Source organism: Somniosus microcephalus, unplaced genomic scaffold (assembly GCF_052327205.1).
Source record: "Somniosus microcephalus isolate GS21.2 unplaced genomic scaffold, FLI_Smic_1.0 unresolved_chr3, whole genome shotgun sequence".
NCBI classification, from domain to species: Eukaryota; Metazoa; Chordata; class Chondrichthyes; order Squaliformes; family Somniosidae; genus Somniosus; species Somniosus microcephalus.
The window spans coordinates 16,803,169-16,875,257 of record NW_028225181.1 but is presented as its reverse complement, the minus strand read 5'-3'; the positions used below and the strand labels follow the sequence as shown (position 1 = coordinate 16,875,257).

The window sequence follows — 72,089 nt, the reverse complement described above, 5'->3', positions numbered from 1 at the left end:
CTCCCTCCCCCTCTCCCGCCCTCCCCTCCCCTCTCTCCCTCCCTCCCCTCCCCTCTCTCCCTCTCTCCCCTCCCCTTTCTCCCTCCCCTCCCCTCCTCTCCTCTCCCTCCCCTCCCCTGTCTCCCTCTCTTCTCCCCCACCACCCCCCGCACCCCCCACCCCCCCGCTCCCCTCTGCCCCTCTCTCCGGCCCCTCCCCCTGCCTAGCGCCTGAGGTCCGGTGCCGTTGCTGAGGTCCCACACTCTCACCCCCCTCCCCTTTGAGCTGAGCGGCGGGCGGCGCATGCGCGGTCAGTGCGGCCGGCGCATGCGCGGTAACTGGGGTCGGCGCATGCGCGGTCAGTGGGGCCGGCGCATGCGCGGTCAGTGCGGCCGGCGCGAGTCGGTCTGCGGGGAGCAGGCAACGGCGGCCGTTAGCGAGCGGGAAACTTCGGGCGGCCCGCCCGCGCTCCGTGAAACCTGAGATGGGGAAGTAGAGAGAGAGAGAGAGAGAGAGAAGAGGAGAAGGAGAGAGAGAGGGAAGAGGAGAGAGAGAAGGAGAGGGAGAGAGGGAAGATGAGAAGGAGAGAGAGAGGGGGGAGAGAGAGAAAGTTTTTCATTTTTAAAAGCGCCGGTTTGGGGATGGTAGCGGTTAGGGGATCACTTCAGTTCCTCCTGTTGCTAAAGACAATATAAAACACAAATAAATTGTTATTTAATTCCCTAACACATCATTAAAATATTTACCTTAGTTCCCAACACACAGAAAGTGTGGGGGAAAAAATCGTGGAAAATCAAGATGGCGGCCACTCACCTCGGTTGAGAAGGATAAGGCCCGCCCACACACACACCGATTGGTCGACCGGTCAGGTCACCGAAGCGTAGGATTGGTCAATCGTCGAGTCACTCGACACTATGATTCAACTGTAGGAAGACCTCGACGTCACACGGTCGCTAATGAGATGCTGGATGAGCGGAATGCTGAACGTTTTTGGGATACCGCGGGCGGGATTTTTGTCCAGCCGAAACGTAAATAGGCCTATGACCGGTCCGGAATCGCAAGCTTTCTTTTTTGGTGACGCGCGCGTCGGTACGCTCTGTAAATTCCAAACGTATACAGCCCAGGCGGACAGACAGACAGACAGACAGACAGACTGACATCGGGACAGACAGAAGAGCCGCTTTATATATATAGATACCAGCTAATGTCCTTAAACAGCTCATCACAGTCACTGTTCCCAAAACAACTACAGTGTAGGAGTCTCTGCACTCCTAGCAAAGATACTATAAACTCACCGGTAGTTAACAAACTGAGTATAATGCACTGAAACTTTAACAAAACAAGAAAATGCAGGAGAAGCTCTCTGAACAGGTCTGTGCACTATCACTCTCCACGAGGACTAACTGCAAAACGCCCTTCAACCCTGACGTCACGTGACCCGCGTGATGACGTCATCGCGTCAGATCGCGATTTTTGTCGATCTAGCTCTGTTTAACCAGAGCAAACATTTAAAGGCAATAAACATGATCAAAGGCAATTGTACAAGTTACTGTGAGAGTCTCTTAATGGCTTTGCCACAACAGCAGTTTTCTCGGTGTAATTTTTAATTTTCAATTTCTGGCAACAAATGGCCACAAATCAATCAAAGGTTAAAGTGACAGTGACCGAACAGTATGTGGCTGCATCAAGCAGGACAGCATGGATATTACACATTTGGATGCACTGCACGAAATAAAGCTGTCGGCATCTGCCTCAATATCAGGTCAAGTATAACGACCAGTGGATCCGCCGCTGACATGGCCACCATTTTCAGAGACCGCACTTCCCACAAGACAGTATCACAACCGTCACTATGTTATATGAAAGGAAGGGAAATAAAAGGGGATATTATAAATCAGGCTGGGAGAAAAGTTACCAGTTTGACTGAGTAATTATTGAGATTTGCAAATGCGTTACTGTATCCAGTGATGTATTGAAATGATTGTAAATGTGACAGGGTTATCTGCTGGAAAGTGGATAGCATTCAACTAAATTAATATTACAAGGTTATTAATATTGGGGATGCAACAACACACGCAGAATAGCCGTTTATAAGAAATCAGATAAAGGTCTCTTCTGAGCTGAGAGTTTCTTTCATGCTCCAGTAAAGAGAGTGGAGTGTTTCATCAAATAATAAAGATCACAAGAGCCAAGCTTCAGTTGAGGGAAGTGGAACGGAGCTCAGTGACCCTGATCATAACCCAGTGACCCTGGGCTTGTGCGGGGGAATCAGCCCAGTTTCCTGCTCCTGATCACTACCTATTGACCCTGAGTTAGTGCGGGGGAATCAGCTCCTGATGATTACACAGTGATCCTGAGTTAGTGTAGGGGAATCAGCACAGGTTCCTGCATCTAATCACTACCTATTGACCCTGAGTTAGTGTGGGGTAATCAGACGAGAGTCCTGCTCCTGATGATTACACAGTGATCCTGAGTTATTGTGGGGGAATCAGCCCAGGTTTTAGCTCCTGAGCATTACACAGTGATCCTGAGTTAGTGTGTGGGAATCAGACCAGGTTCCTGCTCCTGATCATTACCTATTGACACTGGGTTACTGTGGTGGAAGCAGTCCAGGCTCCTGCTCCTGCTGATTACACAGTGATCCTGAGTTAGTGTAGGGGAATCAGCCCAGGTTCCTGCTCCTGAGCTTTACACAGTGATCCTGAGTTCGTGTGTGGGAATCAGACCAGGTTCCTGCTCCTGATCATTACCTATTGACCCTGGGTTACTGTGGGGAAAGCAGTCCAGGCTTTTGTTCCTGATGATTAGACAGTGATCCTGAGTTATTGTGGGGGAATCAGCCCATGTTTTTGCTCCTGAGCATTACACCGTGATCCTGGGTTAGTGTGTGCGAAGCAGACCAGGTTCCTGCTCCTGATCCTTACCTATTGACCCTGGGTTACTGTGAGGGAAACATTCCAGCCTCCTGCTCCTGATGATTGCACAGTGATCCTGAGTTAGTGTTGGGAATCAGACCAGGTTCCTGCTCCTGAGCATTACACTGTGATCCTGAGTTAGTGTGGGGTAATCAGACGAAGGTCCTGCTCCTGGTCATTAAACAATGATCCTGAGTTTGTGTGGGGGATCAGACCAGGTTCTTGCTACTAATTTTTACACAGTTACACTGGGTTTCTGTAGGGTAATCAGCCGAGATTACTGCTTCGCTTCATTACCCAGTAACCCTGGGTGAGTGAGCGGGATTAATCACAGCTTTACTGCTCCTGATCACTAACAGTGACCTCGTGATATTGTAATGTATCAGGCCAGGTACCTACGCATTTTCATTACCCAGGGACCGTGTGTTAGGCTGGTGGATTCAAACCAGGCTCCTGCTCCTGATCATTACCCAGTGGCTCTGGGTTGGTGTGGGTGGAATCAGCCCAAGGTCCTGCTCCTGATCATTACCCAGTGATCCTGTGTTAGGGTAATGGAATCAGCCCATGGTCCTGCTCCTAATCAATACCCAATGACTCTGGGTTAGTGTGGGTGGAATCAGCCCAAGTTCCTGCTCCTGATCATTACCGGATGACTCTGGGTTAGTGTGGGTGGAATCATCCCAGGCTCCTGCTACTAATCATGACCCAGTTATTCTGGATTAGTGTAGGGGAATCAGCCCCGGTTCCTGCTCCTGATCATTACCCAGTAACCCTGAGTTATTATGGGGGAATCAGCCACGGTTCCTGCTCCTGATCATTACCCAGTAACCCTGGGTTATTATGGGGGAATCAGCCCCGTTTCCTGCTCCTGAGCATTACACAATGACCCTGAGCTAGACTGGAGGAATCAACTCAAGTTCTTGATCCTGATCTTTACTCAGTTAACCTGGGTTACGGAGAGAATAGACTAAGAGTCACTTTTTGAGCTCTGCTTGGTGATTCTGTGTAATGAAAGAGCATCAGTCCAGGATTGAGCTGTCAGTCATTGCACAGTTGCTGCTTTAGAAAGTGTGCGTGTGGCTGACTGATGTGGGCGGGTTGTGTCGGATATGATGGCCCTGAAGTAACATGACTCCATTCCTACAATTTAATAGTAAACATATAAAAGGCGGTCGAGACAACACCACACCATTAATCGCCACGCCCAAGATGACTAGCAAGTCCTGATGAGCTGGGAAGGAGAATGAAGCAGTGAACCGGGAGTGTGGACGAATACCTAGTCCAGAAACAGGGAGCTGGGTTGGAGAGTGAAGCATTGACCATGGAGCTGAATATCCAAGGATATTCGAAATTTACGATGGACAGGCAAAAAGGAAAAGGAGGTGGGGTGGCGTTGTTAGTAAAGATTGAAATCAGAGCAATATAGAGAAAGGATATTGGCTCAGAAAATCAAGATGTACAATCAGTCTGGTTGGAGCTAAGAAGCACCAAGGGGCAGAAAACATTGGTGGGAGTTTTCTATAGGTATCCAAACAGTAGTGGTAATGCAGGGGATGGCACTAAAGAGGAAATTAGAGATGCACGTAACAAGGGTACTACAGTAATCATGGGTGACTTTAATCTACATATAGACTGGCCAAACCAAATTAGCAATAATACTATGTAGGATGAATTTCTGGAGTGTGGACGAGATAGTTTTTTTGGACCTGTATTTTGAGGAGCCAACTAGCGAACAGGCTATACTGGATTGGGTATTATGCAATGAGAAGGGGTTAATTAATAATCTTGTTGTGCGTGGTGCTTTAGGGAAGAGTCACCATAACATGATGGAATTCTTCATTAAGATGTAAAGTGACGTACTCCAATCCGAAACTAGTATCCTAAATCGAAACAAAGGAAACTACGAATGTAGGAGGTGGGACTTGGCTATGATAAATTGAAGAGCCTCGTTAAAAGGATTGATGGTGGATAGGAAATGGCTAAAATTTAAGGAACAAATGCATGAATTGCAACAGTTATACATTTCTTTCTGGTGCAAAAACACAAAAGGAAAAGTGGTCCAAACATGGCTAACAAAAGAAATTAAAGATAATTTTAGATCCAAAGTGGAGTCATATAAGGTTGCCAGAAAAAAGTAGCCAGCCTGATGACTGGCAGCCGTTTAGCGTTCAGCAAAAACGGACCAAGAGATTGATTAAGAGGGGAAAAGTCGATTTTGAGAGGGGACTTGAAAGGAACATAAAAGCGGACTATAAAAGCTTATACAAGTATGTAAAAATAAAAAGATTAGTGACGACAAACGTAGGTCCCTTACATTCAGAAACGGGTGAATGTATAATGGGGAACAAGGAAATGGCGGGGCAATTAAACAAATACTTTGGTTCTGTCTGCACGGAAGCGGACTGAAATAAATTCCCAGAAATGTTAAGGAACCAAGCGTCTAGTGAGAAGGAGGAATTAAAGGAAATTAGTTGAAATAAAAAATAGTGCTGGAGATATGACTGGGACTGAATGCAGATAAATCCCCAGGGCCGGATAATCTGCATTCCAGCATACTAAAAGAAGTAGCCATGGAAATACTGGATGCACTGGTTGTTATCAGGGGATATTGCAAATGCTTCGCATTTCGGGGCCGTTGCTGCATCCGGGCGGTAACAGACGCTCTCTGCAGAAGGAGGAGGGTGTACATCTCATTCCCCATCACCAGAGATAAGCAGGACGAACGCTCATGTGGCTTTACAAGGAAAGCGGGCCTCCTCATGATTCAGGGCGCCATTGACTACACCCACATGGCATTGCGGGCACCTGATTACAATGCAAACTGTTCCATAAAAGCAAAGGCCACTAATCTCTGAACGTTCAGTTGGTGTGCGACCACAAGCAGCTAACCCTCGCCGTCAAAGCCCGCTAACCTGGTAGCAGGCATGAGGCATTCATCCTGCGACAGACTGGTGTCAAAAGGACATAAGAACAAAATAAGAATAGAGTAGGAGTGGCCATGCGGCCCCTCACCCCTGCGCCACAATGTAATAAGATGATGGCTGGTCCTCGGCCTCAAACCCACTTTCCCACCCGATATCCATATCCATTAAGTCCCCGAGAGACCAAAAATCTATCTATTCCAGCCACGAATATACTCAAAGACTCAGCATGCACAGCCCTCTGGGGAAGAGAAGTCAATATATTCACTAATCTCTGAGTGAAGAAATACCTCCTAATCTAAATCTTAAATGGCCTACCTCTTATACTGAGAATCTGCCCCCGACTTCTTGAAACGCCAGCCAGGGAAACAACTTCTCAGCAGTTACCCTGTCAATCTCTTTAGGAACCTTGTATGTTTCTATGCGATCATCTCTCAATCTTGTAAACTCCTGAGTATCGGCCCATTCTGCAGAATCTCTCATCGTAGGGCAGCACTCTCATCCCATGAATCAATCGAGTGAACGTTCGTTGCACCGCCACCAAGGCAAGTGTATCCTTACTTAGGTAAATAGACCAAAACTGTGCACAGTACTCCAGTTGTGGTCTCAACAAGGCCCCGTTTATTTGTAGCAAGACTTTCTATTTCTTATACTCCAACCCCTTTGCAATAAAGGCCAACATGCCATTTGCGTTCCTTATTGCTTGCTGTACCTGCATGCTTGATGTTTGTGTTTCTTGCCCGAGGACACCGAAATCTCTCTGAACACCAACATTAGAAAGTTTCTGACCGTTTGAAAATTATTCTATTTCATTATTCTTCCTGCCAAAGTGAATAACCTCACATTTCCTTGCATTATACTCCATCTGCCACCTTACTGCCCACTCACTTAGTTGATATATATACCTTTGCAGACTCTCTTTTTTCTCCTCTCGGCTTAATGTCCCACCTAGCTTTGTATCATCAGCAAACTTGGATAGATTACATTCGGTCACTTCACCTAGCTCATTAATATAGATTGGAAATAGCTGAGGCATCAACACTGATCCATGCAGCACCCCACTATTTGCAGACTGCCACCCTGTAATCGAACCGTTTATCCCTACTTTCAGTTTTCTGTCCGTTAACCAATCCTCTAGCCATTCTAATATATTACCCCCAACTCCATGAGCCCTAATCTTGTGCAATAACATTTAATGTGGTACCTAATCGAATGCCTTTTGCAAATCCAAATATAAGACATCCACTGTTTCCCGTTTATGCCCTGTTAGTTAAATCCTCAAAAATCTCTAATAATTGTGTCAAACACGATTTCCCTTTAATAAAACCATGCCTAATCATGTTATGATTTTTAAGTGACTTGATAACACTTCCTTAAAAATGTATACCAGCATTTTCCCGACGACTGATGTTAGGCTAACTTGCCTGTAGTTCCTGTTTTTCCATTCCCTCCTTCCTGAAAAGCGGTGTTACATTTGCGACTGCCCAATCCGCTGGGACAATTCCAGAATCAAGGGAATTTTGGTAGATCTAAATCAATGCATCCAGTATCTCTTCAGCCACCTCTTTAAAACCATGGCATGTCGGCCGTCAGGTCCAGCCGATTTGTAGGCTTTTAATCCCATTAGTTCCTCTCGTAATTTTTCACTACTTATATTAATTACGTTAAATTCCTCAACTTCACCAGACCCTTGGTTCCCCACCATTTTAGGAATGCTTTTTGTGACTCCTACTGTGAAGAGAGATACAAAATATTTGTTTATATTTCTGCCATTTCTTGTTCCCCACAATAATTTTTCCTTTCTCAGCCTCTAAGGGAGCAAAGTTTACTTTTGCTGCTCTTTACCTTTGTACATACACGTAGAAACTCTTCCAATTTGCATTTATATTTCTTTCTAGTTTTCTCTCACATTCTTTTTTTTCGCTTTAATCAATTTTTTGTTCAACCTTTGCTGGTTGCTGACACTTTCCTAATCGTCAGTTTTACCATTTCTCTTTTCAGCATTATAAGATTATTCTTTCAATCTAATGCTACTCTTAACTTATATAGTTAGCCACGGTTGGATCACTTTTCCCGTGGAGTTTTAGTTTCTCAATGGGATATATTTGTTTTGAGAATTATGAAGTATTTCTTTAAATGCAAGCCACTGCTTATCTACCAACATACCGTTTAGTCTATTTTCCAATCTATCATAGCCTACTCGCCCCTCATAACCTTAACTGGCTTCACTAAAGTCTAATACTCTAGTTTCGGACGAAGGCATGTCACTTCAAGATTTACTTGAAATTCTATAATAACTCTGCCCCAGAGGATCCATTACTAAGCGATTGCAAATTAACTCTCTCATTACACAACACAAGATCTAAAATAGACTGTTGCCTGTTTGATTCCATGGCATATAATTCTAGGAAACTGTCCCGAATGAATTCTATGAATTTGTTCGCCAGACTACCTTTGCCAATTTGATTTGTCCAGTCTATATGAAGATTAGAGACCCCCAAGATTATATAGCCTTACCTTTGTTGCAAGGTCCTACTATTTTGTGATTGATATTCCGTCCAATGGTATAGGTCCTTTTAGGGGGCCTATATACTAACCATACCAGTGTTCAAACACCTTTTGTCCATTATGTGTGCCACCATTTGCTTCCCTGCACTGTTAAACCCACCGCATGAAGCTCGCACCTGGCTTCTTGGAGACAGGTTGTATCCACTCGCCATGTGACCAATAACACCACTCCGCAATCTCAAAACTCCTGCTCAGCATTCATACAATGACAGCCATTCTGCCACAAAGAACCTGACTGAACAAACTATTGGGTTATCTAAAGTGACGGTTCTGCTGCCTTGACCGCTAAGGATGAGCCCTGCAGTACTCCCCCGATCGAGTCTCCCTTTTCATCGTTGTGTGTTGCAAGCTTCTCATAGAAGCATAGAAACATAGAAGATAGCAGCAGGAGAAGGCCATTCTGCCACTCGAGCCTGCTCCGCCATTCAATGCGATCATGGCTGATCATCCAATTTCAGTACCCGGACCCTGCTATCTCCCCATACCCCTTGATCACTTTAGCATTAAAAAATATATCCAACTCCTTCTTAAATATATTTAATGATTTGGCCTCTACAGCGTTCTGTGGTAGAGAATTCCACAGGATCACCACTCTCGGGGTGAAGAAATTTCTCCTCATCTCTGTCCTGAATGGCCTACCCCTTATCCTTAGATTGTGGCCTTTGGTTCTTGACTCCAAGACCATCGGGAACATCGTTCATGCCTCTAGTCTGTCCAGTCCTGTTAGAATTTTAAAAGTTTCAATAAGATCCCCGCTGATTATTCTAAACTCCAGCGAGTACAATCCCAATCTTCCCAATCTCTCCAAGTATGTCATTCCTGCCATCCCGGGTATCAGCCTGGTGAATCTTCGTTGAACTCCTTCCATGGCAAGGACATCCTTCCTCAGATAAGGCGAGCAAAGCTGCACACAGTACTCAAGATGTGGTCTCACCAAGGCCCTGTAGAACTGCAGCAAGTCATCATTGTTCCTGTACTCAAACCCTCTCGCTACGAAGGCAACATAGCATTTGCCTTCTTAACCGCCTGCTGCACCTGCATGCTCACCTTCAGCGACTGGTGCACAAGGACACCCAGGTCTCTTTGCACTTCCCCTTCTCCCAATCTATTGCCATTTAGATAATAATCTGCCTTCTTGTTATTGCCACCAAGCACCAATGTGGAGAACCTCACATTTATCCACGTTATATTGCATCTGCCATGCATTTGCCCAATGACCCAACCTATCCAAATCCTTCTGGAGTTTCTCGGCATTCTCCTCGAAGCACACACGCCCACCCAGCTTTGTGTCATCTGCAGATTTGCAGATATTACATCAAGTTCCCTTGTCTAGATCATTAAAATATATTGTGAATAGTTGGGCTCCAAGAACCGATCCCTGCGGTACACCTCTAGTCACTGCCTGCCACTCAGAAAAAGACCCGTTTATTCAAACACTTTGCTTTCTGTCTGCCAACCAGTTCTCTATCCAAGTCAATACCTTTCACCCAGTCCCATGTGCCTTAACTTTACACGCCAATCTCTTATGCGGGACCTTATCAAAAGCCTTTTGAAAATCCAAATACACCACATCCACTGGTTCTCGTTTATCTATTTTACCAGTTACATCCTCCAAAAATTCCAGTAGATTATTCAAGCACGATTAATCTTTTGTAAATCCATGTTGACTTTGTCCGATCCTGTCACTGTTTTCCAAGTCCTTGTCTATTACATCTTTTATAATGGACTGTAGCACTTTCCCCACTACCAATATCAGGCTTACCGATCTGTAATTCCCCGTTTTCTCTCTACCACCTTTTTTGAATATTGGGGTAAGATTACCTACACTCCAATCCATGGCTACTATTCCAGGTTCCATCGAATTGTGGAAGGTGATCAACATTGTTGGAAAATGATCAGCAATGCATCTACTGACTCATTCTGAGGGCCCAGCCATTGCAACCATGTATTGGAGGTCCACCTCAGGAGGAGTAAGAGGAAGAGGAGGAGGAGCAGGTGGAGGATGATGATGAAGAGCAGGAGGAGCAGCAGGAATGCAGGAGGAAAGCACTCAATATTGCTTCTGCAAGGGCCGAGCCTGAGTACCTCGTTAGGCAGCGCGTATAATCAATGAAATAGCACATGGCGTTTGCGAAGCACAACCACATCATTCCATCCAGCATTACATTTCCCCTATCACTGGGCAAAGGTCAAATGAGAACCTTCACAAAATTTGGCAGCATCAAATTAGCAATTTATTATCGAACACAACTCTTTCTTATGAAACACAACTATTCATAAATTCACAACTTGAAAATGTCATTCATTTTGCTTCCAATTTCCACCCTTCTCTCACTTTGACATGGTCCATCTTCGGCTATTCTCTTCCCTTCCTCGACTTCTCTGTCTCCATCTCTGGGGATAGGTTATTGACAAACATTCACTACAAACCCACTGTCTCCCACAGCTACCTGGACTACACTTCCTCCCAACCCGCCTCCTGTAAGGACTCTATTCCATTCTCCCAGTTTCTCCATCTCTGCTGCATCTGCTCTGACGATGCCATCTTCCATACTTGTCTTCCTTTTCCCTCAACTGAGGATTGTCCTCTAATGTGGTTGACATGGCCCTCGACCATGTCCGTTCTATCTTCCGCACTTCTGCCCTCACCCCTGACCCTCCCTCCCGGAACCACTTGTCCTCACCTGTCACCCCACCAACCTCACATTCAACGGATCATCCTCCGCCATTTCCGCCACCTCCAGCGTGGTCCCACCACCAAACGCATCTTCCCCTCCCCTTTCAGCATTTTATAGGGACCGTTTCATCCGCAATATCCTAGTCCAATCTTCTACCAACCCCAGCAACACTTCCCCTTCGCCCAGCACCTTCCCGTGCAAGCACAGGAGATGCAACACGTGCCCTTATACCTCCCCGCTTCCCACTGTCCAGGGCCCCAAACACCCCTTGCAGCTAAAACAGCGAATTAATTGTACTTCCTGCAATTTAGTATACTGTGTTCGCTGCTCACGATGTGATCTCCTCTACACTGGGGAGACCAAACACAGATTGGGTGACCGCTTTGTGGAACACCTCCATTCACACCGTAAGGGGGGCACCGAGCTCCCGGTGGCCTGTGTTTGATCCATTCTGACTCAGACCTCACCGTCCTCGGCCTCTTGCATTGTTCCATGGAAGCTCAGCATAAGCTCAGAGAACAGCTCCTCATCTTTCGATTAGGCACTCTAGAGCCCTCTGGACACAAAAGAGAGTTCAACAATTTGAGATCATAACTTTGGCCCCTAGCATATCTATATATATAAATCGGTACATCTGTCATTCTGTCTGTCATTCTGTCTGTCATCGCCTGTGCGTCTGGCGGGCTATGCGCTCGAAAGTTACAGGGCGTACCTACGCGCGCGTTACATCCAAAGAAAGCTTAAGCTTCCGAGACGGTTTTAAGCATATTTATGTTTCGGCCGGGCTAAAATCGCGCCCGCGGTATCTGAAAAACCTTCAACATTCCGCTCATTAGCATCTCATTATCCGCTTATTAGTGACAGAGTGACCTTGAGGTCGACCAATCATACGGCGGCTTGCTGCTGCGTGCGGCCGGGCCCTCCTATGGTCGAGTGACGGGACGATTGACCAATCCTACACTATGGTGACCTGACGGTCGACCAATCGATGCATGTGTGGGCGGGCCTTATCGTTCTGAACCGAGGTGCTTGCCATCTTGCTTCCATTCTTTTTCCTGCTTTCTGCGTCTTTCTTTTCAAATATACATTTCCAGCAAAATAAAATTCAATTTATTAAATTCTTTTAAAATAAATCACTCATTTGTAAATATTTAATCTAACCTGAACATTCTTTTTCCTACCATTGCCCGTTTTTTTCTTTGGCCTGAAAGCCTGGGACTTTCTTGCCCAGCCAGGCCCGAGCTAGGTAACTGGGCTGCTGCTAAGCTCCTCACCGCCCCCCCTGCCATGTCACGTTACCCAGGGCAACGGCGTCAGCCACGATGGTCAGGGTGCATGCGCAGCAGGAGCAGGTGAGACACGACGTCTCTGTTCCGCGCTTGGTGGGGGGGGCGGGGCTCGGTCGCCGGCCGTCTCTCAGAGCCGCAATCGGCCTCGGCCGGGGGGGGGGCGGGGCTCGTCCGCCGGCCCTCTCTCAGAGCCGCAATCGGGCTCGGCCGGGGGGGGGGGGGGCGGGGCTCGGCCGCCAGCCGTCTCTCAGAGCCGAAATCGGCTCGGCCGGGGGGGGGGGGGGGGGCGGGGCTCTGAGAGCGGGGCTCTCGGCCGGTGGGGGCGGGGCTCAGAGAGCGGGGCTCTCGGCCTGGGGCACCCCCGCCACTTCCCCCCCCGGCCCGGCCCCTTCCCCCCCCGCCCCCACTTCCCCTTCCCGCCCCCCACCTTCCCCCCCGCCGCCCCCCTTCCCCACTGCCCCCCCTTCCCCCCGCCCCCCCTTCCCTCCCCCCTTCCCCTTCCCCCCCTTCCCCTTCCCGCCCCCTTCCCCCTGCCCCCCATTCCCCCCCAGCCCCTACCACCCGCCCCCTTCCCCCCTCCCTTCCCCCCTCACTTCCCCCCGCCCCTTTCCCCCCCTCCCTTTCCCCCCCACCCTTCCCTTCCACCCCCGCCCTCCCTTCCCCCCGCCCATCCCCCACGCCCTTCCCCTCCCCCCGCCCGCACTTCCCCCCCGCCCGCCCTTCCCCCCCGCCCCTCCGCCCTCCCTTCCCCCCTCCCTTCCCCCTCCACTTCCCTCCCCCCCTCCGTTCCCTCCCCCCCGCCCTCCCCCCTCCCATCCCCCCCTTCCCTGCACCCCCGCCCTCTCTTCCCCCCACCCGCCCTCTCTTCCCCCCCCAGTGGCGCTGTCTCTCTCTCTCTCCCCCCCCCAGTCGCTCTCTCTCTCTCTCTTCCAACAACAACATGCCCTCGAAAAAGCCTCGGCACCGCCGGGCACTTCAGCTAGTATTATATATATATATATATATATTATCTCTTTATTTTGTCCACACTATCATCTGGATTCTTTCTTCCTTCCCACACGGCAGCTGTCCTTTATTCTGCCTTCACACTTGATCTAGAGCCATCCTTTGTTCCTTGAATATCTGTTAATGTCTCTCAATTTCTATTAATCTCTCCTTCACTGACTTTCCCTGTAAGAGTTTTCATCCCCTCTCCCTTTTCCCACCCCTACTTGCTTTAAAATCTATCCCTTTTCCTGCTTTTTTTCCAGTTCTGTCAAAGGGACTTCGACCTGAAACGTTAACTCCTAACTCTCTCCATGGATGCTGTCCCGGGCTGCTGAGTTTTCTGGCATTTATGTTGTTATTTATTCATAAATAAGTACAGTCATTTATCAAAATACACAACTCTTCCTTATCAAACTGAACTATTTGTCATTAAAACAAATTTTTAATACAAGCATAAATATTTGTTTATAAAAAGAACAATTTATTTACCAACACATCAATTTATTAACACACGCTATCCCCATTTACTACTAAAGCATTCTTTACTCCCCCTTCTTCAATGATTACCCTCCCCTTTGGAGAATCCCCCCACCCAGCCCTGCTACTCCTCCATAATGTGGCCCCAGTAGCTGCAGTAAGGTTGTTGGAAGGCTGCTGAGTGTTATAGCCAGAGACTTCAGATGGCATTGCTGGTCGCCTTATAGCAGCTCTGGGCCTGGAAGGACCGGCTGCAGTCTACACCACCTCAGCATGGGCGGCAGCAGTCTGAGATGGCTGGTTTATAGGCTGTGACATGGCAATGGCAGAGTGGCAGTGGTTGGAGGTGGAATGATGTCATCATGAGAGAGGACAGTACCTTCCTGTTCGATCGACACGCTACCATCAGCATTTCAAGCAATCTGCTCGTGCACAGATTGCTGGCCTGCTGCGGCACCGTCAGATCCCCGGTGGACTGTCTTGGACCCAGCGATGATGGCAGCAGTCAGCATAAGCGTGGAATCAATCTGACACTTTTAAAAAACCGGTTTTATGGGATGTGGGCGTCACTGACAAGGCCAGCATTTATTGCCAATTTCTAATAGCCCTTCTGAAGGTGGTGGTTAGCAGCCTCCTTGAACTGCTGCAGTCCGTGTGGTGAAGGCACTCCCACAAATCTGTTCGAAAGGGATTTCCAGGATATTGACACAGCGACGATGAAATATCGGCGATATATTGCTAAGTCAGGGTGGTGAGTGACTTGCATGGGAATTTGGAGGAGGTGGTATGCCAAATGCGCCTGCTTCCCTTGTCCTTCTAGATGGAATATGTCGCGGGATTGCGACGTGCGGCCAACAAATTCTTGGCGAGTTGCTGCAGTGCATCTTGCAGATGTGATACACTGCAGCCACGGTACACCAGTGGTGGAGGGAGTGAATGTTTAAGGTGTTGGATGGGGTGCCAATCAAGATTGTTCTTGGAGCAGCACTCATCCAGGCAAGTGGAGAGTATTCCATCACATTCCTTACTTGTGCCTTGTAGATGGTGGAAAGTGTTTGCGGTGTCAGGAGGTGAGACACTGCATGAGAGCAGTCTGAAATTGAATGCCAGCTACCACTGACTCCATTACAGCACTAAGCTGTTGCGTTGCTTTTGTCTGTGCTGTAGTAACGGCTGCCAACTCACCCATGACACACAGCATGAGCTCTGGGAGCCATGGTCTCTCCGTGAGTCGACCATCCTTCGCAAACTGTGAAGGATGGGCTCGATGGTGTGAGCAGAGCTGAGTGCAGTGTTGGAGGCAGACACCTCAACGATCCTTGCCAATACATGCAAGCTCTCGGGAATCCATGCCATTGCATCCATGTGCTCGGTGTGCAAGCCGATCGCCCATCCGGTCAACAGCTCCACATCGACCTCCTCATCTTGGTCCTGTGCAGCAGTACTCACGCGGGAACTCACCCTCCGCGGAGGTGGCCCCCGACATTCCCTTTCCCCGTGGCGTTGCTGCAGCCCACTTGCTCCCAGAGATTCACCCACTTCAGATCCATCTCGTAGGTTCTCCTCCAATGACCGCATCCCCCATTATCGGAACTAACACTTTCGGGAGACACATGCAGTGAGGCCCTGGCTTGTTTTTCCTTCTCCTCTCCCGCGTTGCTGCCTCTGGGAGGCTGAGGGATAGGCTGATCAGATTGTGGCTGATTATCTGAAAGCATAATGGCATAAGAGTGAGGTTAAGGTTAGAGGACGGGGGCAAGAAGGGAGAAAGGAATGAAAATAGTATACTTGGACAGAAAGCGGGAAAGGCCTGTGGTGTGAGGAGGTAGTGGTATGAAAGAAGAGCGTGAGGTGATGAACATACCGTTGTTGTCCCCAAGGGTGTCGACGTCTCTGACGGACACAGTTCCCATGGTCTTGGCCCCAATGATACTGACCACTTATTCCTTCGAGCATGTAAGGTGGTGCAGTTCCACCTCTCCTCCTTTCGTTCGTAGCTGCTCTCACATGTTGTGAGTAAATTTGTCCTCCAAGAAAAAGGAAATCTTATTAGTGAGTGTGCAGCTATGAAATTGGCAGATGTGCCTACCATAGTCGAACAGCTGTTAATGTATGCAAGGTGTGAGATGTGGATATGGTTTTTAGTATGTGGGCATAGTTAGTGGGTGAGATGTAATGCTTCTTTAGGGCCAGGCGCTTCATAATCCTGTGACCCAGATAGTGGCACAGGTTGGACAGATGACTCTGGCTGTGCAGCCTTAACCCAGAGTAATGAAGCTTCTGTAGATCCAGATTTGCAGAATTGCGAAACTCGATGACATTTAAGTGGTTGTGCTTGATGATCAAACACGAAATGTTCCTCAGGTCAGTTGTGGGAGATGTTGAAGTGCACGGTGCTGGCTGGGATGTTGGACATGGCATTAGAGACCTGTGTGAGGAAGCGGTGGATGCACCAAAAGGTACCATTGCAGGAGAGCACACAGAGAATCTGCAGCCAGTCAACGCTCTGTCTCAACTTCACAGCCTCCTTCTTCTGTCTGATGGTCCAGATGTTTAGCAGGACCTCACTCAAGAACAAATTCGTGGGTGTGAGATATATTTTCTCTGTCGCTGCCGCAGCAGCCTGTAAAGTCAGAGATGGTTGACGTTGTCAGCTTAGTTGAAATTAAGCCAATCAGTTAACCTGCTGCCCCAGATATTCTGTTGTCCACTACTCTGAAATGCCATTACTATGTTTAGTATCTGTGATATGTGGAAGGCTCATTGCTGTCCAGATATTACCAGCTCCCTGAAGACAGCTTACTCTTCTGTCCACCTCATCCTCTCGCATCCCTCGTCCAACCCATCATCACCTGCGGCCCTCCCAGGCCATGGCTACTTTCACTTTAATATCTCCTTCCTCTTTGTATTGAAGTGGAAATGGCCCTGGGCCCTGATGACGGTGTCCTCGAATACTGAGGGAAGCCAGAGAGGAGATAACAGTGGCTTTGTGGACAGTCCTCCAAACATACTGTGCTCAGTTCTGGTCTCCATATTACAAAAAGAATATAGCGGTATTGGAGAAGCCTAGAAAACTGAGAGGTTACAACTAACAGGAAAGATTAAACTAGCTGGGGCTCTTTTCTTTAGAAAACGGACTGAGAGGTGACATAATAGATGTCTTTAAAATTACGAATAAGTTCGATAGTGTAGACAAAGAGAAGATATTACCAGTTTTGGGGGGGACCAAAACTGGCGGACATAAATATGAGATAGTCACTAATTAATCGAACAGGGAATTCAGGAGAAAGGTCTTTAGCAGAGAGTGGTGAGAATGTGGAAGATGCTACCACAAGGAGTGATTGAGGAGAATAACATTTGAGGGGAATCTAGATAAGTAATGAGGGAGAAATGAATAGAAGGATATGTTGATAGCGTGAGATGAAGGAGGGTGGGAGCAGGCTGGTGTGGAGCATAAACGCTGGCGTGGACTGGTCAAGCCTAATGGTCTGTGTCTGCTGTAAAATTCTATGTAAGCCTTGGATATGGAAGTTGTGCCACATTCCTGCAGATGCCAATAAAACAACTCTGTTCAATCAGAGTAAAAGGGATAAATCAGATAACTACACACCAGTCAGCCTAACATTGGCAGTGGGTGAGCTCCTAGAGAAAGAAAATAACAGCGCCTTTCACGATCTCAGGACGTCCCAAATTGCTTTAACGCCAATGAAGTACTTTTGAAGTGTAGTCACTGTTGTAATGTAGGAAACGTGGTAGCCAATTTGCGCACAGCAAACTGGCCAAACAGAAGTGTGATAATAAACAGATAATCTGTTTTAGTGATGTTGATTGATGGAAAAGTGTTTTTTCAGGTCCCAGGGGAGAACTCTCCTGCTCTTCTTCGAAATAGTGCCATAGGATCTTGTACGCATCCCTGAGAGTACAGACTCGGCTTCGGTTTAAAATCTCGTCTGAAAAACGATGCCTCCGACAATGCAGCACACTCTGTATACTGCATTGGAGTGTCAAACTGGATTTTTGTGCTCAAGTCACTGGAGTGGGGAGAGAGCGGATGACTCAGGACAATGGTGCTTTCCACTGAGCCACGGCTGACCTTATATGGGATAAAATTAATAATCAACTAAAAACTGTTCTAGAAACTAATACAGTGCGGGTTTGTAAAAGGGAAGTTGCCCAAGAAAAATATAATATCGATCTTTGAGAAACTAGCAGTGCATTGATAAAGGAAATGCAGTGGATTTTGTATCTATGGAGTTTCAAAAGGGAATTCGATAAGATACAAATGGAGGCTTGGTGATGATTTGAAGGTACATGGTATTAACAGGAGTGAGGCCAGGGATAGTGTTATGGCGAAAATAAATAATTAAGTCTGCACACTATTCTGTAAATGGTAAATAGCCAAGCAGTTTATTTAAAACACAAAATTATTCAACAGTTCATTACAAACAGTCTGCGGAGGTATCTAAAGGCTGATCAGGGAGTACAGCTTAGAGCACCTGTAACTCGTTCCTGGCTGAATCCCCGATCAACTTCAGTTTCCATTATTTAAGCGTACAAAAGCCGTGGGTGCCTCGTGCTCGATTCATTACATTGTTTTAATTGGCTTAAAGCCCGCGCGCACAATTCATTACATTGTTTTAATTGGCTTAAAGCCCACATGCACAATTTGTTACATTGTTTTAATTGGCTTAAAGCCCGAGTGCACAATTGCTAATTGTGATGTTATATTTATAATCTCAGCTGTTGTTCCCCATGTGGTTTTACTTATCTTTAGGTTCCCTACTTCGTGGTTGATGCTTCTGTCTCCGCTGTTATCTCGTGTGCAAGCTGCACTGTTAACCGCTTAAGTCCTGAAGGGCGCCTAGGCTACACTTCATTAACAATCCACTTCAGATAGGAAGCTGGTTAAAGGACAGAAGCAGGGTTCAGTGGTTATTGGGTGTTTTTTGGACTGGAGGATGTAAATAATGGCCACCCCTGCGTGACTGCTGCGACCGTTGCCCTTCTTGCTCCTTCACCAAGCTGGACTTGGGTACAGGAGGCAGACGTATCGACATTTGCTGCTAACACGAAAAACAGGGAGCCTGGGAAGCTCTGAAGCAACTGTCAGCGAACATTTAGAGAAGAATATGGAGCGGAAATGTACCCCAAATTGTGTGTTAAAAGCAGTCGAGGCGTCCCCAAGAATAGATATTTACAGAGCAAAGGAGACCACTCGGCAAATTGTGTTAAGTCTGGGCCTGTGCAACTAAACTAAACGCAATGACCTGCTATCTCACCGTAGACGCGTATCAAACCTAAACTAATAGAAACATAGAAATATAGATGATAGGAGCATGAGTAGGCCAATCGGTTCCTCGAGCCTGCAGCAATGCGATCATGGCTGATTATCCAAGTTTAGTACCCGGCCCCTGCATTCTCCCCATATACCTTGATCCCTTTTGCCTTAAGAAATATATCCAACTCCTTCTTGAATATATTAAATTAATTGGCCTCTACTTCCTTCTGTGGTAGAGAATTCCATAGGTTCCCCACTCTCTGGGTGAAGAAATTACTCCTGATTTCTGCCTAAATGTCCTTGCCCTTATCCTTAGACTTTGACCCCTGTTTCTGAACTCCCCCACCATCGGGAACATCCTTCCTGCATCTAGTCTGTCCAGTCCTGTCAGATTTTTATGTTTCAATAAGATCCCCTATCATTCTTCTAAACTCCCGCGAGTACAAGCCCAATCGACCCAATCTCTCCTCATCCATCATTCCTGCCATCCCAGGTAACAGTCTGGTGAATCTCTGCTGAACTCCTTCCATGGCAAGTACATCCTTCCTCAGATAAGGCGAGCAAAACTGCACACAATACTCAAGATGTGGTCTCACCAAGGTCCTGTACAACTGCAGCAAGATATCCTTGTTCCTGTACTCAAACCCTCTCGCTACGAAGGCCAACATACCATTTGACTTCTTAACCGCCTGCTGCACCTGCATGCTTACCTTCAGCGACTGGTGCACAAGGACGACCAGGTCTCAATTCACTTCCCCTTCTCCCAATCTATTGCCATTCATATAATACTCTGCCATCCTGTTTTTGCCATCAAAGTTGATAACCTCACAATTATCCACATTATATTGCATCTGCCATGCTTCTTCCCAATCACCCAACCTGTCCCAGAATTTCTCGGCATCCTCCTCACCGCACACACGCCCACCCAGCTTTGTGTCATCTGCAAATTTGGAGCTATTACATCTAGCTCCCTTCTCTAGATTATTAATGTATATTGTGAATAGCTGGGGTCAAAGAACAGATCCCTGCGGTACCCCACTAGTCACTGCCTGCCACTCGGAAAAAGACCCGTTTATTCCAACTCTTTGCTTTCTGTCTGCCAGCCAGTTCTCTATCCAAGTCAATAACTTGCCCCCAATTCCATATGCCTTAACATTACACGCTATTCTCTTATGCGGGACATTTTCGTAAGCCTTCTGAAAGTCCAAAGACACCACATCCACTGGTTCTCCCTTATCTATTTTACCAGTTACATCCTCAAAAAATTCCAGTGGAGCAGTCAAGCACGATTTACCTTTTGTAAATCCATGTTGACTTCGTCCGAACTGGTCACTGTTTTCCAAGTGCTCTGCTATTACTTCATTTATAATGGACCCTATAATTTTCCCCAGAACCGATGTAATTCCCCGTTTTGTCTCCACTACCTTTTTTGAATAGTGAGGTTAAATTAGCTATGCTCCAATCCATGGGTACTGTTCTAGATTCCATCGAATGTTGGAAGATGATCAGCAATGCATCTACTATTTCTAGGGCCACTTCCTTAAGTACCCTAGGAAGGAGATGATCAGTCCCTGGGGATTTATCGGCCTTCAATCCCATCAATTTCTCTAACACCATTTCCCTACAAATATTGATTTATTTCAGTTCCTCCCTCTCATTATTCCCTATATTCCCCGACATCTCTGGGAGGTTATTTGTGTCCTCCATTGTGAAGACAGAAACAAAATACGTATTTAATTGACCGCCATTTCCTTGTTCCCCATTATAAATTCCCCTGATTCTGACTGCAAAGGGCGTACGCTTGACTTCACCAATCTTTTTTTCTTCACATATATATAAAAGCTTTTACAGTCAGTTTCCATGTTCCCTGAAAGCTTACTCTTATATATTATTTTCCCTTCTTAATTAATCCGTTTGTACTCATTGGTTGAATCCTAAACAGCTCCCAATCTTCAGGTTTACTGCTTTTGCTGGCCAATTTATATGTCCTCTCCTTGGATCTTATGCTATCCCTAATTTCCCTTGTTAGCCACGGTTGGGTCAACTTTTTGGTTTTATCTCCATGCCAAACTGTGGTGAACAAATTCTGTAGATCATCCATGCGGTCTTTGAATGTTTGCCACTGCCTATCCACCATCAACCTTTTGAGTGACATTCCCCAATCAATCCTACCCAACTCGCGCATCAGACCATCGTAGTTTCCTTTATTTAAATTCAGGACTCTAGTCTCTGAATCAACAAATTCATTCTCCATCTTAATGAAGAATTCGATCATATTATGATCTCTCCGAGTCAAGGGGCCTCGTACAACAAGATTGCTAATTAAAACTTTCTCGTTACATCATACCCAGTCTAAGATGGCCTGATCTCTGGTTGGTTCCTCGACATATTGGTCCAGGAGACCATCCTGTAAACACTCCAGGATTTCCTCCTCCACAGCATTGTTACTAATTTGGTTAGCCCAATCTATAGGTAGATTAAAGTCACCCATGATGACTGCTGTGCGCTTATTGCACGCTGCTCTAATTTCCCATTTAATGCCATCCCCAACCTCCGCATTACTGTTTGGAGGTCTATATACCACTCCCACTATCGTTTTCAGCCACTTGGTATTTCTCAGTTTTACCCATACAGATTCCACATCACCTGAGCTAATATCCTTCCTTAATATTGTGTTAATCTCCTCTTTAACCAGCAATGCTACCCCACCTACTTTTACATTTTGCCTATCTTTCCTGAATATTGAATACCCCTGGATGTTGAGTTCACAGCCTTGGCCATCCTGGAGCCATGTTTCCGTAATCCCAATCAAATCATATTCGTTTACATCTATTTGTGCAGGTAATTCATCCACCTTATTACGAATGTTCCTCGCATTAAGACACAAAGCCTGCAGGCTTGATTTTTAATGCTCTTAGACCTAGTGGAATTATTGTTTATTTTGGCCATGTTTGATTTAAACCGTTGGTTTCTCTGACTGCCACTTTTGATTTTCACCTTCCTATCTTTTGCTTTTATCCTTGTTTCCCTTTCCTCTGTCTCCCTGCTCAGGTTTCCAATCCCCTGCCATTTTAGTTTAAACCCTCCACCAGAGCACTAGAAAACACTCCCCCTAGGACATCGGTCTGGACCCTGCCCAGATGCAAATCATGCGCTTTGAACTGGTCGCAACTCCCCCAGAAATGGTTCCAATGTCCCAAGAATTTCAGTCCCTCCCCCTCGCACAATTACTCTAGCCACATATTCAGCTGAAATATCCTTCTATTTCTACTCTGACGAGCACGTGGCACTGGTAGCAATCCTGAGATTACTACCTTTGAGGTCCTATTTTTTAATTTACCTCCTAACATGCTATATTCAGCTTTTAGGACCTCATCCCGTTTTCTACCTATATCGTTGGTACCTATATGCACCACGACAACTGCCTGTTCACCCTCCCCTTCCAAAATGTTCTGCAGCCGCTCTGAGACATCCTTGACCCTTGCACCAGGGAGGCAACACACCATCCTGGAGTCTCCTTTGCGTCTGCGGAAACGCCTATCTATTCCCCTTGCAATAGGATCCCCTATTACTATAGCTCTACCCCTATTTTTCCTCCCGTCCTGTGCAGCAGAGCCACCCCTGTTGCCAGCCAGTTGGCTGCTGCTGCCTTCCTCTGAGAAGCCATCATCCCACAACAGTACTCAAAGTGGTGTACCTGTTTGAGAGGGGGATGTCTTCAGGGGACCCCTGCACTACCTGCCTGCGTCAAGTACTCTGTCTGTTGGTCACCCCTTCCCTTTCTGCCTGTCCAACCTTTACCTGCGGTGTGACCAACCGATTAAACGTGCTATTCACGACGTCCTCAGCCTCGCGAATGGTCCAGTATGCATTCAATCGCATCTCCAGCGCAGCAATGCAGTCTGCCATTAGCTGCAGCTGGATACACTTCCTGCACACATAGTTGTCAGGGACACAGGAAGTGTCTCTGAGTTCCCATATATCGCAGGAGGAGCATACCAAGTGGTCGGGCTGTTCTGCCATGACTTACCCTTGAATTAATTGAAATTAATTTAAATCAAATCAATCCCACCAATTATACTACAGTTAAATGGTATATTTATGGCACTGGATTACCAACCGTCCCCGTTTCACCACAGAGACCTTAGAAACTATAAACTAGAGTTAAATTTTAAAAAGTGAGAAATAATCACCAATCAATCACTTACCTGCTTTCTGGTGACGTCACACTTCCATTACTTTTCACCTCTCTCCCTCAGTCTGAGCTGGAGATTGGAGATTGGCTAGCTCTGCGGCCTACCTGGTCCTGGGGCTCGGTTTTTACACTGCCGCCGCTCCTGCTTCCGCTCCTCACAAGTCCACTCAGCTGCTTTGAGGCCTACCTGGCCCTGGGGCTTGGTTTATGTACTGCCGCCGCTCCCGTTCCCACTCCTCACAAGCCTGCTTAGCCGCTCTGAAGCCTAACTGGTCCTGGGGCTCGTTTTTTGTACAGTCGCTGCTCCTGCTCCCGCTCCTCATATGTCCGTTCAGCCGCTCTGAGGCCTACCTGGTCCTGGGGCTCGGTTTTTATACTGCCGCCGCTCCCGCTCCTCACAGGTCCGTTGATCCACTCTGAGGCCTACCTGGTCCTGGGGCTCGGGTTTTACTGCCACCGCTCCCGCTCCTCTCAGGTTCCACTGTCTCGCGCTCTCCCTTTAGACCTGTATAAATCGCAAACAAATCCAACTGCCCCACTCTCACCCCATAATCCTGAAACAAACCCAAACTATTCACAATGACCCACTCTCTCCCCATAGCGCTGTATCGAACACAAACTGATCCCTCTGCCCTGCTCCACACCCCATAGCACTGTATCAATCACAAATTATTCCTACTGGCCTGCTCTCTCCCGATAGCCCTGTATCCATCCCAAACTAATCCACCAGCCCCGGTCACACCCCATAGCCTTGTATCAATCACAAATGAATCCGACTGGCCCACACTCTCCCTATAGCTCTGTATCAATCCCAAACAAGTCCCACTGCCCCGCTAACACACCATAGCCATGAACCAATCCCTAATAAATCCCACTGCCTCACTATGACACAAAATCCTGTGCCGGCTCTTTGAAAAGGCTCTGCAATTAATTCCACTGACCTGCCCTTTCCCCATAGCCCTGTATTTCTTTCCTTCAAGTATTTATTCAACTGCCTTTTTAAAGTTACTATTGAATCTGCTTCCACCGCCATTTCAGGCAGCGCATTCCAGATCACAACAACTTGCTGCTTAAAAAAATGTTTCCTCATGTCACCTCTTGTTCTTTTGCCAATCCCCATAAATCTGTCTCCTCTGGTTACCGAACCCTCTACCAGTGGAATCACTTACTTCTTATTTACTCTATCAAAAATGCTCATGATTTTGAACACCTCTGTCAAATCTCCTCTTAACCTTCTCTGCTCCATCGAGAACAATCACAGCTTTTCCCGTCTCTCCACATAACTGAAGTCCCTCTTCCCTGGTACAATTTTGGTAAACCTCCTCTGCACCCTCTCTAAGAACTTTACATCCTATGTTGACTTTAATAACATAGCACTGAGTTGCCAATTTCCTGTGAAATGTTATTGATCATTAAGAGATGGTAAACCTCACCTGCTCAATGCTGGGGTTTGGCGATTTCGAGCTGAGACTGTAAGTGCAATGGTTTTGAAATGACTATCAGAGGGGATGTGGTTTAGAATTCACTTGAATGAAATGGCAGTTTCATCTTAAAAGGGAGTAGTATAAGTGAAGGCTGTCCACGAGAAGGCTGGATGGGCTCTTGTTTGCCATGGGCTGTGGTAACCCACTGTCCAAACTGCCCGCTGTGGGCAACAGCAGCTGTAACAACCTGGAGCCCCTTTCTTTATCTTTACAACGTCCCTTCTCCACCTCTCCCTCGTGCTGAAACTTATCACAACTGGTCCTCTGCTCAGCCAGTGCCCACAGCAGCAGGGCGGGCAGATAAGAAGACAGGCTCATTCACGTTCGCTAACCCAGAGCCACTGACGACAATTGTAACTGCTGCCCAGTCTCCGGTCAGCTCCCTCAACACAGGCCGGGAATGGAGCCTGGACCTTTCCTGCGCTCTGTGTCTCTCTATGGATCTCCCTCTCCCTCTCTCCGTCTGTGTGGGTGGAGCTGGGCCTTTGCTGCTCCGTGTGGGGCTCAGTACCACACCGGGTGAGATCAGCTAACTCAGCACAGGCCGCGGATGAATTCCTGGCAATTCCTGCTCTTTCTCTCTCTCTCTTTCTCTCTCGCTCTCTCTCTCTGTCTCTCTCACTCTTGTCTCTGTCTCTCTCTATCCTCTCTACGTCTTTCTCTCTGTCTCTCTTTCTCTCTGTGACTCTCTCTGCATTCCCTATGTCTTTCTGTCTCTCTCTCACTGTCTCTCTCTGTCTCTCTCTGCCTCTTTCTCTCTCTCCCTGTCCTCGATGTCTCATCCTCTCTGTATTAGCCTCTCTCTCTCTCTCCCTCTGCCTGTCTCTCTCTCTCTGTCTCTCTCACTCTGTTCCTGCCTCTCTCTCTCGCTCTCTCTGTCTCTCTCTCTGTGCCTCTTTCTCTCTCTCTGGTCCCAGGCCCTTTCTGCTCTTTGTGTGGGGCTCAGTACCACACCAGGTTAGATCAATTGATCCCAGCCTCAACAGCTTTTTTGGAGGAGATTTTTCCAGATATCCACTACTCTTTGTGTGAAGACGTGCCTCCAGAAATCCTGCATGCTGCAGTTGTGCAGGGCCTTGGTGAGACTACATCTTGAGTATTGTGTGCAGTTTTGGTCGCCTTATCTGAGGAAGGATGTTCTTGCCATGGAGGGAGTACAGCGAAGATTCACCAGACCAATACCTGGGATGGCAGCAATGACGTATGAAGAGAGATTTGGTCGATTAGGCTTATATTCGCCACAGATTAGAAGAATGAGAGGGGAACTCATTCAAGCTTATAAAATTATAACAGGACTACACAGACTAGATGCAGGAAGGATGTTCCCGATGGCGGGGGTGTCCAGAACCAGGGGTCACAATCTAAAGATAAGTGGTAATCCATTTAGGACTGAGATGAGGAGGAATTTATTCACACAGAGAGTGGAGAACCTATGGAATTCTCCACCACAGAAGAGGGTTGAGGACAATTTATTAAATATAGTCAAGAAGTAGTTACATATATTTCTTAAGGCTAAGTGGATCAAGGGATATGGGGAGAAAGCGGGAACAGGGTACTGAATTTGGATGAGCAGCCATGAACGCATTGAATGACGAAGCAGGCTTGCGGGGCCTAATGGCCTACTCCTGCTCTTAACTTCTATGTTTCTATGTTTCCATGACATTACCCCTGAACGGCCTAGCTCTAATTTTAAGACGATGCCTCTTGTTCTGGACTCTCCCTAACAGATCCCTCGATCGAACCTATCAACCTCTTTGAATAAAGTAAAGATTTCATTAATTATTTCCTTTCCACTCACTGACAACTTTAAAAGGAGTCAATGTGCTTTAGCGACTGTTGGGGCTGTGGCACCAATATTGGCCCAGGACGCTCGAGGAGTGAACTCAAGTCGCAGAAGAAGCCCGACGTCCCCATTGCAACATCGAGCCACGCTGAGCTGAAGCATCGAGCACATGTAGTCGGACGCAGCCATTGGCTTCCAGGGCTGGGGGAAGCAGGTTCTGAGGAAACAGCAAAGAGGAAGAACAAATGCAATGAAGCAAGAAACAAATACTGGCCATAAAAGGCTCAGAGAGTTCGAGAAATCTGAGCGTTTGTTCGATTGAAACCCAAACGCCTTTGAACAGGTTAAGAAATTCAGTTAAATTTTTCGACACAAATTAAAGCAGCAGAAGCAATGAGCACGTTGAAACCGGCACATAGGAACACATCAATCACTAGGCAACAATAGAATAAGGAGTGTATGGCACAGACAGGGAACAATGGAAAGACAGATTCTTAGAAAGACAGAAAGAACAAGGACTTGGGTTTTTATACACTAACACTGTGTTTCTTTCTTCACCGGGACAACAGAGGCACAATCGGGACTTCAGCCACATCAGTGCCTGAAACATGGTTCAATATGAAGACGAGGAGGAAACTCAGCCACTCCAGCGTGTTACACTGGAACAAGTGGAGGAATTCAGCCCCTGGAGTCCGTTACACAGGAAAATGAGGAGATCATTCTTCCCCTCGAACATATTAAACTGGAACAGGAGGAGGACATTCAGCCCCTCGATTCAGTTACACTGGATCTGTCGGAGGACCTTCAGTCCCTCGAACCTTTTACACTGGATCAGGAGGTGAACATTCAGCCCCTCGATGCTGTTAGCCAGGAATAGTAGGCTATTCAGTCCCTCAAGAATGTTAAACATGAACAGGAGGAGGATATTCAGCCCCTCGAGCCTGTTACACAGGAACAGGAGGCCATTTAGCCGCTCGAGTCTGTTACACTGGAACAGGAGGAGGACATTCAGCTGCAAGAGCCAGTTACACAGGAATAGGAAGAGTACATTCATCACCTCGAACCTGTTAGAAAGGAACAGGAGGCAATTCAGCCCCTCGAGCCAGTTACACTGGAACAAGAAGAGGATATTCAGCTCTTCGAGCCTGTTACACAGGAACAGGAGGCCATTCAGCCCCTCGAGCCTGTTACACCGCATTGCAGGAGGTCTTTCAGCCCCTCGGCCCTATTACACAGGAACAGGTGGAGGGCATTCATCTCCTCGAACCAGTCAGGCAGGAACAGGAGGCCATTCAGCCCCTCGAGCCTGTTACCCTGGAACAGGAGGTGGCCATTCAGACCCTCGAGCCTGTTACACAGGAACAGGAGGCAATTCAACCCCTCGAGTCTGTTACACTAGAACAGGAGGAGGCAATTCAACCCATCGACCCTGTTACAAAGGGACAAGAGGGCATTCAGACCCTCGAGCCTTTTACACAGATACTGGAGGAGGAGTTTCAGCCTCTTGAGTCTGTTACACTGGAACAGGATGAGGGCATTCATCACCTTGATCTAGTTTCACAGCTTCAGCTAATTATTTTGAATGTTTCATGTGATATATTTGCTCTGAAATAGACTATTCTTTGAAATGCTTTATTAAAAAGGATAATCTGCAATGCCCGGGAATTGAACTAGATGCAGGTGAGAATTTTGCCCCTGAACCACCAATGCTCGCGTTAACGAGGTGTTCTATTTTTTGGTAGGTACAATTTATTTTTGCCTTTATTTAATACAAGCAGGGCCACTGCAGTAAAATAAAAACCAAAATGCAGCAGATGCTGGATCTGGAATTTTTCATTAAATGCTGGAAAAACTCTGCATGTCCAGTGATGTAAGAGAAAGGAGACTTAACATCAAGTAACTTTAAATTAAGCTTTAAGTAACTTATAAACACACTATATACAAGAGAGAGGTCTTTACCATGCCTCTGGTAGAAGCCTCTTACAATACTGAACAGACCAGTATTTATACGAGTCCAACAGGAAGTGACCTATGACAGGAAGTGAGGTATGTACACAGTTCATAGTTCATAGTTCACAGTTCACAGGAAGTGATGACATAACTTCCCGGAAGTTATTATTTTTATCACATTCTTCCCTCCTGCAGAATTCGGAGGCTGTGGTCTATCTTTTGGTCCGCAGTCATCGAACAAGGAAGAGTCGCACCCATTTGGATTCCCATCGTAGAGGGTCGCTGGTCCGCTTACATGCAGTTGGCCATTGGTCAGAGTCTGGATTGCCCTGTGAAGGGTCGGGGAGCTCATGGCTTCGAGTACGAGCCCCAATAGATTCAAAGTCGGACTGCCTCTGTTCAGAGGGAGGTGCAGAGCTGGTCTGTGACAGATCAGTACTTTCATGCGCGGTACTGGGAGTGTCGCAACCTTGAGCACGAGGTTCTACCGGCACCAAGCTAGTTGGTGTCCGATCAGGATCCTGGAGAGGGGTACCCGATAGGTCCCAAGAGTTTCCTGGTGAAATGCCATCACCCGATGTCCCACTAGGTCCTGGTGGGCAGGGAGCCAGATCCCGTAATGATACGGTAGATTCTCGGCCGTCGGAATATCGTATGTTTGCATAGGTGGGGTTGGCATCGGTTAGTTCGACCTCGCCTACAAGAGGGTCATTTTTAGACGTCCGAACGTATCTTCGGAGTAATACAGGTCCAGGAGTAGTTAGCCATGACGGGAGTGATGGCCCATGAGATGAGCGACGCTGGAATCCAAAGAACCGCTCATGAGGTGTAGTATTTGCGGCTGTAGAAAGCAGGGACCGTATAGAGTGCAATGCATCCGGAAGCACTGTTTCCCTTTCTGGTCTGGTAGGCCCCGAGATCTTAAAGCGAGACGTACGGAATTCCAGATGATACCGTTATACCTCTCTACCTGCCCATTTCTGATGGGATGGTATGGTGTTGTTTTGCTTGTAGCAATTCCCCGTTCTGAGAGGTAGTCCTTGAGTTCCCTTGACATAAAGGATGGACCCCGATCTGAGTGAATATAAGCCGGCATGCCACAGAGAGAAAATACCTGCTCAAGGCAGCAGATTACTGTGGACGCCAGCATATTGGAGCAGGGGAAGGCAAACGGAAAACGTGAATATTCATCGATCATGATGAGCAAATATGTGTTCCGAGTTGAAGAGGGCACTGGGCCCTTAAAATCGATGCTAAGTCGTTGCATCGGTTGGGTTGCATGTATGAGTATACCATCTGAGGGGCAGAAGAACTGAGGTTTTAATTCCGCACAAAGCCGGCATTCTGAGCATATTTTCTTTACATCTCCAGTGGAAAAAGGGAGATTCCGTGATCATACGAAATGTAGCATGCGCATAACGCCAGGATGACACAATCCATTGTGGACATCCATGAGAGTAGAGGATGACATAGTGGAGCAGAATGCCCGAGTGAGGGTGTCCGGGGCCACATTCTCCTTGCCAGGCCGATAGAGAATGGTATAACCAAAAGAGGCCAGTTCCATCCTCCAAAGTTGTATTTTATTATTCTTAATTTTGGTTCGTTTTCGATTATCGAGCATGAAGGCAACTGATCGTTGGTCCGTGATCAATGTAAAGTGCTGGCGAGCTAGAAAATGGTTCCACTTCCGTACTGCCTCTATGATGGCTGTGGCTTCTTTCTCAACCGGAGGATAATGTAGCTCTGCACCTTGTAAGGTCCTGGACATAAATGCTACAGGACGACCTTCCTGATTCAGAGTAGCCGAGATCGCCACCTCCGAGGCATCACAGTCAACCATGAAAGGGAGATTCTCATCAATGGAGTGAAGAGCCGCTTTCTCCAACTGTTTTTTGAGAAGGTTAAAGGCTGCAACAGCCGCTGTTCTCAGTGGAAATGATCTAGCATGCAGCAAGGGTTGGATTTTGTCCGAAAAATGAGGAATCCATTTAGCGTAGTATGCAAACAGACCGAGAGCCCGACATAAAGAAGCCAGATTCTTAGGTGACGGGAGCTCTTGGAGCGGGCGAAGTCTTTCTGGGTCTGGCTTAATGATACCATTGCCTACGCAGTAGCCAAGGATGTTGATGGTCGGTTGCGACTCAACAGATTTGGATTCATTCAGGATCAAATTACGGCGATGGAGGGCATCCCGAAATTTTTGGAGGTTGGCGCCGTGTTCCTGTTGATCGTGACCTGCAATGGTAATGTTATCAAGATAGGGAAAAGTGTCCCTTAGGTTTTCCTGCTTAACCAGGCCACCCATTGCCCGTTGGAAGACAGCCACTCCATTAGTAACCCCGAATGGGAGGCGACGAAATTGGTACAGCCGTCCATTAGCCTCAAAGGCCGTGTACTGCTTATCTGAGACCTTCAAGGGTAACTGATGATAGGCACTTTTTAAATCGTAAGTTGAGAACACTTTGTATTCGGCCAGTTTATTAACCATATCATCAATGCGTGGCAATGGGTAGGCGTCCAAGTCGGTATATTGATTGATGGTTTGCGAATAATCGATGCATAGTCGCCATTTGTGAGGTTTTAGAAGGTTCTTGACAATGACGACTTGAGCCCGCCAGGACGACCAACATGGTTCGATGATATCCTCTGCTAGAAGTCGAGAGATTTCAGCCGCAATAAAAGATTGGTCTTCCTGATTAAAGCGCCGCGATTTCGTTATTATTGGTTTGCATTGAGGCGGAATACTGGCAAATAATGAGGGTTCATCAAGTGAAGCTCCTGATAATGCACAAAATGGTAATTTAGACGGTATATTAGAAATAGTAAGTCCGGGTTTGGATCCACCAAACTCAATGGTGAGTTTCTTATGCTATTTTTGGAAGTCCAGCCCTAAGAGGAGATCACTACATAAGTCCTTGAGCACCGAAAGTCGGGTGGAGGGATACATACGACCATGAAGTGTCATATCAACAACACAAAAGCCGGAGACCCTGGTATTAAGTGATGACTGGGCCATCGCAATTGCCTGGTCCGATGGGAAGACATGTAGTTTCAATTTCGCAACAATCTTTTCCTTAATGAAACTATCAGTACTTCCTGAGTCAATTAAGGCATCTAAGGTATGCCCTTTAATTGAAATTTTTGTGGCTGCATGAGACAGGTTCTGTGGGCAAGCAGCTCTAATTGGTGTCGTTGCACAGAGAGAGGCTAAAACTCTCGGTGTGCTTCTTCGGGAGAGAGCTCAAGAGGAAGCTTGATAGGTCCTAGCTGGAGCATCTTGATAGGCCCTAATTGGGGCAGTTCGGTAGGCCTTAGCTGGATTGGCCCTCGCAGAGGCCCTTGATAGGCGAACTTTAGCAAAGTGTCCTTTTTTCCAGCAATAACTGCAGATTGCATTGCGAGCAGGGCAGGTTTTCCTAGGGTGAAAAGCATCTCCACAAAAGAAGCACGCCTCCTAGATTGTCAAGAGGCTGCTAAAGTGGGGTCATCCTCCTCTTCTTCATCGGAATTATCAGAATTAGATTCCCCCATGATAGGGTTCACCTGAGACCGCTTGAATTGTCTGGTTGCAGCTACAGCAGCAGATCGAGATCTGGGCAGCTGATAGAGGTCTGCATTTCTCTTTGCCAAATCCAGAGAACAAGCTAGGTCAAAAGCTTTTTGTAGCTCAAGTGTTTTACTTTCTTGTTGACGCTGGCGTATAAATGGAGAGGCAATCCCGCAGATGAAAGCATCACGAATCATTTCTTGGCGGTACAGCTCAGCTGAGGCTGCCTGAAAGTTACAATCTACGCTGAGCCTGCGAAGTTCTTGCAGGAATTCGTCAATTGATTCCCCTGGCCCTTGTCGGGCTGTGGCCAGTAGATGTCTAGCATAGACCTCATTTGGGGTCTTCGCATACAGTTTCTTAAGTGCCCGAATCACCTCTTCGTAATTATCCCATTCATCAACATATTCGAACACTTTTGGGGTCACATAATTGACAAGTATCTTCAATTTAGCAGGAGCATCCGCTTTACATTCATCCAGAAAATTCTCAAAAGTACGATACCAATGCTTCCATACCCTGCCAGCTGCTGGTGTATTCGTGTCCAAGTCCAGACGAATAGGTCTAAGGATTTTCTCCATGATGGGTGGTTCCCTGGATCCTTAACTTCCGAGTTTGTCTGAAGGTCTAGTATTTGTCAGTGTAAATACTAAGTTACTTAAATTGATGTAAGAAAAGGAGACTTACCATCAAGTAACTTTAAATTAAGCTTTAAGTAACTTATAAACACACTATATACAAGAGAGAGGTCTTTACCATGCCTCTGGAAGAAGCCTCTTACAATACTGAACAGACCAGTATTTATACCAGTCCAACAGGAAGTGACATATGACAGGAAGTGAGGTATGTACACAGTTCATAGTTCATAGTTCACCGTTCACAGGAAGTGATGACATAACTTCCCGGAAGTTATAATTTTTATCACATCCAGGAACAGCTGTGGACCGAGAAACACAGGGTTAACCTTTCAGGTCAATGAGTTCTCGGCAGCACTATGATTTTACAGCGTTGCTTCAAATTAATGTAGGTCCCGTGTGAGTTTACTTCCAAACTTATTAAGCTGCTAATTAATTAGAAAATTAATAAACTGATCTCCCCCCAAAAAACAAATGTCCCACACGTGAATCAAACCCGCAGACGTTGGCGTTAATATCACCAAACTCTACCCAACTTAGTTAACTGGCCTTCCGGTGTCATCCTACCTGTTTCTGGTCTTTGCCTGCTAAGTCACATTCTCCCAGAAGTCTGTAATAGAAAGTCTTGCATTTCTACAGAGCCTTATACAGCCAGTGGATACTTTTTGAACAGTTTTGCATCTTGACAGGTAGATTGGTCAGGAGGAGGTCAAGTAGGTTTCCCCCTCGTGTTGGTTCCCTCACCACCTTCTGCAAAGAGTCCAATGTGTTCTCCATTGCACAACAGAGCCAAACACATGCAGCTGCATGCAGCAAAATAGTGTTGATGCTGGAAATTCGAAATATAAAGACATAAATTGCTGGAAACACTCTGCATGCCAGGCAGCTTTCTATGTCTTTTTAAAAGTGATCTACTTTCAGTCCCGGATCATTCTGTGTCTGTTTAAATGGGATCTACTTTCAGTCCTAGATCATTGTGTATATTTTTAAAAGGGATGTCCTGTATGCCCAGGATCATTATGTGTCTGTTTAAAAGGCATATGCTGTCAGTCCTGGATCATTCTGTGTCTGTTTAAAGGGATATGCTGTCAGTCCCAGATCATTCTATGTCTGTGTAAAAGGCATATGCTGTCAGTCCTGGATCATTCTGTGTCTGTATAAAGGGGATATGCTGTCAGTCCCGGACCATACTATGTCTGTTTTAAAGGGATATGTTGTCAGTCCCGGATCATTCTGTGTCTGTTTAAAAGGGATGTGCTATCAGTCCCGGATCATTCTGTGTCTGTTCAAAAGGAATGTTCAATCAGTCACGGATCATTCTGTGTCTGTTTAAAAGAGATGTGCTGGCAGTCCCAGATCATTCTGTGCCTGTGTCAGCATCGGACCTGTGTGTGGCGTGAGGAGCGAGGCGGAGCATAAAAGCGGCAGCAGCGAGGTGAGGCCCGACCACAGCGGCAGACGTGGGTGTGGCGTGAAGAGCGAGGTGGAGCAAAAAAGCGGCAGCAGCGAGGCGAGGCTTACCAATTCAGCAGCGGGAAAGAGAGGTAAGAAGTAATCAAAGTGTGACGTCACCAGAAAGCAGGTAAGTGATTGGTTGTTGAGTATTTCTCTCTTTCTCCTTGATTTCCAAACTTAAACTCTGTGTTTTATACTTTCTAAGCTCTGAAGTGTAGCGGGGCCTGCTGGTAACAAAAATATAAACTTAATTTAAAGGAAGTAAAGGGTAAGTCTTGTCAGGACAGCTCGGCCCCATAGTTTGCTCCTCCTGCGCTATGTGGGAAATCAGGGACACTTCCTGTGTTCCTGCCGACCATGTGTGCGGGAAGTGTGCCCAGCTGAAGCTACTGACAGACCGCATTGCGGCACTAGAGCAGGGGAAGGATACATATTGGAGCATTTGCGAGGCCGAGGAAGTCGTGGATAGCACGCTTAAGGAGGTGGTCACACCGCAGGTAAAGCTTGCACAGGCAGAAAGGGAATGGGTGACCATCAGGCAGAATGCTAGGCACAGGCAGGTAGTGCAGGAATACACTGGGTTCATTCCCCTCCCGAACAGTTATACCGTTTTGGATACTGTTGGGGGGGTTGGCTTAACAGGGGAAGGCAGCAGCAGCCAACCTCCTGGCACAAGGGGTGGTTCTGCTGCACAGGACGGGAGGAAAAAGAGGGGTAGAGCTATAGTGACAGGGGATTCTATTGTAAGGGGAATAGATAGGCGTTTCTGCGGCAGCAAACGAGACTCCAGGATGGTGTGTTGCCTCCCTGGTGCAAGGGTCAAGGATGTTTTGGAGAAGCTGCAGAAAATTTTAGAAACGGTGGGTGAACAGCCAGTTGTCGTGGTGCATATAGGTAGCACCGATATAGGTAAAGAATGGGATGAGGTCCTAAAAGCTGAATATAAGTAGTTAGGAGGTAAATTAAAAATAGGACTTCAAAGGAGTAATCGCAGGATTGCTAACAGTGCCACGTGCTAGTCAGAGTAGAAATAGAAGAATACTTCAAATTAATACGTGGCTAGAGGAAAGGTTCAAGGGGGAGGGATTCAAATTCCTAGGACATTGGAATCGGTTCTGGGGGAGGTGGGACCAGTACAAATCGGACGTTATGCACTTAGGCATTACTGGGTCCAATGTCCTTGGGGTAGTATTTGCTAGTGCTGTGGGGGAGGGTTTAAACTAAAATGGCAGGGTGTTGGGAATCTGAGAATTGAGACAAAGGAAAGGGAAACAATGATAGAAGCTAAAGACAGGAAGGAGAAAAACAAAGGTGGCAATCAGAGAAATCAAAGGTTTCAAACAAACATGGCCACAGGAAATAATAATTCTAAAAGGTGTAAGAGATTTAAAAAAACACGCCTGAAGCCTTTGTGTCTTAATGCAAGGAGCAGTAGTAATAAGGTGGATGAATTGGCAGCACAAATAGAGGTAAACGAATATGATTTGATTGGGATTAGGGAAACATGGCTCCAGGGGGACCAAGGCTGGGAACTCAACATCCAGGGGTATTCAATATTCAGGAAAGATAGGCAAAAAGGAAAAGGAGGTGGGTAGCATTGCTGGTTAAAGAGGGGATTAACACAAATATAAGGAAAGATATTAGCTCTGATGATGTTGAATCTGTATGGGTAGAACTGAGAAATACCAAAGTGCAGAAAAAGTTAGTGGGAGTGGTGTATAGACCCCCCAAAGAGTAATGCAGAGGTTAGGAATGGCATTAAGAGGGAAAATAGAGAAGCGTACAATAAGGGCACAGCAGTCATCATGGGTGACTTTAATCCACATATAGATTGGGCAAACCAAATTAGTAACAATACTGTGGAGGACGAATTCCTGTAGTGTATACGGGATGGTTTCCTGGACCAACATGTCGAGGTACCAACTAGAGATCAGGCCATCTTAGACTGGGTATTATGCAATGCGAAAGGATTAATTAGCAATCTTGTTGTGCGAGTCCCCTTGTATCGGAGCGATCCTCATATGATAGAATTCCTCATTAAGATGGAGAGTGAAGTAGTTGACTCAGAGACTAAGCTCCTGAATTTAAATAAAGGGAAATATGATGGTATGAGACGTGAGTTGGGTAGGATTGATTGGGTAACGTCACTCAAAGTGTTGACGGTGGATAGGCAATGGCAAACATTCAAAGATTGCATGGATGAACTACAGAATTTGTTTATCCCAATTTGGCATGAAAATAAATCAAAAAAGGTGACTCAACCGAGGCTAACAAGGGAAAATAGCGATAACATAAGATCCAAAGCGAGGACATATCAATTGGCCAAAAAAAGCAGCAAACCTGAGGATTGGGAGCAGTTTAGTATTCGGCAAAGGAGGACAAAGGGATTAATAAAGAGGGGAAGAATAGATTATGAAAGTAAGCTTGCAGGGAACATAAAAACTGACTGTAAAAGCTTTTATAGATATGTGAAGAGAAAAAGTTTGTGAAGTCAAGCGTAGGTCCCTTACCGTCAAAATCAGGGGAATTTATATTGGGGAACAAACAAATGGCTGACCAATTAAATAAATTTTTTGGTTCTGTCTTCAAAAAGGAGGACTCAAATAACCTCCCAGAGATGTCGGGAAACATAGGGACTAATGGGAGGGAGGAACTGAAAGAAATCAGTATTTGTAGGGAAGTTGTGTTGGGGCAATTGACGGGATTGACGTGCTAGATAAATCCCAGGGCCTGATAATCTACATCCTATGGTTCTTAAGGAAGCGGCCCGGGAGATGATAGATGCACTGCTGGTCATTTTCCAGATCTCGATAGAGTCTGGATCAGTGCCCATGGATTGGAGGGTAGCTAATATTCCCCCATTATTCAAAAAAGGTGTTAGAGAAAAAGTGGGGAATTATAGCCTGACATCGGTATTGGGGAACATGCTAGAGACCATTATAAAGGATATAATAGCAGAGCACTTGGAAAGCAGTGACAGGATCGGAAAAATCAACAGGGATTTACAAAAGGTAAATCGTGCTTGAGTAACCTACTGGAATTTTTTGAGGATGTAACTGGTAAAATAGATAAGGGAGAACCAGTGGATGTGGTGTATTTGGACTTTCAGAAGGAATTTTCTAAGTTACCACATGAGAGATTAGGGTGCAAAATTAAGGTACATGGGATTGGGGGCAAGGTATTGACTTGGATAGAGAACTGGTTGGCAGATAGAAAGCAAAGAGTTGGAATAAACCGGTCGTTTTCCGAGTGGCAGGCAGAGACCAGTGGGGTACCGCAAGGATCGGTCCTAGGACCGCAGCTGTTCACAATATATGTTAATGATCTGGACGATGGAATTGGATGTACTATCTCCAAATTTGCAGATGAAACAAAGCTGGGTGGGAGGGTATGCTTTGAGGAGGATGACGTGAAACTCCAATATGTTTTGGACAGGTTGTATGATTGGGTGGAAACATGGCAAATGCATTATAATATGGATAAATGTGAGGTTATCCACTTTGGTGGCAAAAACAGGAAGGCAGATTATTATTTGAATAGCAATAGATTGGGAGAAGGGGAAGTGCAAAGGTACCTGGGTGTTCTTGTGCACCAGTCGCTGAAGGTAAGCATGCAGGTGCAGCCGGCGCTTAAGAAGGCAAATGGTATGTTGGCCTTCGCAGCAAGAGACTTCGAGTACATGAACCAGGATGTATTGCTGCAGTTGTACATGGCCTTGGTGAGACCGCACCTTGAGCATTGTGTTCAGTTTTGGTCGCCTTATCTGAGGAAGGATGTTCTTGCCATGGAAGGACTGAAACGAAGATTCACCAGGCTGATACCTGGGATGGCAGGAATCACGTATGAGGAGAGATTGTGTCGATTGTGCTTATACTCACTGGAGTTTGGAAGGTTGAGAGGGGATCTCATCGAAACCTATAAAATTCTGTCAGGCCTGGACAGACTAGATGCAGGAAGGATGTTCCCGATGGCTGCGGAGTCCAGAACCAGGGGTCACAATCTAAGGATAAGGCGTTAGCCATTTAGGACGGAGATGAGGAGGAATTTCTTCACCCAGAGAGTGGTGAACCTGTGGAACTCTCTGCCACAGAGGGCGGTGGAGGCCAGTTCATTAAATATATTCAAGAAGGAGTTGGATATATTTCTTAAGGCTAAATGGATCAAGGGGTATGGGGAGAAAGCAGGGACAGGGTACTGAATTTCGATGATCAGCCAAAGTCTCATTGAATGGCGGTGCAGGCTCGAGGGGTCGAATGATTTACTCCTGCTCATATCTTCTAAGTTTCTATGATACTATGTTTAAAAGGGATGTTCTTTCAGTCCCTGGTCATTCTGTGTCTTTTTAAAAGGGATGTGCTGTCAGTCTCGGATCAATCTGTGTCAGTTTAAAAGTGAGGTGCTGTCAGTCCCGGATCATTCTGTGTCTGTTAAAAGGGATGAGCTCTCAGTCTCGGATCATTCTGTGTCTGTTTAAAAGAGATGTGCTGTCAGTCCCGGATCATTCTGAGTCTGGTTAAAGCGGGTGTTACATAATATTATAGAGTCTGCCCCACAGAAATAGTCCATTTGCCCGAACTGGTCTCCGCATGAGGCTCCGCCTGATCAGCTTCACCTCAGCAAAAAAAAAGCTAGTGTCAGTAATGGTGACCATGAATCTATCAGATTCTCGTAAAAACCCATCTGGTTGACTAATGTACTTTAGGGAAGGAATTCCGCCGTCCTTACCTGCTCTGGCCTATGTGTGACTCCAGACCCATAGCAATGTGGTTGACACTTAACTGCCCTCGGAAATGGCCTTGCCAGCCACTCAGTTGTAACAAACCGCTAAGAAACAATATAATAAAAATGAATCTGGACGGACCACCCGGCGTTGATCGATATCAGACTGCTCCTGAGGTCTCCAACATCAGAGAAGCCAGTTTTCAGCCAATTCCAATCACTCCACCTGATACAAAGAAATGGCTGAACGCACTGGACACAGAAAAGGCTTTGGGCCCTGACAACATTACGTCTAACATGCTGAAGACTTGTGTTCCAGAACTAGCCGCATATCTAGCCAAGCTTTTCTAGTACAGCTACAACACTGGCATCAACCCAACATTGTGGAAGACTGCCCAGGTATGTCCTGTCCACAAAAAGCAGGACAAATCTTATGCAGCCAATTACCGCCCCATCAGTCTGCTCTCAATCATCAGCAAAATGATGGAAGCTGTCATCGACAGTGCTGTCAAGCGGTACTTACTCACCAATAACCTGCTCATTGATGCCTAGTTGGGGTTCTGCCAGGACCACTCGGCTCTCGACTTAATTACAACCTTGGTCCAAACATGGACAAAGGAGCTGAATTCCAGAGGAGAAGTGAGAATCAAGGAGCCCTAGTAAAACTGAAGTGATTGGGAATCGGGGGGGAAACTCTTCACTGGTTGGAGTCATACCTAGCACAAAGGAAGATGGTTCTGGTGATTGAAGGGCAAACATCACAGCCCAAGGACAACGCTGCAGCAGTTCCTCAGGGCAGTGTCCTAGGCACAACCATCTTCAGCTGCTTCCTCAATGACCTTCACTCCAATATAAGGTCAGAAATGGGGATGTTCGCTGCTGACTACACAATATTCAGTGCCATTCAAAGCCCCTCAGATAATGAAGCAGTCCATGCCCGCATACAATAAGACCTGGACGACGTTCAGGCTTGGGCTGATAAGTGGCAGTTAACATTCGTGCCACAGAATTGCCAGGCAATTACTATCTCCAACAAGCGAGAGTCTAACCACCGCCCCTGGATATTCAATGGCATTACCATCGCCGACTCCCCCACCATCAACATCCTGGGGGTTACCATTGATCAGAAACTTAACTGGACCAGCCACATGAATAATGTAACAACAAGAGAAGGCCAGAGGCTAGGTATTTTGCGGCGAGTATCTCACCTCCTGACTCCCCGAATCCTTTATAGCATCTACAAGGCACAAGTAAGGATGGTGATGGAATACTCTTCACTTGCCTGGATGAGTGCAGCTCCAACAACACTCAAGAAGCTGGACACCATCATGGACATAGCAGCCCGCTTGACTGGAACCCCATCTACCACTTTAAATATTCACTCCCTCCACCACCAGTGTAGCGTGGCTGCAGTGTGTAGCATCTACAAGATGCACTGCAGCAACTCACCAAGGCTTCTTCGGCAGCAACTTCCAAACCCGCGACCTCTTCCACCTAGAGCGACAAGAGCAGCAGGCACATGGGAACACCACCAAATCCAAGTTCCCTGGCAAGCCACACACGATCCTTGCTTAAAATTATATCGCCGATTCTTCATCGTTGCTGGGTCAAAATCCTGGTACTCCCTCACTACCAGCACTGTAGGAATACCGTCACCACACAGACAGCAGCGGTTCAAGAAGATGGCTCACCACCACTTCTCAAGGGCCATTAGGGATGGGCAATATATGCTGGCCTTGCCAGGGACGCCCACATTGTAACCCTTTATAAAACATTTTGACCTTTAATAAATAATTATTATTCATTCTTGTGATGTGGGCGTCGCTGAGAAGGATAGCATTTATTGCCCATTCCCAATTGCCCTTGAGAAGGTGGTGGTGAGTCGCATTATACAATTGATCAGCTTGTTGGGCCATTTCAGAGGGCATTTAAGAATCAACCACTTTGCTGGAGTCACATTTCGACCAGAATTGGTATGGACGGCAGATTTCCTTCCTTAAAGGATATTTGTGAACCAAATGCTTTTCTATAACAATCCGGTAGTTTCAGTGTTCACCATTATTGATACTAGCTTTTTATTCCAGATTTGTTTAATTAATTGAACTTACATTCCTGTGCTGAGGGATCTGAACTCTGAATATCTCGTAGAGGTCAACCTACTTTACTAGTGCAGCAACAATACCACTATACTACAATAACCTTCAAAATTATCACCGGCCGTTCATCATCACTGCATCAAACCCTAAAATTCCTTCTGCAACATTATTGTGGGAGCATCTTCACCACACCGACTGCAGCGGCTGAAGATGAAGGACCATCATTTTCTCATGGGTAACTTGGGCTGGGCAAGAAATACCGGCATTGGCAGAATTACCTGTATGCTGAGAATAAGGAAATAAGGAACGAAATAGGAATAGCTGCAACGATTTTTTAATTCACTGAATGAAACCAGGCGAGGCCTGTGATCAGAGCGGGGCTTCATGATCTGCTAACACATTGTCAACATACCGTGGATCAACAATTCTACGGTTTGAAGACTGATATTATTCACATGTTCACAATTTCCCTTTGCTTTTAAGTGGTGCTTGATAAAGTACCAAGATATAATCAAAGTTGATGGCCATGGGATTAAAGTGGCAATGACAGCAGTTAGTGGTGCGGGTTATATCAGTATTACAGTGAGTGTTGAGGAGTATATCAGAGGTTTAGAGTGAGGGGTCTGGGGTATATCAGAGAGTTACTTTGAGGGGTTTGGAGTATGTCAGACCATGTCACAGTGAGGGGTGTGGGGTATACCAGAGGGCTACACAGGTCTGTGGGGTATATCAGCGTGTTGCAGAGGTGTGTGGGTTATATCATAAAGTTACAGTGAGGGGTGTGGGGTACATCAGAGTATAACAGATGTGTATGGGACATATCAGTGTGTTACAGAGGGGTGCAGTGTATATCAATGTGTTAAATGGAGTGGTGTGGGATATATTAGAGTGTTAAAGTGAGTGGTGTGGGGTATTTCAGAGTGTTTCAGAGGGTGAGGGGTATGTCAGTTTGTTACAGTAACCGGCGTGTGGTTTATCAGTGTGCTACTGTGAGGGGTGTGGGGTATATCAATGTGTTACAGTGAGGTGTGTGGGGTATATCAGTGTGTTAGAGAGGGTTATGGGGTATATCAGTGTGTTACAGCGAGTGTTGAGTGGTATATCAGAGTGTTACAGTTAGTGGTGTGGGGTATATCAGAGTGTGATGGTGAGTTGTGTGGGGTATATCAGTTTGTTACAGAAGGGTGTGGGTATATTAGTGTGTTACAGTGAGATGTGCGGGGTATATCAGTGTGTTACAGTGAGGGGTGTGGGGTTTATCCGAGTGTTACAGTGAGATTTGTGTGGTATATCAGTGTGCTATAGAGTGGTATCGGGTATATCAGAGTGTTAGAGTGAGGGGCGTGGGGAATATCAGCTTTAAAGTGAGGGGTGTTGGATATATATACTCTACAGTGAGGTGTGTGGGGTATATCAGAGTCCTACAGAATGGTGTCGGGTATATTCAAGCATTACAGTGAGGGTTTGGCATATATCACAGTGTTACAATGAGTTTTGTGGGGTATATCAGAGTGCTACAGAGTGGTGTCGGGTATATTAGATTATTACAGTGAGGGGTGGGGAATATATCAGAATTTTAGAGTGAGAAGTCTGGGGTATAGCAATGTATTATATTGGAGGTTTGGACGATGTCAGATTACGTTACAGTGAGGGGTGTGGGGTATATCGGCGAGTTACAGAGAGGTTTGCGGTATATCAGGATGTTACAGAGTGGTGTGGGCTATATCATAAATTTACAATGAAGGGTGTGGGTATATCAGAGTGTTACAGTGAGGTGTGTGGGTATGTTAGATTGTTACAGTGAAGGGTGTGTGGGGTACCATTGTGATACAGTGAGGTACGTAGTGTATATTAGAATGTATCAGTGAGCGGTGTGGGTTATATCAGTGTGTTACAGTGAGTGGTGTGGGGTATATTAGTGTCTTACAGTGAAGAATGTGGGCTATGTCAGATTGTTACATTGAGGGCTGTGGAATATATCAGACTGTAACAGTGAGGGGTGTGGGGATATCAGAGTGTGTTTCAGTGAGTGGTGGTGGATATGGCAGAGTCTTACGGGGGTGTGGAATATATAAGCGTGTTACATTTAGTGGGTTGAAGTATATCAGAGTGTTACAGTGATTATTGTCGGCAATACAAGTGTGTTATAGTGAGGGGTATGGAGGATCAAATGTGTTACAGTGAGAGGTGTGGGTTACACCAGAGAGCGTTCCAGTGAGTAGTGTGGGCTATAGCAGTGTGTTACGGGGTTGTGGGGTACATCAGATTGTTACATTGAGGTGCTTGTGCTATATAAGTGTGGTACAGTGAGGGACATGTGGGATGTCAGAGTGTTAGCGTGTTGGGTGTATTGTGTACCAGGTTGTTACAGCGAGTGTTGTGGATTATTTCAGGGTGTTACAGTGAGGGACGTGGGGTAAATCAGAGTGTTACTGTCAGGATTCTGGGGTATATCAGAGTGTTACACTGAGGGATGTGAGGAATACCAGTGTTTTGCAATGTGTGATGTGCGGCATTTCAGATTGTTACAGTGAGGGTTGTGGGGTATATCAGAGTGTTACAGTGATTGGTGTGTGGTATATCAGAGTGTTACAGTGAGGAGTGTGGGTCCTACCAACTTGTAACAGTGAGGGTGTGGCATATATCAGATTGTGTTACAGTGAGGGCGTGAAATATATCAAACTGTTACATTGAATGGGGTGGGGCATATACGAGTGCTTCAGTGAGGGGTGTGAAGTATTCAGACTGTTACAGTGAGCGGTGTGGGTTATCGCAGGGTGTATTAGTGAGGGTGTGGCGCACATCATTGTGTTACAATGAGGTGTGTGGGCTGTATCATAGTATTACAGTGAGATGTGTGGTGTATATCAGTGTGTTACAGTGAGGGGTGTGAGGTAAAGCAGAGTGTTACAATGAAGTGTTTGGACTACATCATAGTGTTACATTGAGGTGTGTGGGTTATATCATAGTGTTACAGTGAGCGGTGTGGGGTATATGAGAGTGTTACAGTGAAGTGTGTGGCGTAAAATAGAGTGTTACATAAGCACATAAGAAATAGGAGCAGGAGTAGGCCAATCGGCCCATCGAGCCCGCTCCACCATTCAATAAGATCATGGCTGAACTGATCCTAACCTCAAATCTGCTATCACTCTCCATCCCACCCGAACCCATGTGATCTCCCGGGAGAGGTGAATAACCAGATAAAAAACCCAATGGCCAATTTGGGAGACAAAATCTGGGAAATTCCTCTCCGACACATGTAGGCGATCGGAGCTCTTCCAGGAGATCACTCTGTCCCTATATTTTCTGCAGTACTTACCTTCTGTAAAGGCGATCTCCACCCCAGCCAGGAACAGGAACAAAAACCATCTCCTGAAATCTAACACAGAATTAGAACACAAGAAGTAGGAGCAGAACCAGACTACACGGCCCCTGGGCCCGCTCCACTACCCACAGGGCCATGATCATTCCGAACCTAGACTCATGTCCAATTTTCTGACCGCTCCCCGTAACCCTTAATTCCCTTTACTTCTAGGAAACTATCTATTTCTGTTTTAAATTTATTTAATGGTGTAGCTGCCACAGCTTTCTGGGGCAGCAAATTCCACAAACCTACCACTCTCTGAGTGAAGAAGTTTCTCCTCATCTCAGTTTTGAAAGAGCAGCCCCTTATTCTAAGATTATTCCCGCTAGTTCTAGTTTCACCCATCATTGGTAACATCCTCACCGCATCCACCCGATCAAGCCCCTTCACAATCTTATATGTTTCAATAAGATCACCTCTCATTCTTCTGAACTTGAATGTCCTTGACTGCTGAAGTGTTCCCCGATGGGAGGGAACACTCCTGCCTGGCGATTGTTGTGCAGTGTCCATTCATCTGCTGTCGCAGTGTCTGCATGGTTTCGCTGATGTACCATGCTCCGGGGTTTTCTCTCCTGCAACATATGAGGTAGACAACTTTGGCCGAGTCACATGAGTGTGTACCATGTAACTGGTGGGTGGTGTCCTCACGTGTGATGATGGTATCTGTGTTGATGATCAGGCATGTATTGCAGAGGATGCCGTGGCAGGTTTGTGTGGTGTCCTGGTCGCTGTTCTCCTGAAAGCTGGGTAATTTGCCATGAACGATGGTCTGTTTGAGGTTAGGCGGCTGTTTGAAGGCGAGTAGTGGAGTCGTGGGGATGGCCTTAGTGAGGTGTTCGTCCTCATCGATGACATGTTGAAGGCTGCAAAGTGCATGGCGTAGTTTCTGCGCTCCGAAGAAGTACTGGACAACGAAGGGTACTCTGTTGGTTGTGTCCCGTGTTTGTTTTCTGAGGAGGTCTATGCGATCATTCGTGGTGGCCCGTCGGAACACATTCGAATCAATCCCTCCCGGGGTCAGAGTGTATAGCTAATCTCACATGAGTCGAGCATCATATCCCGTTCTTACGAGGGCATCTTTCAGCGTCTGTAGGTGTCCATCGGGTTCGTCCTCGTCTGAGCAGATCCTGTGTATTCGCAGGGCTTGTCCGTAGGGGATGGCTTCTTTAACGTGGTTAGGGTGGAAGCTGGAGAAGTGGTGCATCGTGAGGTTATCCCTGGGCTTGCGGTAGTGTGAAGTGCTGAGATGTCCGTCTTTGATGGAGATTCGTGTGTCCAAGAATGAAAGCGATTCTGAGGAGTTGTCCATGGTGAGTTTGATGGTGGGATGGAACTTGATGATGTTATCATGTAGTCTTTTCAGTGATTCTTCGCCTTGTGTCCATAGGAAGAAAATGTCGTCGATGTAACTGGTGTATGGCATAGGTTGGAGGTCCCGTGCAGTGATGAATTCTTGCTCCAACTTGTGCATGAAGATGTTGGCGTATTGGGGTGCGAATTTGGTCCCCATGGCTGTTCCGTGTGTTTGGGTAAAGAACTGGTTGTCGAAGGTGAAGACATTGTGGTCAAGGATGAAGTGGGTGAGTTGCAGAATGGCGTCTGGAAACTAGCTGTTGCTGGTGTTGAGCACTGAGGCTGTCGCAGCGATGCCGTCATCGTGGGGGATACTGGTGTAGAGTGCCGAGACGTCCATTGTGGCGAGGAGTATTCCTGGTTCAACTGGTTCGTGGGTGCTGTGTTTTTGTAAGAATTCTGTAGTTTCACGACAGCAGCTGGGTTTTCCCTGTACGATGGGTTTCAGGATGCCCTCGAGGTATCCAGAAAGGTTATCACACAGGGTTCCGTTGCCTGATACGATAGGACGTCTGGGTGTGTTGGCTTTGTGCATCTTTGGGAGGCAGTAGAAGTCTCCCACACAGGGAGTACGTGCGATGAGAGCGCATAGGATGCTTTGAAGGTCTGGATCAAAGGTCTTGGTCAGTCTGTTGAGTTGGTGGGTGTGTTCTCTGGTCGGATCTGAGGGTAACTGTCTGTAGTGTTCCTGGTTGTACAGTTGTCGGTATGCTTCTTTGCAATAGTCCGTTCAGTTGTGTATGACGATGGCTCCTCCTTTGTCTGCTGGTTTGATGACGCTGTTGTGCTTGGTCTTGGGAGCGTGGATGGAGTTGCGTTGTGCTCGGGTGACACTCTGGGCTGTCTTGTGAGTGTGGCTGATGAATCTGGCGTTGCTGCATCTCCTGACAGCTTGAGCATAAATGTCAAGCTTAGGGCAGCGACCCTCAGGAGGGGTCCAATTTGACTCTTTTTTCTGTGGTTGCTGCACTGCGGATCCCTCTGCCTCCTCTTCTGGATCATTGAGTGTCTCATTGGTTTCGCTGCTGACATCTTGGGATTTGTGGAAGAATTCCCGTAGCCTCATTCTCCTGATGAATTCCTCTGTGTCTGCCGTGCGACCTATGGGGTCCATTTTGGTGGTGGGGCAGACATTGAGCCCTCGACTAAGGACTTCGATTTCGTCTGGTTGAAGGGTGTGGTCAGACAAGTTGACGATGGACTTCCCTGCGGTTTCAACCGTGCTACCGGGGGAGGCTTGGTTGCTGCTGTGTAAGCATTCTCCAAGGCGGCCTTCGAGACACACGACACGCAAAATTGTCGAGCCTAAACTGATAGCCAGATTCCGAACTCATGAGGACGGCCTCAATCAGGATCTTGGCTTCATGCCACGCGACATGTAACCCCACCTGACGTAGAGTCATCCAGACTCGGTTCGTCGTTGGCATGTTCTCTCTACACAGATTGGCAGGACCTGCTGTGATTTCCTGCAAAAAAATAGTTTTTTGTTTGTTTTTTGTTTTTCATACAGACGCCAGCATCTTCAATATTTGACCCCTTGTGACCACACCTCCTTATTCCTTGATGTAATGTTTTCCTGACTGATCTGTTTTGACACCATTCACACTTGTGATTGCTGTAATCATCTCTCTGCCTAGGTGTGATAAAGGGCATTTAGAAAGTTTACCTGTAATCATCTGGCAGTACTCTCTGACTATATATGCTGTGCTTATATGCAACTCTTCACTTCACCTGATGAAGGAGCAGCACTCCAAATCTTCTGATTTCAAATAAAGCTGTTGGACTATAACCTGGTGTTGTGTGACTTCCTACATTTGTCCAGCCCAGTCCAACACCGGCATCTCCACATCATAGAAAATGATGGTCAGAGCCTCTGCTATTTCCTCTTTTGCTGCTCTTAATAGCCTGGGCTACATCTAGTCAGGGTCGAGGGATTTATTCGCTTTCAAAGATGCTAAGTCCTTTAATACTTGCTCTCTCAGTCTGCTTCTGTCTAGCACAGTCTATCAGTTTCAATCTGACGATCTGTTTCACGAGTCTGTCTCTGTCTGTCTCTATGTTACAGTCTGTCTGTTTCTATGTATTTCTCTGTCTACCTGCCTCTGTCTGTCTCACACACATGCACACACACACGCACACCAACACGCAGAAATACAGAAACATTCGGAGAGTGAGACAGACTAAGCCAGACAGACAGAGGCAGGCAGAGGAAGACATTTAAAGAGACAGACTGCGCCAGAGAGACACACACAGAAACGCATGCAGAAAGTGACTGGCAAAGAGAAATAGACAGACTGTGCCAGACAGAGACATACAGAGACAGACAGAAGAGACAGACAGTGGAAGACTGTAGAAGTGAATTACTGAGACAGATGGAGGCTGATGCAGAATGTGACAGACAATCTGACAGAGGTAGATAAACAGATGTAGGCAGAGAGACATAATAAGCCGGAACACAGGCAGTGATACAGACAGACAGATGCAGAGATATACATAAACACAGAGAGGCAGAGAGGCCAAGACAGTGACACAGACAGAGAGACAGACAGAGAAACAAACAAAGACAGACAGCGAGAGACGGAGAAATACAGAGACAGATGGATTGGCACAGACAGACAGACTGACAGAGAAACAGACAAAGACAGACAGAGTCAGGCAGACAGAGACAGCGAGAAAGAGTTAGACAAACAGGCAGAGAGATAGAGACAGACAGAGACAAACTCAGACTGACAGAGCCAGACAGAGGTAGACTCTTCTCTTCTTAGGCAGTCCCTCGGAACCGAGGATGACTTGCTTCTACACTGAAGATTAGTTTTCAGGTGACTGATGAGTCCAATGTGGGACATACAGTCACTATCACAGGTGGGACAGACGGTGCGTGGGGTGCTTGCGTTGAAGGGGCGAGTGGGTGGGGTGCTTGGGTTGACGGGGTTGGTGGGTGGGGTGCTTGAGTCCACGGGGCCGGTGGGTGAGGCAGACGGTGGTTGAAGGGGCAGTTGGGTGGTGTGCTTGGTTAACGTGCACTCCTTGCGCTGCCTGCACTTGGCTTCCACTTGCTCCCGGCAAAGAGTCTCATAGTATTCGGCGCCATCCCGGATGCGTCTCCTCCTTTTTGTGTAGTCTTGGTCCAGGGTTTCACAGGTGTCGGTGGGGAAGTTACACTTTTCAAGGAGGCTTTGTGGGTGTCCTTGAAGCGTTTCCTCTGCCCACCTGGGTCACTCTTGCCGTGTCGGAGCTCCCAGTAGAGCACTTGTTTAGAGACTCTCGTATCGGGCATGCGGACAATGTGACCCGTCCATCAGAGCTGATCGAGAGTGGACAAAGCTTCGATGCTGGGGATGTTGGCCTGAGCAAGAACACTGATGTTGGTGCGCCTATCCTGCCAATGGCATTGCAGGATCTTGCGCAGGCAGCGTTGCTGGTACATCTCCAATTCTTTGAGGTGCCTCTGTACATGGCCCATATCTCTGAGGCATATGGCAGGACTCATATCACTGCTGCCCTGTAGAACATGAGCGTAATGCCGTGTTTGAGTTCCTGGACTTAAAACAGTCTCTTCCTCAGGTGACCAAAAGCTGCACGATGTGGCGGGGCCAGGTTGGTAGAGGATCTTTGTCTTACGGATGTTTACTGTAAGGCCCATGCTCTCGTACGCTTCAGTGAAGGTGTTGATGATGGTTTGGAGTTCGACTTCTGAGTGATCACAGACGCAAGCATCGTCTGCATACTTTAATTCGAAGACAGAGGAAGGGACGACCTTGGACCTGGACTGGAAGCAACGGAGGTTGACGAGTTCCCCATTTGTTCTATAAATCAGCTGCACTCCAGCGTGGAGCTTATGGATTGTGAGATGCAGCATTGCAGCAAGGAAGATCGAGAAGAGCGTTGGTGCGATGGCACAGCCTTGCTTGACCCTGGTCCGTACATGAATCGGGTCTACGTTGTGACCGTTGATCAGGATTCCGGCTTGGCTGTCGTCGTGAAGCAGATGGAGGATGGTGACAAACTTTTCAGGGCAGCCGATCTGTGGAGGGTTAGGACCATGCGCCTCCTGTCCTAGTATTATCCCTACATTTACACTAGATGTGACGGTGCTCCTGCTGTCCCAGTGTTACTTCTAAACTGACAGTAGATGTGACCGTGTTCCTCCTGTCACAGTGTTACACATAGAAACATGGAAACACTGAAGATAGGAGCAGGGTTACACCATTTAGCCCTTCAAGCCTGCTCCACCATTTAATGAGATCATGGCTGATCATCCAGATTAAGTACACTGTCCCTGCTTTCTCCCCATATCTTTTGATCCCATTAGCCTTAAGAACTATATCTAACTCCTCCTTGAATATAATTAAAGGTTGGGCCTCAACTGCCTTCTGTGGTAGAGAATTCCACAGGTTTACCACTCTCTGTGTGAAGAAATTCTTCCTCAGCTCAGTCGTAAATTGCTTACCCCTCATCCTTAGATTGAGACCCCTGGTTCTAAACATAACCGCCATCGGGAACATCTTTCTTGCATATAGTCTGTCTAGACTATTTATAATTTTATAAGTTTCAATGAGATCCCTTCTCATTCTTCTAAACTCTCGCAAGTATAAGGCTTATCGACTCAATCTCTATTCATATGTCATCCCTGCTCTCTCAGGTATCAGTCTACTGAATCTTCGCTGCACTCCCTCCATGGCAAGAACATACTTCCTCAGATAAGGCGACCACAACTGCACACAATACTGAACGTCTGGTATCACCGATGCCCTGTACAACTGCAGGAAGATATCCCTGCACCTGTACTTGAATTCTCTCGCTATGAAGGCCAACATACCGTTTGCATTCTTAAAGGACTGCGGTAACCTGCTTGCTTACCTTCAGCGACTGGTGCACAAGGACACCCAGGCTCGTTGCGCCTCTCCTTTTCTCAATTTAATGCCATTCAGATAATAATCTGCCTTCCTGGTTTTGGCACCAAAGTTGATAACCTCACATTTATCCAAGTTGTATTGCATTTGCCATTCTTCTGCACAATCACCCAACCTGTCCAAATCATCCTGGAGTTTCTCAGGATCCTCCTCACAGCACACACACCCACCCAGCTGTATGTCGCCTGCAAACTTGGAGATATTACATCTACTTCCCTCGTATAAATCATGAATATATATTGTGAATAACTGGGTTCCTAGGACCAAACCCTGTAGTACCCCACTATTCACGGCCTGCCACACAGAACAAGACCCGTTTTTTCCCACTCTTTGCTTCCTGTCTTCCTACCAGTTCTCTACCCATGTCAGTACGTTACTCCCAATCCCATGTGCTTTAAATTTGCATGATAATCTCTTAAGCAGAACCTTGTCGAAAGCCTTCTGAAATTCCAAATACACCACATCCACTGGTTCTCCATGATCAATTCTACAAGTTACATCCTGAAAAATTTCCAGTAGATTAATCAAGCACGATTTATCTTTTGTAAATCTATGTTGACTTTGTCCAATCCTGTCACTGTTTTCCAACTGCTCTGCTATTGCATCTTTTATAATTGACTCCAACATTTTCCCCACTACCGATATCAGCCTTACCGGTCTATATTTCCTCATTTTCTCTCTACCTGCTTTTTTAAATAGTGGGGTGATATTAGCTACCCTCCAATCCATGGTTACTGTTCCAGGGTATATCGAATTTTGGAAGATGACCTGCAATGCATCTTCTATTTCTAGGGTCACTTCCTTAAGTACCCCGGGACGTGGATTATCAGTCCCTGGGATTTATCGGCCTTCAATCCCGTCAATTTCTCAAACACCATTTCCCTACAAATACTGATTTCGACCAGTTCCTCCCTTTCATCAGACCCTATGTTCCGCGACCTATCTGGGAGGTTATTTGAGTCCTCCTTTGTGAAGACAGAACCAAAATATGTATTTAATTGGTCTTCCGTTTCTTTGTTCCACATTATATGTTGCCCTGATTCTGACTGCAAGGGAGCTACGCTTGATTTCACTAATCTTTTTCTGTTAACATGTCTATAGAAGGTTATAAAGTCCGTTTTTTATGTTCCTTGCAATCTTATTCTCATAGTGTGGTGGAGCCACTAAGAGACTCAGAACATTTGAGAATAATCTCTTTAACTGCATTGAAGTGCAGCCACGTACTGCACCTTTAAACTGTTTGTTAACTATACTGTATATACCTTGCTGTACTCTGGTGATGACGTCATGACGCCGATCACGTGACCGCCAACGTCGCGAAGAACGCGATGACGTCATGACGTCGGTTTCCAGAACCTTCCAGCAATCTTCGAGTGCCTCGCAGCCTGAACAGACCTGTATACAACTTCTCCTGTAGTTTACTAGTTAACTTAATTGTTATTAAACTTTGTTGGCCCAGAAATTCCAGGCCAGAAGCGTGAGTGCGGCTGGCATACTCACGCTTCTGGGCTTTCGAAATGCCGGCGTTCAGCATGAAGAGCGCATGCGGGGAACGCCGACATTTCCAGACCTCGAGTGCGTGCGACTGCACAGGCAGCGCTTGCGCACTGAAATTGCTGGATTTCATTCAGGAAATCCGTGAGGGGAAGTCCCTTGAACTTACACTTGAAAAAAGCAAGTGTAAAGTTGCTCAATGGCTGGGGAAAGAGATATATTTTATGGAGGAGCTTCTGAAATGCAATATTTAGGTTTGGGAAAGGGAGGTAAGTTATTTTTAGAAATTTTAAGTAAGTTTTAAACTTTAAATTTTTTTTTTTTAAACGGGTTTTCAGAACGGCAGGTAGAAGGAGCAATTGTGGCTGTGTGAATGGAATGTGAGAATGAGTTATGTATGTATGTCCACATATATTCCTTTACGTATATGTATGTATGTTTTATATTCCTTTACTAATGTGTATTAATGTATATTTTTAACTATGATTTTCCAATAAGTTACTTTCTCTGAAAGTCATAATTAAATAATACATTCATACACATAAGTAAAGTATATATACATAACACGCAAAGGAATATATACAGACATACATACTTTCAGAAGCTCCACGATAATAAATATCTTCCTCCGCAGCCTCTGGAACAAATGTACCCATGTTTTTTTCATGTGTAAGTTGTAATGACTGGACCTCACTGAAAGCATTAATGATAGCAGCAAATTATACTGCGCACGCGCTGCCTGTGCAGTCGCACGCGTTCTGATTCTGAACCCCTAAGTTCAGAGGACAGGAAATGCCGGTTTTCCCCACATGCACTGTGCATGCTGAAGACCGGCATTTCATCCGGCCAGATCCGTAAGTACCCAGACTGTGCTTGCGCATTTGGAAGGGAATTACTGGGCCAACATTTTACATGTCAATATGGGCCAGAAATTCCAGAACGGGGCTTGCAGCGCGTGCAAGCCCCGTATTTGCACTTACCCCGCGCTCGTGCCGATCAGCTTCTGGGACGCCTGAACTTACAGAATTAGAAAGCACATTCCCGGACAGCGTATGACATCACGCCGCCCAGGAGTGCAGCCAGCGCGAAGCCAGGAGCGTGCAGTGTAAGTGAGACACGCCCCTTGAGATCTCAGTTTCACTGGACATGCCCCTAATGTTTCTGTCAAGCTGCTAAGCATTTTTACATGCAAAGCAGCAGTTTAAATAGGTTTTTGGAAGTTTTTTTAAGATTTTGTTAACTTTTACAAACTTTTTGAAATGCTTACATTATATTGAGTAATCTGAAGTAGTTTTAAAGAGAATTAAAGCAATTGAAATACTTTCAAAAGCCCTAAAAGAATTTTTAAAAATCCATTTATTTATTTAGCAATGTCGTCGTCATACGTGTCTTCACATTGTTCCCTTTGGGGAACTGTATGAAGTGTTGGAAGGATTTATGGCCGTGATTAACGCTCATTCCGTGACCGTAACCATCTTTGAACCAGCCATTAGGGCGGTTAGTCCTATAGCGGGAGGGTTTTACGGGCTCCCACAAGCTATACAAGGAGGGGGGTCCACCCACACCCACAGACTCCACTCCACTTGCCGGGACTGTCTGGAGCGGGGTTCAAAACCCTACTCCTTCTGGCCCAGCGGCGGGGATGCTTACTGCAATGCAAAAGGCCCACTCCGCACAAAAGGTGACAACCATATGTTTCCTGTGCCTTTTCCCTCCCCGTGACTGGAGCCATATGCTGCCATTTTAAGTTGCTAATCGGCTTGGGCCTTTGTCATAGCGGTAGGATCCCCGCCGCTGGACCGGATCAGGGTAGGCTTTCGAACCCCGCTCCAGACAGTCCCGGCAAGTGGAGTCGGAGCTCCGGCTCTAAATTCTGGGTTGACATCCAGTGGGATATTTGCGTCCGTGGGTGTGGGTGACCCCCCCTCCTTGTATAGCTTGTGGGAGCCTGTAAAACCCTCCCGCCATATGACTAACCGGAATGAGCGTTAATCACGGCCATAAATCCTTCCAACACTTCATACAGTTCCCCAAAGGGAACAGTGTGAAGACACGTATGACGACGACATTGCTAAATAAATAAATGGAATTTAAAAAATTCTTTTAGGGCTTTTAAAAGTCTTTAAATTGCTTTAATTCTCTTTAAAACTACTTCAGAGTACTCACGCGCTGCAAGCCCCGTTCTGCAATTTCTGGCCCGTTTTGCTTTACTGAGTCGAACTGCAATTATTCAGATAGGAACTACCATTCCTTCATTGGTGACACCCATCTCGTCGAACAACATTCGTTGAGACTCAGGAATGAACACGAAAGCCGTCGCCCTCAAACTTCCACAGTTCTAGGAACAACAGCCATCAGCATGGTTCTTCCAGGCAGAAGCCCAGTTCTCACTCTGAGAGATTACAGCGGATTCGACACGTTATTTTCACGTGGTCTACACTCTCGACAGCACCACGGCCTCGCGTGTCGTCAGCCTCCTGGGCAATCCACCAGAATAGGGCAAGTATGAGGCTCTTAAAACTCATTTGCTACAGGTGTTTGGTCTCAATAAGTCGGAGCGCACACGCAGGCTTATTGCTATGCCCGGCCTCGGGGACTCATAACCTTCCAAACTGATGAGCCAGATGCTCCCTCTTTTGGGTTCAGAGCCCCATTGTTTTTTGTTATGTGAACTTTTCCTTAACCAGCTACCAGAACCGGTTCAGACGGCCCTGGTCAATTCTCCGATTACAGACTGTGTAGAACTTGCGGCTGAGGCAGACAAGTTTTTTACTGTTGTGCAGCAGTATTGTGCAGCCACGAGGCGCCCTTCCCCCATGCAGGCGTGATGCGCCATCAATTACTCAAAAGACTGAGGTTGAGCGAGTAACAATCAGGCTTTTTTAACTAAAGAATGAAGGTCTTGTCTCGAGTGGTCGACCCGTCCACAATACTAAGGTACTGGGAGGTAGTCACTTATATACCTGGAATAGTGGGAGGAGTCAGCCGAGGCATGTCCAGACCTGTACCTAGTGGAATACACATACAGACACAGACAGGTTATAACAGTGGTTTACCACATTCACCCCTTGTTTAAAAATGAGTCCGGCGGGGTGAAGTGTATTTAAAAGTTTGTGTATTGGAGTCTCTCCGGAGGTCTTGTCTGACGCTGTGATCGACGTGGCGACGGCAGGGGTGGTGGAGCTTCCGGCGTCGCATCCCGTGTCGGCTGGGGCCCTGGAGTGTAGTCCTCGTGGGTGAAGGTCCAAGGCGAGCCGGCTGCTGGGGTTGGATATCGGGTCGTGGGGGGGGGGAAGGTAATGGGTAGTGGGTTACAGCGGTCCCCGAGGGTGCGAGGTCTCATATGGAGACTGTGTCCTCCCGCCCGTCCGGGAACGCAATGTAAGCGTACTGGGGGTTGGCGTGGAGGAGGTCGACCCTCTCGACCAGGGGGTCCGTTTTATTGGCTCTCACGTGTCTTCTCAGTAGTACCGGCCCTGGGGCCGTCAGCCATGGCGGTAACGATGTCCCCGATGTGGACTTCCTTGGGAAGACAAACATTTTCTCGTGAGGGGTGGCATTGGTGGCAGTGCAGAGCAGTGACCGGGAGGTCGGAAGGCCCCTAGACTTTAAGGCTAGTAGGGCGGCCTTCCAAACTGTTGCATTCTCTCTTTCCACCTGTCCGTTCCCCCGGAGGTTGTAACTGGTTGTCCTGCTTGTGGCTATACCCCTAGCGAGCAGGTACTGGCTGAGTTCGTCGCTCACAAACGATGAGCCCCGGTCGCTATGGATATAGCTGGGGAAACCGAACAGGGTGAAGAGGCTGTTCAGAGATTTAATGACCGTGGCACTGGTCATGTCCGGGCTTTCTTCCAAAACACCGCACCACCGACCATATCTATACCCTTCACACCCTCATTGGAAAACATATACACCAAACAAAAAATGGGAAAATATTCGCCTGTTTCATCGACTTCAAGAAAGCCTTTGACTCTATATGGCACGAAGGGCTCTATTATTAACTTCTTCAATGTGGAATAGGGGGAAAGGTCTACGACCTTATTAAATCAATGTATCTTAAAAATAAATGCGGGGTCAAAATTGGAGACAAACGCACCGACTTCTTCACCCAGAGAAGAGGCGTCTGGCAGGGCTGCAATTTGAGCCCGACCCTGTTCAACATATACATAAATGAATTAGCAGACATGCTGGATCAAAGCGAGTCACCAGGTCTCCGTCTCCTGGATGGAGAAGTGAAATCCCTGTTCTATGCGGACGACCTGGTTCTGCTGTCTCCCATTGAACAGGGATTACAGCAACAACTAGACCCACTCGACAAATACTGCCAAAATTGGGCTCTAACAGTAAATCTAAAGAAAACAAACATCATGATTTTTCAAAAAAGGCCCAGATGTCAGGAAAACAAATACCAATTCACTCTCAGTGATACCACTATAGAACACACTATGAGCTACACCTACCTGGGTCTAACTATTACAGCGTCAGGGAGCTTCAACATAGCAGTGAATGCACTAAAAGAAAAAGCCCGAAGAGCCCTATATGCAATAAAAAGAAAATTCTACAACATCCAAATCCCAATCAAAATCTGGCTCAAAATATTTGACAGCATCATCCTGCCCATTGCACTGTACGGTAGCGAAGTATGGGGTCCACTAAATCACCAAAGCTACACTAAATGGGAAAAACACACAATAGAAGCCCTACATGCAGAATTCTGCCGAAGCATCCTTCGCATCCAAAGGAAAACGCCAACAAATGCATGCAGAGCCGAACTAGGCAGATACCCACTGGTAATAAACATCCAACAACGAGCACTAAACTTCCTAATTCACCTCAAATCTAGCTCCCCAGACACCCTTCATTTCAAAGCCTTTCAGACCCAAGAGCTAAACCCAGAAAAGAGTTACCTGAGTCAGCTACTACTGAAGCTAAGTACTCAGCCGGACCCTGACCAGCCTCAGACCAACACAGCCGTCCAAACACCAATCCGAGTAAACCAAATCATTAAAAAATGCAAAGAAACCTACCTGGAACAGTGGAACAAAGTAACCGAAAGCCAAAGCAGATTAGAATGTTACCGGGCCCTAAAAAGAGAATATAAACTGGCAGACTACCTCTCGACCCTCAGAGACACAAAACAGAGACAGACCCTCACCAGGTACAGACTAAGCGACCACCAACTAGAAATTGAAAAAGGCAGATACAAAAAATCCTGGCAGCCTAGAGAGAATAGAATTTGCGATCAATGTCTGTCAGGCGAGGTTGAAACTGAAATGCATTTCCTCCTAAAATGCGAAAAATTCACCACACCAAGAAACATATTACTCAACACGTTAAGCCAAACAACCCCAGAATTCAAGGAATTGGATGACGTGTCAAAACTAAGATTAGTCCTGGGAGAAGGAGACAGACCATACCTGGGGGCGAAATATGTAACAACATGTCACAACCTGAGAACTGTTTAAAGTTAAGAATGTTTAAAACTAATATTGAAAGTACCAAATGTAATACAAAGACTGTATAAAATTAATATTGTTCATAAGTAATATTGTATGTAACCAACAAATGTCAAAAGAATATTTAGAAAACTGTAACTTTTTACTATGTTAGCTTTGGCAATATGGTTCTCTGTAAACTTTCATGCCAATAAAGCATTTAAATTGGAATTGGAATTGGAATTGGAATTGGATAGCGAACGGGAACCGGGAGTACTCGTCAATGATGTTGAGGAAGTACACATTGCGGTCGGAGGAGGGGAGAGGCCCTTTGAAATCGACGCTCAGGCGTTCGAAAGGGCGAGTGGCTTTTATCAGGTGGGCTCTGTCTGGTCTATAAAAGTGCGGTTTGCACTCAGCGCAGACTTGGCAGTTCTTGGTCATGGTCCTGACATCCTCGATGGGGTAAGGCAGGTTGCGGGCCTTGATGAAGTGGAAGAACCTGGTGACACCCGGGTGGCAGAGGTCATTGTGGAGGGTCCTCAGCCTATCGATCTCCACGCTGGCGCAGGTGCCACGTGATAGGGCATCTGGGGGTTCATTGAGCTTCCCAGGCTGGTATAAGATCTCGTAATTGTAGGTGGAAAGTTCGATTCTCCACCTCAAGATCTTGTCATTTTTGATTTTGCCCATCTGCTTGTTGTTAAACATAAAAGCAACTGAACGCTGGTCAGTGAGCAGGGTAAATCGTTTTCCGGCCAGGTAGTGCCTCCAATGGCACACAGCCTCCACGAAAGCTTGGGCCTCCTTCTCAACCGCGGAGTGTCTGGTCTCCGGGCCCTGGAGGGTTCGTGAGAAGAATGCCACAGGTCTCCCCACCTGATTAAGGGTGGCGGCCAGAGCGAAGTCGGATGCATTGCTTTCCACCTGCAAGGGGATGGATTCGTCCACTGCGTGCATGGTGGCTTTGGCAATGTCTTCCTTGATACGGTGGAAGGCTAAGCGGGCCTCTGCCGTCAAGGGAAAAGAGGTGGACTTGATCAGCGGACGGGCTTTGTCTGCATAGTAGGTGACCCACTGAGGGTAGTAGGAAAAAAACCCTAGGCACCGCTTCAGAGCTTTTAGGCAGTGGGGCAGTGGGAGTTCCATAAGGGGACGCATCCGGTCCGGGTCGGGACCGATGACCCCGTGTTCCACAACACAGCCAAGGACGGCGAGGCGGTCTGTGCGGAATATGTACTTCTCCTTGTTATATGTCAGCTTCAGGAGTTGGGCGGTGCAGAGGAATTTCTCGAGGTTTACGTCATGGTCCTGCAAGCCATGGCCGCAGATGGTCACATTATCTAGGTAAGGGAAAGTGGCCTGCAGCTCGTTTTGATCGACCATCCGGTCCATCTCCCTTTGGAAGATGGAGACCCCGTTAGTAACGCCGAAGGGAACCCTAAGCAAGTGATAGAGGCGGCCGTTTGCCTCAAAAGCAGTATTCTGGCGGTCTTCAGGGCTGATGGGGAGCTGGTGGTACGCTCATTTCAGGTCAATGGTCAAAAAGACGCGGTATTGCGCGATCTGGTTGACCATGTCAGCTATGCGGGGGAGTGGGTAGGCGTCCAGCAGGGTGTAGCGGTTTATTGTTTGGCTGTAGTCGATGACCAGGCGTTGTTTCTCGCCGGTCTTAACGACTACAACCTGGGCTCGCCAGGGGCTGGAGCTGCCCTCAATAATCCCCTCCTTCAGGAGCCGTTCCACTTCGGTTTTGATGAAAACCCTTCCCCGGCACTGTATCGCCTGCTCTTTGTGGCGATGGGCTTACAGTCGGGGGTGAGGTTAGCAAACAGTGGGGGGGGTGGGACTCTGAGTGTGGAGAGGTTGCATCTGGTGCGCGGCGGGCAATTTGGAGGCTGCTGGCTGCGGACTGTGAGTGGGGGGAGGGGGCCACCGTACGCCTTCGTAACGCTTTTGAGGTGGCACTGGAAATCCAACCCCAGTAGGACGGCAGCGCAGAGGTCGGGCAGGACAAGGAATTTAAAATTATTGAACACAGTCCTGTCTACTACTGGTGTCACCACACAGTATCCGCCGATGTCCGCTGACTGGGACTCGGAGGCCATAGAAATTCGCTGGTGCGCAGGCAGGACTGTGAGAGAGCAACGCCGCACCGTGTCGGGGTGGATGAAGCTCTCTGTGCTCCCGGAGTCAAAAAGGCAGTTTATTGCATGGCCGTTTACCTTAACGTCCATTTTGGACCACGCTAGCTGGTGTGGTCTCGTTTGGTCCAGCGTCACAGAGGCCAGCGTAGGGGTCGGTGTGTCGCTGCGAGTATCAGATGGGGGGGTTGGCGACCTGCTGCGTCCCGGCTGGTGTCCAAGATGGTGGCGTCCATGATTCCCATGTGGCTGGAGTCGTCCAAGATGGCTGCTGCTGCGGTGGTTCGCACATGGCTGGGGAGGCCCAAGATGGCGGCCCGCACGGCCCACATGCGGCGCTGTTGGGGGCCCAAGATTGCGGCCCGCACAGCCCACACGCGGCGCTGCTGGCGTTCGGGGTGGCTTTGGCCTTGCAGACGCTGGCGTAGTGTCCCTTTTTCCCGCAGCCCGAGCAGGTCGCATTCTTCGCTGGGCAGCGCGCTCTGGGGTGTTTGGCCTGGCCACAGAAGTAGCATTTCTGTCCTTGGTATACTGTTGTCTGGCCTTGGGACACTGCTGCGGTAGTTGGGCCGTTGTTGGGCTGTGGCTGGGGTGGCATGGTGCTATGGGGCTGTCCTACCATGTCCAAGGTTGTCGTTCCCCGCAGCATCCACGGTGCAGAGGAGTAGGCATCCATGCCCCGGAAGGCTGCATCCAGCATTAGTGCGATGTCGGAGGCTTTGTCGAGGGTGAGGTTACTCTGCTCCAGCAGTCGCTCTCTGGTGTAGTTGGACCTGTGGCCCGCTACGAAGGCATCCCGGATCAGTTCCTCCGTGTACTTAGTGGGCGTTACCGCCTTACACCCACAGGCCCGGCCAAGAACAAACAGTGCTTGGAGGTATTCCTCAGTCGATTCCCCAGGTTGTTGCTTGCGACTCCCCAGAAGGTGCCTAGCGTATACTTCGTTCACAGGGCGCGTGTACTGGGTCTTGAGGAGCTGGAGGGTGGCTGTGTACGAGGTTGCGTCCCGGATGACTGAGTACACTCAATGGTTCACCTTGGAGAACAGGACAGACAGTTTGTCCGCATCCGTTTCGACTGCAGTGGAGGCAGTCAGGAATGTCTCGAAGCACGTGAGCCAGTGAGCAAACTTGGTGGAAGCGTCCTCTTCCCGACTGTCCAGGTCCAGGCATGCTGGTGTGAGGATCTTCTCCATTATAAAAAAATTAGTTAATAAAATTGATGCGCCATCAATTCCTCAAAAGACTGAGGTTGAGCGAGTAACAATCAGGCTTTTATTAACTAAAGAATGAAGGTCTTGTCTCGAGTGGTCGACCTGTCCACAATACTAAGGTACTGGGAGGTAGTCACTTATATACCTGGAATAATGGGAGGAGTCAGCCGAGGCATGTCCAGACCTGTACCTAGTGGAATACACATACAGACACAGACAGGTTATAACAGTGGTTTACCACAAGCAGCAGCCCAGCCCTCCTCCTGCAGGCTGGTGTGCATACCACGCCCGTTTTGGCGCCAAAGCTCGATGCTGCCGCCCGCCCTGCAGTTTTTCGCCAAAAAAAAAATTCGGAAAAACGGACTGGGTCTAAAAAAATCGACCACTTCACCATGGCTGTTGGTTCGGCGGGAAAGCTGCTGTACATCACGGATTCCATGACAGGGTGGCGATTTTTGCGCGACACTGGATCCCAGTGAAGTATTCTGCCAGCTTCAAGGCTCGATCTGCAATCCGGCAGTTGCGGTCCGTCCCTCGAGGTAGCTAATGTCGCAGATATCCGCACGTTCGGAAAACGGACAGTCAATTTAACCTTCAGTGGTCAGAGATTTGTTTGGGACTTTATTGTGGATAAAGTTTCGCAGGCTATCCTCGGGGGCGATTTTTTCTGCTCCAACGGCTTTCTGGTCGACGTCCAACACTGCCGACTCATAAATGCAGCCACTTTGCACGCACTGCCGTGCCATCGCAGCACCACCATGTCCTGGTCGATTGCCTGTATGCTTGCAGCACAGGACGGGTTTACGCACCTGCTCGGGGAGTTTCCAGAGCTCACCAAGCCTACTTTTTCGGCAGCAGTCACGATGGATGGAGTGGTGCATCACATCACGATGAAGGGACTGCTGGTTTATGCCCGGGCACGTCGGTTGGAACCAGGAAAGCTCGCAGTGGCAAAAGCCGAGTTTCGCACCATGGAATGCCTCGGGATCATCCAACGCTCCAATAACCCTTGGCCCACCCCACTGCATATCGTCCCAAACCAGGCGGTGGCTGGCGACCTGGCGGGGATTACCGACGTCTAAATTAAGCCACTACACCGGACAGGTATCCAATACCTCACATGCAGGACATTTGGGCCCATCTGGCTGGCAACTCCGTTTTCTCCAAGGTGGATCACGTCCGTGGTAACCACCAATTCCCGGTACACCCGCAAGATATCCCACAACGGCGGTCATCACACCGTTCAGACTTTTTGACTTCCTCCGAATGCCTTTCGGGTTGAAGAACGCAGCGCAGGCCTTCCAACGGCTCGTGGACTCCCGATTACGAGATTTGCCCTTCTTTTTGTTTACTTGGATGACATTCTCATCGCCAGTAGAGATTCGCAGGAACACCTGCAGCATTTGCGCACACTTTTTGCCCATCTCAGCCAGCACGGCCTCATCATCAAGCCCACCAAATGCCAGTTTGGATTATCCAGCATCGATTTCCTGGGACACAAGATCACTTCGGATGGCGCCATCCCATTAGCTAGCAAGGTAGAAGCAGTTACAGGATTTCCACGGCCTCACACAGTCAAAACCCTGCAGGAGTTTCTGGCGATGGTAAATTTCTATCTTCGGTTCATCCCCAAGGCAGCCCAGTTGATGCAGCCACTGTATGAAGTGCTCAAAGTGAAGTCGGGAAAGGACGCTATCACATGGATGCCGCCAATGGACAAGGCATTCCTTAACACCAAGGCGGTGTTGGCAGATGCAACCATGCTTGCTCACCTGTTACCGGGCGCGACCATCGCCCTCACTACAGATGCCTCCGATTATGCTATCGGGGCAGTTCAAGAGCAATGGGTCGATGGTGCGTGGCAGCCATTAGCATTTTTCAGCCACCAGCTTCGGTAGAACGAGCAAAAATATAGCACTTTCAAGAGGGAGTTGTTGTCCCTGTTTTTAGCCGTCCGACACTTCCGTTTTCTCCTAGAAGGGCGTCCATTTACTGCATTCGTGGACCACAAGCCACTTACATTCGCAATGGCAAAAACGACAGGGCCGTGGTCAGCCCGCCAGCAGCGCCACCTCACCTTTATATCCGAATTTACGACAGATCTAAGGCACGTGTCCGGCAAAGATAATCTCGTGGCCGAATGTCTCTCTCGTTCTCCAGTCCAGGCAGTTCACCTGGGTATCGATTTCTTTGGGTTGGCAGAAGAGCAGCTGGCAGATCCCGAAGTACAGGCACACCGGATCACGCCTTCCAGTTGGCAGGTGGCCGATGTTAAGTTCCAGGTGGCGGGATCCACACTTTTGTGTGACACATCCATGGGAGTGCCCAGGCCCATCGTGCCATTGGAATGGTGTAAGAAAATTTTCCAGGCCATACATGGGTTATCGCACCCAGGGATGCGTGCTTCACAGTGGCTAATGTCCCGTAAATTTGTCTGGAAATGAATTCATTTGGACATCCGGGACTGGACAAACCATTGCGTGGATTGTCAAAAAGCAAAAGTTAATCGCCATCTCAAAGCTCCACTGGCCGAATTTCCGGTGCCAGAACGCCGTTTCGACCAAGTACACGTGGACTTAGTGGGTCCTCTTCCCGTTTCGCGAGGTTTCACACATACCCGGACGGTAGTGGACCGTACCACCAGATGGCCAGAGGCGATCCCATTGAGTGCTACTGCTGCATCAGACGTCTCCAGGGCGTTCGTTCCATCGTGGGTAGCTCGTTTCGGGGTACCATCTGACATCTCCTCTGACAGATGCCCACAATTTACGTCAGAATTGTGTCAGCAGTCGAGCAAGGTTTGGGTGCCAAGCTGCTCTGCACCACCGCATACCATCCGCAAGAGAGTGGCCTGTGCGAGCGGTTCCATCGGTCGCTCAAGGCGTCACTACGGGTCAGCTTGCGTGGTTCCAACTGTGTGGACAGACTCCCCTGGGTTTTACTTGCCCTTCGAACAGCCCCCAAGGATGATCTCCAGGCTTCATCGGCCGAGTTAGTCTACGGCCAGCCGCTTCGGGTACCAGGTGACTTTATCCCTTCACACACGGAATCGTGGTCTGCGGCTCAGCAGCTCCTCCAGCATCAGGCGGTGGCTAAGAATTTCCTGCCTATTCCAACCTCCAATCACAACCTGCAGAGGCCTCACGTCCCGGCAGAGCTAATGAGCTCTGAGTATGTTTTTATTCGGCAGGACGCTCACAGAAGCCTATTAAAACAACCTTATGCTGGACCGTTCCGTGTCATCTCATCGGGTGAAAATTTTTTCACGTGGACTTCGGTGGCAAACAAGATACCATCTCTATCGACCTACTTAAACCGACCCATCTCGATCAGAGTGAACCAGTCGTTGCTGCTCAACCGCCTCGCCGTGGTCGACCTCCGTTGACCGCCGGACCAGCTCGTCACCAGCCTGCCAGTGAACCGCCTCTATCGGTTTCCACGTCGCCGACACTAGGACCTGTTGTTTCTTCTAAGCCTGTCGTGCCGCTGCAGACGAAGCCAAGAACCGACTTATCCTTCAACGCTCCATTCCCGCTGCCTGAGTTTCGCCATCTCTCGACCAGGTTTAACAAGCCTCCTGTTCGTTTGACACTGTCTGTTAAAGAGCATTCTGTTGGGGCACCTGTGGCACAGCCACTAAGAGACTCAGAACATTTAAGAATAATCTCTTTAACTGCATTGTAGTGCAGCCACGTACTGCACCTTTAAACTGTTTGTTAACTATACTGTATGTACTTTCTTATACTCTGCGCGATGACGTCATGACTCCGATCACGTGACCGCCAGTGGCGCGAAGAACACGATGACGTCATGAAGTCGATTTCCAGAACCTTCCAGCAGTCTTCGAGTGCCTCGCAGCCTGAACAGACCTGTATACATCTTCTCCTGCAATTTACTAGTTAACTTCGTTGTTATTAAACTTTGTTGTTTTGATTTACTGAGTCGAACTGCAATTATTCAAATAGGAACTACCGTTCCTACAATAGTATATTTTCCCCGTCTTAATTGATCCATTTGTCCTCCTTTGCTGAATCCTAAGCTGCACCCGATCCTCAGGTTTACTGCTTTTCCTGGCCAATTTATATGTCTGCTCCTTGGATCTTATGCTCTCCCTAATTTCCCTTGTTAGCCAGGGTTGAGCAAACTTTCCTGTTTTATTTTTATGCCGAACAGGAAAGAACAATTTCTGTAGTTCATCGATGTGATCTTTAAATGTTTGCCATTGCCTATCCACTGTCAACCCTTTAGGTAACATTCCCGAATCCATCCTATCCAACTCGCACCTCACCCCGTCGTAGTTTCCTTGATTAAAATTCAGGATCCTAGTCTCTGAGTCAACTACTTCACTCTCCATCTTAATGAAGAATTCTACCATATTGGGCCAGAAATTCGGGTCTCCACGGGGGAGTACATATGGGGTGCTCACCCATAGGCCCAACGGAAGTACCGGTTTCGTGCATGCAATGAGCATGCGTGGTAAACCAGAACTTCCGTTCCCTTTGAGGAAGGGGTTCAGAGGTCGAAAGCGTACGCTGGAAATGCATCGCTTGCGCATGGAACTTAAGAATTTTTTCCAGATTTCTCCGGGAGGGTAAGTCTCTAGGAGTTACACATGTAAAAAACAAGTGCAAGGGCTGCTTTTAACAAGGTAAGTGGTGGAATAATTTAAATTCAATAAATTTTTCCACAGATTTATTAATTTTTAAATACATTAAAGAAAGATTAATTTATTTTTAGCCCCGTTAGAAAATGTAATTAATTTTTTATTTTATTTATATTATTGTTTTAAATAGTTATTTTATATAATTTACAGTTATTTTAAAAATGTGATTTTTAAAAAATTATTTGAAGTTTCAGTGATGTTTTGATGCTTATAGTATTTTTAGTTTTGACAGCACTTCCTTTCAATTTTATGAATGGGCATTTCACTGCTACCACAGGCTCTCCATGGCCCACGTGATCCCAGTGGACGCATCGAGCTAACTGCGCCCATGGGATACGCAAGCACTGCGCGCCAGCAGCTGGAGGAGGCCCAGGATTGGAATCACACGCGGGCCGACAGCTCAATGGCCAGCGTGCTACGTAATTGCTGGTCGGAGGTTTGCACCCACAGGAAGACCCGGCCCGAATTTCTGGGCAAATATTATGTTTGCTGTTCTCCAAGGGACCTCTTTCTCATTACTTAATACCCAGTCTAAGATGGCCTGATCTCCAGTTGGTTCCTTGACATATTGGTCATGGAAACCATCCCACATACTCTATGGGGTCCTCCTCCACACTATTGTTCCTAATTTGTTAGATCAAACTATACGCAGATTAAAGTCACCCATGATATCTACAGTGCCCTTATTGCACGCCTCTCTAATATCTTGTTTTATGCCATTACCAACATCACCACTATTGTTTGGGGGTCTGTATACAATACCCACTAACGTTTTCTGCCCCATGGTATTTCTCAGCTCTGCCCATACAGATTCCAAATCATCCAAGCTAATATGCTTCCTTTCTATTGTGTTAAACTCCTCTTTAGCCATCAATGATACCCCACCTATTTTTCCGCTCTGCCTGCCCTTCCTGTATATTGAATGCCCCTAGATTTTGAGTTCCCAACGTTGGTCACTTCGGAGCCTTGTCTCCGTAAACACAATCATATCATATCCATTTACATCTATTTGCACAGCTAATTCATCCACTTTATTGTGAATGCACCTTGCATTAAGACACAAAGCCTTCGGGCTTTGTTTTCTTAACACTCTGAGTCCTTTTAGAATTATTTTTAACTTTGGCCCTGCTTGATTTACTCCCTTGATTTATTTGCCTTCTACGATTGCTTTTCCCCTTCCTATCTTTTAATTCTATCCTTGTTTACCGCTTCTCTCTCTCCCTGCACAGGTAACCAACACCCTACCAATTTAGTTTAAACCCTCCCCAAAAGCATTAGCAAACACTCCCCCTAGGACATCGGTCCCAGTCCTGCCCAGGTGCAAATCATCCAGTTTGTACTATTCCCAAATCCCCCAGAACCGGATACAATATCCCAGGAATTTGAATCCCTCCCCCATGCACCATTCCTCTAGTCACGTATTCATCTGAAATGTCTTTCTATTTCTACTCTGACTAGCATGCGGCACTGGTAGCAATCCTGAGATTACTACCTTTGAGGTCCTTTTTTAAATTTACCTCCTAACGACCTATATTCAACTTTTAGAACCTCGTCCCGGTTTTTACCTATATCGTTGGTACCTATATGCACCACGACAACTGGCTGTTCACTCTCCCCTTCCAGAATGCCCTGCAGCAGCTCCGAAACATCCTTGACCCTTGCACCAGTGAGGCAACATACCATCCTGGTGTCTCGTTTGTGGCCGCAGAAATGCCTATCTATTCCCCTTACAATAGAATCCCCATCACAATAGCTTTCCCGCTCTTTTTCCTCCTTTCCTGTGCAGCAGAACCACCCACAGTGCGATGAACTTGGCTGCTGCTGCCTTCCCCAGATAAGCAATCACCCCCACAATATCCAACGTGCTATATCTGTTTCAGAGGGGGATGGCCACAGGGGACTCCTGCACCACCTGCCTGCGTCTACTACTGTGCCTGACGTTCAACCATTCCTTTCCTGCCTGTGCAAACTTTACCAGCGATGTGTCCAAATCACAACAGGTGCTATGCATGACGTCATCAGCTTCGTGGATTGCCAGTGTATATACGTTCTCAGGTCCAGCGCTGCAATGCGGTCTGCCAGTAGCTGCATCTAGATACACTTCCCGCATTCATGGTTGAGTCCCTGATTTCCCATAAAGCACAGGAGGATCATGCCATGGGTCGGAGCTGTGCTGCCATGAATTACCCTTTAATTAACTTAAATTAAATTACATCAAATGAAAGGTCACTAATTACACAACAATTAAATGATATTAATTACTCAAGAGCCCTTGTTTACAAGCACTCCCCGCTACACAACAGAGACCTTAGAATCTATTCACTACCAAAATGAGACCTTCCATATATTATAACCTATTCAATTTAACTGGCAAACTATAGAGTAGTATCAATTTGCTCCTGGCCGTACTCTCAGAATCAGCTGCTTCATCTTGCCCCCGTCACTTTTTGAATCGTTACATGGCTCTGTAATGCCGGCACTGGTCTGTAACATTGATAAGCCTCTGAAATAACCCATGAAACTGATTATAAATACTCACCGGCTGCTCCCGACACTGGGCCTATGAAAAACCCACGAAATACAGTATGAATACTCACTGGCTGCTGCAAGCACTGGACCCCTGAAAAAACCCGCGAAACGGAGAATAAATACTCACCAGCTGCTCCCGACACTGGGCATTCTCCACTGACACTAGATGTGCTCATGCCCCTCCTGTCCCAGTATTATCCTTACAATTAAACTAGATGTGACCGTGTTCCTCCTGTCCCAGTGTTATCCCTAAACTTATACCAGATAAAACCGTGCTGCTCCTGTCGAAGTGTTATCCCTGCAATGACACGAGATATGACCGTGCCCCTCCTGTCTCTGTGTTACCCCTACACTGACACTAGATGTGACCGTGCCCCTCCTTTCCCAGTGCTACCCCTAAATCAAATCAAATCAAATCAAATCAACTTTTATTGTCATTGTTAGTGCACAAGTGCAGTACAACGAAATGTAGGCTTGCGGCTCCCGAGAGTGTACATTTAGATTAAGACATTTAAACATTCAACATACATTTGGCTTGTAATACATTAACATAAACATAACCATAATAAAGTGCATTGGCAGATGTGCAGGCTTTAGAGTTTATTTGTGAAGTTCAGTAGGATGACAGCCCTGGGAAAGAAGCTGCTCCTAAATCTGGTCGTACGGGTGCGAATGCATCTGTAGCGTCTCTCAGATGGCAGGAGGGTGAACAGACTGTGGCTGGGGTGGGTAGGGTCTTTGATGATGGACCGTGACCTCCGTAGACAGCGTTTCTGGTATATGTGCTCTATTGTCGGTAGCCGTGTGCCGGTTATGCATTTGGCAGTTTTGACTACCCGCTGCAGGGCTTTCTGGTCATAGTAGCTACAGCTGCCATACCATACTGTGATACATTTTGTCAGGATGCTCTATATTGTGCAGCGGTAAAAGTTAGAGAGGATCAGGGGTGACAGGTTACATCCATTCAGCCTCCTTAGGAAATATAGGCGCTGCTGGGCCTTCTTCACCAGAGAGGAGGTATTGAGGGACCAGGAGAGGTCTTCTGTGATGTGGACTCCGAGGAACTTAAAGCTGTCCACCCTTTCCGCCACAGCCCCATTGATGTGGATGGGGGTGTGACTTCCGCCTTTAGACTTCCTGAAGTCCACAATGATTTCATTGGTTTTCTTGATGTTAAGGGCCAGGTTGTTATCAGTGCACCACTTCACGAGATGCTGGACCTCCTCCCTGTAGGCTAACTCATCATTGTTGGTGATCTGCCCTACTACCGTGGTATCATCCGCAAACTTGATGATGGTGTGGGAACCATGAACAGCCACACAGTCGTGTGGCTTACACCAGATGAAACCGTGCCGCTCCTATCGAAGTGTTATCCCTAATATTAAACTAGATGTGACCTTGACCATCCTGACCCAGTGTTACCGCCACACTGACACTTGATGTGAACGTGTCCCTCCTGTCCCAGTGTTATCCCAACATTTACACTAGATGCGACCGTGCCCCTCCTGTCAGAGTGGTAGCTCTACACTGACACTAGCTGTGAACATCTCCCCCCGTCTCAGTGAGTGGTGAATCTGTGTAATTCTCTACCACAGAAGCCAGTAGAGGCCAATACATTAAATATATTCAAGAAGGAGTTGGAAATATTTCTTAAGGCTAAAGGCATCAAGGGGTATGGAGAGAAAGCAGGGACAGGGTACTGAATGTGACTGTTCAGCCATGATCTCATTGAATGGTGGAGAAAGCTCCTATCTTCTATGTTGCTTTGTTTCTAGGTTACACTGACACTAGATGTGACTGCGCCCCTCCTGTCCGAGTGTTACACCTACACCAACATGATATTGGTCCGCGCCCCTCCAGTCCCAGCATTACCTGTACACTGACACTAGATGTGATGGTGCCCCTCCTGTCAGAGTGTTACACCTACACTAACATGATTTTGGTCCGTGCCCCTCCAGTTAGGGCATTACCTATACACTGACTGTGGATGTGACCACGCCCCTCCTGTCCGAGTGTTACACCTACACTAACATGATATTGGTCCGTGCCCCTCCAGTACCAGCATTACCTCTACACTGACACTAGATTTGACCGTGACCCTCCTGTCAGAGTGTTACACCTACACTAACATGATATTGGTTCGTGCCCCTCCAGTCCCAGCATTACCTGTACACTGACACTAGATGTGACCGCGCCCCTCCTGTCCCAGATTTAACACGACACTGAAATTGGATGTACCTTGTCCCTCCTGTCCCATTGTTAACCCTACACTGACATTGGAGGAACCGCGTTCCTCCTATCCCAGCAGTAACCCTACACTGACCCTAGATCTGACCGTGCTCAACCAGTCCCAGTGTTACTCCTAAACTGACATTACATGTGACCGTGACCCGCCTGTCCCATTGTCAGCCCTACACTAGCATTGGCTGAAACCGTGCCACTCTTGTCCCAATTCTATACCTACACTGACACTGGATTTCACCGTGCCCCTTCTATCCCAGTGTTACCCCTACATGAGACTATATGTGACCGTGCCACTGCTGTCCCAGTGCTACACCTAAAATTACACTAGATGAAACCGTGCCCTTCCTGTCCCAGTGCTACCTCTAAACTGTCACTAGGATAAACCGTGCCCCACCAGTCCCAGTGTTACACCTACACTGACAGTAGATGTGACCGTGTTGGTCCACTCCCAGTGTTACCCCCACATTAACATTAAATGTGACCGTGTGTCTCCTGTGGAAGTTACCCCTAGAATGACACTAGATGTGTCCGTGTCCCTTCTGCCCTAGCATTACCCCTACACTGCCACTAGATGTGACATTGCCACTCCTGTCCCAGTGTTACAGCTACGCTGACAATAGATGTGACCATTTTCCTCCTGGAGCAGTGCTAAACCTACACTGACACTAGATTTGACAACGCCCGGCTGTCCCAGTGTTACACCTACACTGACAGTAGATGTGACCGTGCCTCTCCTTTCCCAGTGTAAACGGCACGCTGACACTAGATGTGACCGTGACCTTCCCACCCAGTGTTAGCCATTCATTGAAACGAGATATGATCGTGATCCTCATGACCAATGTTATCACCACACTGACACTAGATGTGAACGTTTTCCTCCTGTCCCAGTGTTGCCCCTACAGTTTCACAAGATGTGACCGTGTCCCTTCTTTCCCAGTGTGAACACTACACTGACAGTAGATGTGAACGTGGTCCTCCTGTCTCAGTGTTACCCGTACACTGATATGGGATGTACCGTGTTCTTCATGAACCAGTGCTACCCCTACGCTGTCAGTTGAAGTGACCATGCCACTCCTGACCCAGTGTTACCCCTACACTTACAGTAGGTATGACCGTGTCCCTCCTGGCCCAGTGTTACCCCAAAACTGACACTAGATGTGACTGTGTTGCTCCTGTCCCAGTGTTATCCCTACACTGACACTAGATATGACCGTATCCCTCCTGTCGCAGTGTTATCGCAAAACTGAAACTAGAGGTGGCCGTGTTGCTCCTGTCCCAGTGTTACCCATACAGTGACACAATACGTGACTGCGCCCCTCTGGTCCCAGTGTTACCCCTACAGTGACACGAGCTGCGACCGGGCCCCTCCTGTCCCAGTGTTAAAACTTCACTGACATTAGATGTGCCCGTGTCCCTCCTGTCCCAATTTTATCCATACACTGACAATAGATGTAACCATGACCCTCCTGTCCCAGTATTACCCCTAGGTTGACACTAGATGTGACCGTGACCCTCCTTTCCGAATGTTAGCTCTACACTAACACTAGGTATGACCGTGTTACACCTCTCCCAGTGTTATGCCTACACTGACACTAGATGTAAACGTGTCCCACCTGTCTCTGTGTTATTATTTAACTGACACTAGATGTGACCGTGCCCCTCCTGTTCCAATATTACACCTACACTGACAGTAGATATGACTGTGTCCCACCTGTCCCAGTGTTACACCTACAATGACACTGGATGTGTCCGTGTCCCTCCGGCCCCAACATTAACTGTAT

General features: G+C 47.3%; 1 pseudogene; it reads right to left on the bottom strand.

The window, feature by feature from the left end:
- Positions 1-44,925: 44,925 nt before the first annotated feature.
- Positions 44,926-46,013, bottom strand: LOC147091238 (uncharacterized; annotated as a pseudogene).
- Between the last annotated feature and the right edge of the window lie 26,076 nt (positions 46,014-72,089).